Consider the following 57,682-nt stretch of genomic DNA (forward strand, 5'->3'; position numbering starts at 1 on the left):
CAATAACCCTGCAAGGCAGGTTGGGCTGAGACAAAGGTTACCCATAGAGCAATTCTTCGCAGATCTACTCTACTCTAAGCCCTTAACTGCGCAGAGAATTGTGCTGCCCTTGAGCTTCTGGCCTGCCGTCTGATCCTATAAGGGAGCCGGATGTGCGTTTATTTCGTTGATGGTGCTTTAAAGTATATTTCATTCACTGTTTACTGCTGTGCTGTATGGTGGTAGCATTTCATCCCTGAAGAGGTCGACTAGACGAAACATTGGATTCAAGCCGGCACTGTATGTTGGGTGGGGCGGAGCTGATGTGCGCGTCCCATCCCCACTGGCTCCACCTGTAATAGAAGACGAAGAGAGTCCTTACCTGTTAAACGGACATTTTTGTGACTACTTACTTTAGGATTTACTATTTGTATTCTTTGAAGTGATTGATTACCTGTCATATTAGTGATTGTTACTTTGCACCTTTATATACATTGTTTATTTGGACTGAGTTGATTCATTTATTGAAGAGTAATACTTTATACGTTGATATTACAAGTGTTGATTGTTAATTGCCCTACTTGTGTGGTTTCACCTTTTGGCTTGTCTGATCCTATAAGACAGTATACCAGAGCAGTGATGAAATATGTAAATATTGCAACTTATAATTAAAATACCACCCCTTACATAGAATATCACAGTCACTGAAGAAAGACTCTTTTATTTTCTGCAGTTATGTACGGTACACAGATACTTGAAGCTCAGGCCAACCCCTCCCCCTTTAAGCTTATGGTTGCCAGCTCCAGGAAGGGGGAGGGGATGGAACCTAAAGAAATATCTTCAGATATCTGAAGAAAGGTGCTTTGACTCTCTAAATATGTCCTACAATTATGTTGTTTCAGTATTTTATCTACTCTACATAGGATTCTTGCTAATGCTATGTCTTTTAAACTTGTGTCTGTTTGTGGAGATGTCCTTGATACTGTATTGAAATGTACTTGATATTGATTGTACTAATCTCATACTGTGTAATCCGCCTTGAGTCTCAGTGTGAAAAGTGGACTATAAATGACATAAATAAATAAAGCGTATACCCTGAAAAATCTTGTTGATATCTGAAGAAAGAGCTCGACTCTCGAAAACTTGCACCCTGAAACCTCTTGTTGGCCTCTAAGGTGCCCCTGGACTCAAATCCTCCTGTTCTACTGCAGACCAACTCGGCTCTCTACCTGAACCCACCTGGAGGTTGACAACTCTAGTTTCCGCTCATCTCTTCCCCAGTGAAATCCTCAAAACCTCTCGCGGTCGCCTCCCACTGAGCCCTAAGAGCGGCCTGGTGCGAGAAAAGGGCACTTTACACATGCTCAGAGGCAGTGCCGAGGCCTTCTTCACGCCTTCCCTCCTTTCTTCCCGGGTCGGGCTGGAAGAAGAGAGGGAGGCAAAGGTTGCAGCTTCCCTTCCCACGCCGCAGCTCCGAGAAGGCCCTGCCGCGGCTTCCTCGCCTGAAGCGGCCGGAGCAGGAGGCGAGGCGGGCCGGGAGCTCCTCCCCGTTCCAGGCAGAGGCCCGCCCGGCGCGGAGTCCCGCCTTCCCTCCTCCCTTTGCCGCTGGCTTGGGCCGCTGCTGTGGCGATCAGCATGGCGGCCGTGGAGGCCCGGGTGTGCGAGACGGCGGGCTGCAGCAGCGAGGCCAAGCTGCAGTGCCCCACCTGCCTCAAGCTGGGCATCCAGGGCTCCTACTTCTGCTCGCAGGTAGGGCTCGGCCGCCCTTGGCCCGCGGGCCGGCGCCGGCTCCCCGCAGCACGCCTCTCCCCAGACTTTCGCCGTCTATTTTTAAGCTCGGCTCCTCAGGCCAGGCTGGTCGGGGCCGCGCTTGGTGGCCCCTCGTCCCGGGAGCCCAGTGGCGAGCGGCTCCCAGGCAGGGGCCACGGGGGCCGGGGCGTCTGAGGAGGCCGGCCTGACCCCTCGTAGCCGAGCGTGACTCGGAAGGAAGCCCGCTGCCTTCAACGGGACTCACTCCCAAGTCAGTTTGCCTCCGAGGATTGCCGCTCCCAAGTTTCTCGCCCTTGTGTGCGTATGTCTCTGAGGGAGAGGGTGTCAGTGTGTGTGTGTGTGTGTGTAGAAAATTTATGTGTATGTATGAGCGCGCGTGTGTATATATTAAATATACTCATTGGGGGTTGCTAACTGTCTGGAACGGGGGAAAAACCCTCCTCTCTTTTTATTAATAAAGGCTGTATGAGAAGTTGTTGACCAGGTGAGGAGACGCACCTCCCTAGGGTTGCCAACTCCAGGTTGGGTGGTTTGGGGGTGGAGCCTGAAGAGGGGGAGGTTGGGGGAGGGAAGAGACCTTAGCGGGGTATAAAGCCATAGAGTTCCCCCTCCAAATCAGCCATTTTCTCCAGGGTTTCTGTGGTCTGGGCATCAGGTATAGTTCTGGGAGATATCCAGCCACCACCTGGAGACTGGCAGCCCTACCTCCCTGCCCTGAAAGGCTTCAATTGACCGTTTCCAGACATTAAGCTTCAATAAAGTGAAAACACATGGTTTTCCAGGCCTGTTGGCAACCCTATGCTCTGTGTTGGTTTTCTGGTTTCAGGTAAACAGCGAACCTCTGTGGTTGATTTTTTTAGGGGGGGCATGAGGTGGGAAACAATTATTTGGGTTTGTGTAGGAGGAGTGAAAAAATCTGAACCTGCTTGGAGAGAGATGATGTTACTACTGCTGTTACAGGCGGGCCACTGAATTGCTGAAGTGGTTTTCCTTTTGTGTCTCCCACTCTGCTTTTCCCTGTGCAACAACTGGTTTTATTTATGTATTTATTTTAGCTCTGTCATCAAGATTTGTAAAGAGAGGAGGGTTGGGCATGGCTGTGCTTTCAATCACCCTACAAGTAATTGTTTAGATAATCTAGACGTTTTAGTTGATTGTGGAGCGGAGGGCTGCATATAGTCCACCCACACCCCCTCCCTTTTGGCTATTGAATTCTTTTTTGGAGATATTTTTGTGTGAATATAACAGGTTTCTGCTTGGGCATTTAGTCTAGGCTGAGGAGGCTCAGCCTGAGAACCTATTTCAATTTTCAGTACTATAGCTTCGAAACATGCTGTCATGTTCAAGAAGCACAACCTAGCATTTGTAGAAGATACTGCCTTCAGTGCCAGATAGCAACAGATTTCCGGTTGTAAGTCTGAATTTAGGGAACAGAACTTCTAGGCAGAAAATTGCGGCTTCTACTCCCCAAAGCCTATGACCAGAAACTAATTAGTTCCAAAACAAAAAGTGCATGTAGAAATTCTGTCTTTTGCAGTTCTCTGATGACGAAACTTTGTAAATTACATGATATATATTATAAATTATACCATAATTTACATACGCATACCTGCAGCATTGTTAAAGTCATCCTTCAGTAACTTACTAAAAATGTGTCTTTCTAGGGTTAAAAACACATCAGATTTGTTGTCCTTTATCTCTGAGAGTTCATGCTTTCTACACTACCCTGCAGTCAGGAGAGGTTGCAAAAAGGCAACTTCTGTGACCTGGTGCTGCAATTCTGTTTTCTCAGGCTGCAACATGTTTTGAGTGATCAATAACTCACATGGTGGCTTATGGTACAATATACAAATTATAAGAATCCATCCTACACATTGATAAAATAAGTTTAATTCACAAAAAAGCTCAAACAGTAGAAAGTGCACATGCAAGAGTAGTAGGCAATATACAGCTGTTCATGCATACAAATTCTTACTTTCCATTCCTGCAGCCCCTAGAGAAATAATGCCTAGTTCAGGGGGTCCATGCAGAGGAACAGCTGTGCAGGTTGAGGCACTTGAGGATCAAGAGGATGAAATTGACTGCTTTTCTCAGCACAGCTGGGCTTGCGGAAGAGGGAGGAGTGATTTCACCTCCTTGTCCTTCCTCACTCCAGCCACTCCCCTGTTCTTCAGCGCAGGGCCTGTGACCCTAGCAGTTTTCCAGGGGACGAATGGGGCTGCTGGAACGGAAAGGAATTAAAGAAAATATCATGTTCTGTTCATTGAGTGGTAGGATATTGCCCAGTATTTTTAAAGGACAGTCATCTGTCATACCTTGGCAGGATAGGAAACGTATTAAAGTTTGCAAGACAGATTACTCCAAGGAGTTCTTGGGAGGCATTTTATTCAGTCTTGCTATCTGCTTGTGGCACACTGGGACTTGAGACCAAGGATGGCACCTTCTGTATTTGTTTGGGCCATACTATTCTCCAGAGCTGAAACTCTCCAGTTTCTTAATGGATAGTTGGGCTTCTTATACATGACACATTATTTGTATCGCTGTTATGATGGTGGTTTTAAAAAGTTTTTATAAATTGATTTGACTACTATAGTAAAAAGGACAAAGTTTAAATAAATAAATATACTTGGATGGATGAAGCCATAATTGAGATGCAGTTGAAAAACAAGCATGCGTCCTGAAAGTTTCTTTGGTTGTATGCAAAAAACCAGGTCCCTGCCCCAAGGAGTTTTCATACTGAATGTCAACCAGTATTGACTTGGAAAATCTTAACTAAAATCTTAGCTTTTAAAAAAGCCTTCTTTAAATTATGATTTTTATAGCATTGTTAATGAGTAGAGTGGTTTACAAGGTTTATCTAGTTGACTGAATGGCCTTATGAAGTAGGCGTCTCAGTGTTCATTTTCATCTTGCATATAGAAGGGTTTGTTCAGTAAAATCAAAAAGAGTCCAGCAGCACCTTTAAGACTAACCAATTTTATTGTAGCATAAGCTTTCGAGAATCACAGTTCTCTTCATCAGATGCTCTCTCTGACGAAGAGAACTGTGATTCTCAAAAGCTTATGCTACAATAAAATTGGTTAGTCTTAAAGGTGCTGCTGGACTCTTTTTGATTTTGCTACTACAGACTAACACGGCTAACTCCTCTGGATCTATGACCATGGTTTGTTCAGTGTTACTTAACGCCATAACTTGAGGTGAGACTTAGAACACAGGTCATCCAGTCAAACGCTCCACCCGTTGGCCTACATCTGCTCCCACTTCTAATTTTTAAAAGACTGTTTAAAGTGCACAAATGTTCTAAAAACTATGTGTGTTCTATAGTCAGACATTTGTAGTGAAGTTTAACATGGCTGCTGGCTGTTGGCTTGGAAATTATTCAAAATTATTATCTCATTGAAGCAAGATTCTTATTGCAGATAATAAGAATGATACCTAACATTGAAAATACTTACTATGTCATTTAAACTTACTAGTTTGAAAATTATATTTTGAACAAAAAGAGTGGTGAAAGACAAAGTTGAAAGTTAACTGATCTTAAATCTAACTCATGGGATTAAAATAACTAGTGCTACAGTATCCTTGGTTTGCACAGAAGCAGAACAATACAAAGCTGTATAGTGATGTTTTGCATTGGGTGTGTTTCTGCTGATAAGAGAATTTTCAAGCTTTTTAATGTTGGAGAACAAGTGGCTGTGCCCTGTTGAGTGTCACTGGTTACAGCGCCATCTTTAAGAAGTCTGTAGCCACGCTGGAAGAGGCTGAGAAACTGTTGGCTCTAGTGCTCCATTTGGGAAGCTATAGGGATTATTTTTAGTGGTTGAAAATGGAAGAGCCCCAGCGTGATATCAGAGACCCGTTGTCTTTTGCATGAGAGTAGGAAAAAATGAGATAGCTGCATCATGTGAGCAGATATGCTAGTTTCACCATAAAATGAATTTAGTAATTATCTTGTGAAAGATATTTGCCAGTATTATTTTCTTGTATTATTGCATGTATTATAGTCATGCAAATGGTTGCTTGTGAAGCTGTGTTCAGGAATGGAGAAAATATTTGTGGGGGGGCGGGGTAATAAACATGTAGAATTGGACCACTAACTAGATGTTCAAGCTAAGTTTGACCTTGAAAGTGGGTGTGCCAGGGTCTGTAACAATGAAAGTACTAGAAACAAGAGATATGGTAGTGCAGAATAATCACTTGTGAAATCTTGGAGTGTTGAATAAATGTCTTAACTGGCTGTACGTATATTGCCAAACCAGAAGTATATCATGTCAGTTATTAAAGATGGGCTCCATCATGAACGTATGTGCATTCCATGTGTTCACTGTGGCTACCTATGGCTGCCTTGGTGTTTTCTGCAGCAAACACAATTGCTTCTTAGACAGTATTGTCAATCAAAGTTGGTTGAGGTACTATGAAAACCTGCTTCTCCTGCTTTTTGTTTTACAGGGTATATTTTGTAACCTACAGAGCTATTTTATCCTCATATAGAGAACATATTCCAAGGCATTATTAATTTTATACCATTGTTTTTTTTAGGAATGTTTTAAGGGAAGCTGGGCTACTCACAAGTTACTGCATAAGAAAGCAAGTAAGCAAAAACTTTCGTACCTTTGTTCTATTTGTAGGCAGTATTAACATTTACATTTTTTAAAAAGCTAGCTAGAGGTTTGCCCTGATCTAAATGACCTAGGCTAGTGCTTGTAAGATCTCAGAAGCTAAACAGGGTTGGTTCGGATTAGTACTTGAGTGGGAGACCTCCAAGGAAGACCAGGTGGTTACACAGAGGCAACCAATGGCAAACCACCTCTGGATGTCTCTTGCCTTGAAAACCCTAAAAGACCACCATAAATCTCCTATGACTTGATGGTACTTTCTCCCACCAACAACTAGAGAGAAAAAAATTCCAGAAATTTTGACACCTTGAGGAGACATTTCCCCCCGGGTTTGGGGGAAGAAACACAAACTTTGGGGAGGGGGACGGAAATGAAATGTATTTAAAATACCTTCTTTTCCTATCAAACCTGAACTTGTTTTGCTTAAACCACATAAAATGCACCATTCATAACCATTTAGCATATATAATTACTAATTTGCTTATTTATGGAATTTAAAATAGCTTCAAAATGTTATCCTTGCCATTTGAGAGGTAATCAAAACTAAAAGTTGAAATTAGAAAACAACTTTTGTACTAAAGAAACTTTGTATTATTACAGAAACAGTCTCATATTGCCCCCACCTTTCACCCCCTGGCTCCACTCACCTGGCTGGTGGAGGGGGAAGGGGAGAAGGCAGGCTAGGAGCCACCAGAGCATGCTGCAAAATGGTGCATGCGTGTGTGCTCTGGAGGCCCTGATGACACATTACTGGATGAAAACTTGGAAGCTACGTAGTCTTAGCAGGACCAAAAATGCTATGTTTGGGGCCAACTTTGCCCCACTGAGACCCTGTTACTTCTGTTTTTCAACAAGAAGTGTTGAAATTGGGGCCTCTGGAAATGCATGTGAGGAAGCCAGATTACCCACCCACCCCATCCCCCACACACAATTGCATCCCAGTCACCTGTTCCCTACTTTGGAGGTAAGAGAGGCTAGCAACCCTAGGAGGCAAGCATATTTTTTAATTCAGCAAATACTTGCCTGCTCTGCATCAGAAGCTGCTTCTCAATATTCGGGATATTCCAGAACCAGAACCTGCGCAGCATGGAGAACCTGGGTTTTTTTTTTTTTTAAAAAAGAAAATTTAAGAAGAGACTGGCAGGTACACAATCCAGCTTGTTCCTAATTAGATTCAATAAAGTCTTTCTGGTAATAGTTCTGTTTCTGTTCCCATTGCAGGTACTAGGGGGTAGGAGCAGAGAGATTTTATCTGAGTTACTGTTCAGGTTTGGTTTATTACTCTTTTTACAGTTCAGATTGCATTGTTTATATCTCCTATATATCACAATTCAATTTCTGTAAGAGCCTTTCAGGGTATGCTGTATAGATGGAATCTTGCCTGCAATGTAAGGAAAAAGCAATTCTAGAAATACGTTTGGACAGAACTTGAGTCTTCTGAGGAAGAGGGAGAGAATTAGATTTATAGTTAAAAGTTTGAATTTTTCAGATTTCATTCTAACAGAGAATGTAATACTTTTTGATGTAGGTGGCAGGTTGTCACATAACCACTATTTTGTAACTTGTTTTGCAGAGGATGAAAAATCTAAGCGGGAAATTTCTGCCTGGACAGTAGATGGTGATATTAACACAGATCCTTGGTCTGGCTATCGATATACTGGTAAACTCAGGCCACATTACCCACTGGTAAATAGCTGAAATGATGTCTCACTCTTAAAACCCTCTAGCAGTCAAAAACCACAGCAAGGAAATTCCTTAGTGATTGTGCCATTCCACTTCCCAGTTGGGGGAAATGCTTTGCAAACTATATTTACATAACCACCTGCTTAGCAGCACACATCCTACACAGTTTACGCATGTCATATCTTCTGGTATAGTACACAGCAAAAAGTTTAAAGAGTAACCCAGAATTAGAAGTACAGAAGCATTTTAAAATATTGGAAATGAACTGTGCTGAAAGAATAAGCAAAAGAAAAGATGTGAGAGGAAGGGATCCTTCTTCTGCTGAATGTTTGATAACTTAATAATTTTACCTTTAATATACCATAGCCTGTAGTATTTTTTTGATGTGGCGTTGATAAATCTAGTAATTTGATGTGTTCAACCAGATATTGCAATACCTTTTGCATCTCTAGTGTGGGTAATCTCAAAGTATGGCATGGGATTTGATCTATGCAGCTGCAGCTGTTGACCATACCACAGAATCTGAAAGCTAACTGATATGTGAGATATGGAATGAAATACAGTGATAACAAGCTGGTGTTCTGGTCTGGTGGATAATCTGCTATAGCAAGGCTTTTTTGTTTGGCTCTAAGGCACAGCAGAGCGGCAGTTCCTGTTGCTTCATAACAGATGAAAGCAATAAAGCATTGCTGTTGAATTTTCTGTGTGTGTCACCTTTTTTTCTGAATCGATGTAGAGGGGAAAGAATTTGCTCAGAGTCTAATTGTGGTGTGGGGATTATCACTGAATGTAAATAAGACAGTGATAATGATCGTCAGCGGAGGAAGAATGGCATATTTGTGTAATCTGCCTTGAGTTTCAGTACAAAAGGTGGACTACCAATAATGTAAATACAACAAAAAATAAAAATTGAAGGGAATTCAGTATCCTCAGTCAAGTGGCAATCTTTGGATGCTTTTGGACCCATCCGTTGCCTGGAATGCTGGAGTGATAGCCAGAAGGACATTTCCCTGTTTCCATCTTGTGTGGAGTCTGCAGCTTCCTCTGTAATTCATGTCTTTGGCTGATTCCGCACACGTTGGATAATGCACTTTCAATGCACTTTATCAGTTGTTTGAGGTGGATTTTTTGTTCTGCACACGAAAAAATCCGTTCCAAATGATCTATAAAGAGGATTGGAAGTGCATTATCCAACGTGTGCGGAATCAGCCTTTGTAATAAGAGTCTCTCTTTGAGATTATGTATTGAACATAGCAGTACTTTGCATGTTTGGAAGCTTTAGCTTGTGCTGAATAATGCAGCGTGCTCTCAGTGTATAAGTTACTGGAAAGCATCATCATAAAACCTGTGCTCCGTTCTTTACATAGTTTCAATTCACTATTTTGGAGTCAATTCAGCTTGCTGGCGGGATCCATAAAGCCTTTTATAGTTGGAATCCATCTGCATTAGTCCCATATATTCTCCATCATAATCCAAGAATATCTTGGCTAGAACAATTAAAAGTGGTTCAGATTTCAAGATGCTCAGAGAGTGGATTTTTTTTGGAGCTGTCTCACAACCTTAAAGCTCTGTTTCAGTGAAAACTTTACTACTTTTAACCTCAATTGGAAGTGTCATAAGACCTCTTTATATGGCCTGTCTTCTCTAGCCAGAGTTGAGGGGCTTTGCACTTAATGCTTATACTTGATTTGAATGTACAAATGTTTATTTTGTTTTTTAAGCTGTTCTTACCCATACATTGGAGAAAATAAACCTTGCTTTAATTGTGCTTTCTTTAGATGCCAACAAGGCCAGTGCCGAGTTACATTCAGAGGCCGGATTATGCAGATCACCCCTTAGGTAACCGCGGATGTCGTACCATGTCCAGTTTTTTAAGGTTCTATTGCTTTAGGCAGTGCTAAGCGTTTTGTTTCATAATTGATTCATTCTGGGTGGGCAGATCAAATTGTTGGTGTATTAACCGGCTTTTTAGTTGCTTTTGAAAATAAGGCCGCATAAAGCAACAGAAACAACCAGTCCCTGGTGATGCTTCCAAACAGAGGTGCTTTTTGAAGTCTCAGTCTAGCGTTCGCTCTATGCCTGTATCAAATAATCAAATTCAAAGAAAGTTGGTGATCCGTTCCATGATTGCAGCCTCAGTCTTCTCTCTAGAGGCATCTTTCAAAAGGTTTGCCACTGTATAATCATAATTAGGAAAAGTCCAAAAATGACCAGAAGTTGAAGGTTCATCACTTAGGCTGGTCCTTATTTTTACACTGAGAATACAAATTGTCAAAAGCTGAAAGAGGATTAATTTCTCTTTTCAGTCTCCCATCGTTATAAAACTTTTATAATGCTTGTGTTGAAAAGTGCTGTCTCAGTAGCATCTACTGCATTAGCAGAAGTCGAAGAAGTGTGTATGTTTGTGTTTGTGTATTAATAAAGCGTCTGTTAAATAATCATCATTACAAATATTTCCTTTTAGGTATGTCTGAATCAGAACAGGCCCTTAAAGGAACTTCACAGATAAAGGTTCTTTCATCAGATGATATAGAAGGGATGCGAGTAGTGTGTAGGGTAAGTCCACCCTGTAAATGCTATAAGTTTAATATAGAGAGTATAGCTTGTTCATCGAACAGCAAAGACAGTTGTACTGTGGAAAATAGTTATGAAAAAACAACACGAGTTGTTTGGGTTTTGACAAGGCCCTTTCCATATGATGCGTCCATGTTCCCCCAACCACATTTTGGGGTGTTTTTTTTGGAGACTTGCCCTTTCAAATCTTGACTGAAAGGCAGTAGTGCAATGTCCAATTTGTATGTAATGGTTGAGGAAAGCTATACTGTTTGGCTTCTTTGAAAAGCGATAGCAAATGTGTGTTTCAGCACCAGAGAGGGGGACTGTCTGTCAGACATCTTTGTGTTGAGCTGCTCTCTTGTTGTCAGCATACCTGTGACTTGTCTTGATTTTTTGATACGGAGGCATCTCACAGGAACCATCTAGTGAAACAGTAATATCTGAAGTGGCCCTAGGATTAGATTGATTTTGGTTGTTGATTTTGTAGCAGAAACTGGAGTCATAAATAAACTGTCCAATGAAGAAGTCTAAGAAATTAAATTTTTGACATATAGAAAAATGGATTCCCACCAAGGCCTAGAGAATAATCTTCTCTAATCTTTAGGCCTAAAGAATAATCTTCATCTAATGAATCACACTAACAGTGCTTGGCAGATTTATATATTTCATCCTAATGTGCTGATCAAAGCATTGTGATTTTTTTTTAGAATCGCAGAGTACTTTTGCTATTCATCTAATAAGAAAGAGTTGTCGGTTTCTGGCAACCCTCTTGGCATTAATTAATTGCATGAAGATTTTACCTTCATCTGCTGATTTCTAGGGGTATGATTTTTGAAGTTGTTTTTAGGTAGTTATTTATGATAGGTTAATTGTGGGATTTAGTTCTCTGAATAACTTCAGCACTCTTACTTGCAACACTTGGTTAGAACTTCAAATACTTTATCATCTGATTGTTAAAACTCTCACGGTTGGCCAGATTTCAACTGGTTTGGCATTATACGATTCTTAATGAGTACATTCTATACCTTCTGTTTTGCAGCTTGCTAGAGAAGTATTAGATGTTGCAGCCATGATGGTGAAGCCAGGTGTGACTACTGAAGAAATAGATCATGCAGTACATCTAGTAAGGATTCTTCACTGTGGTATCAGGATTTTTGTTATTATTTCATCGTTGTCTGATCCATTGCATTTGATGATATTACATGTCGTCTTTGGCTTTTCTATGCAGTTACATGTGTGGGTGTATAATATCTTACATTAGCAATTCAAAAATGTTTCTTAAAACAGTCTGAATATGCGACTGCCAAAGATTTGCTGATCTTCTCCCAGGATGTCTGCTTTCCTGTGTCTAGTCCTGACCGTCTTTGAATGTGTTCAGTTTTAACCGGTAGTGATAAATTTCCTTCTTTGCTGACCTTGTCCATAGAGTATATTGCATGCACACCACTGGTAGGACACAGTGCTCCTATGCACAGCCATATATCATGGTCCTCCATCAGTCTGGTACATATGGGAACACATTTTTAAGGAGGCTGTAAGCATTCTGATGTGACACACATTCAGGTTTTTTTCCCTTCAAGAGAAAATAGCTGTGTGTGATCTTAGCATGTCTTTATATTACACTTTTTTGTGGGCCTGGAAATCTGAAAACATGTAAACCAATACTTGCTTACATGGGGGCATTAAGGCTTAGCATTTAAATTGCACTTTTAAAGTGTTCAAAGCACTTCACATAAATTAAATTAGTAATTTTTACAACAGTTCTATAAAATGAATCAATATTTATTTAATTTGATTTGTAATCTGCGCTCCCTGCTGGTGGGCTCAGAGCGGAGTATGATCTCCATATTGCAAATGGGCATGGAAAGTGGTGGCTTGGCTTCCCTGAAGCTGCCTGTATATCCTTGGCATGAGTAGGGAGATGTGATCCAAGGGCTTTCTGATGCAAAGCTTAGGCCCTTGGCTGCAAAGGATTTTTGACAGTCAGTCATATACAGTTCCACTGAAACAGAGGTGTATGCAAGTTGGACAGCTGTATATATAGTGTAGGATAGCTGGGCACAGAGTTCCATACAACTCGTTAGGTAAAAAAAATTCTGTGCAATCCAAAGGTTTTGTACATCATCAGAATGTTTAATTGTAACGTAACAGGTTACCAGTAGATTTCTAAATATGTTTACTTGGTTTCAGTAGGGTGTGTAACCAGATAATTATGCTTATGTTCATTGTATGTCTTTGCAAAATCTTGTCATTATTTAAGAGTCATATGGATATTTAAAAATCTGTTACAGGCATGCATTGCCAGAAACTGCTATCCTTCCCCGCTGAATTATTATAATTTTCCTAAGTCTTGCTGTACGTCGGTAAATGAAGTGATATGCCATGGAATTCCGGATAGGCGACGCTTACAAGAGGGAGATATTGTTAATGGTAGGAAACTTGAATGAATGTAACTTTTGTATTATCTTAAAACAATAGCGATTATTTGAAAGGACATCATCACTGGACTAGTTACAATCAATATTTCATTTTATACAGATTCTCTCCCCCTCTGAGTTTTCTACTTCCATATTAACCATTGAAGTATTGTTGAACCTGAAGGCTTTTTAACAAAACTATATTGAGAAACTCTTCAGACTTCATGTTAATAGAATGATTTATCTTGGCTAGCTGTAAGAATTGTAAAATGAGGAGGTTTTTTTTTTTAAGGCACAGAATTTTATTGTTGTATGGACCAAAGTGCTTTCTTGCATGTCTATATTTTAGCAGGTTTTATTGGAAAAGCTGCACAGCCCCATCCAAGATTATTCTTTTAACCCTTTTGGCAAAGCAGGATGTAGGTTTATAATGTTGACCCTGATCTTTTTTCCTCAGTATAGATTACTAACAAGCTAGGGGGAATTTGCTCACTGCTTATTGTAGCCTTGCAAGCCACTTGATGCTTGAGGAAAAGTAATCAGATAATTGTTTTCAGTGTAGACGAGTTGCATCTGACGGGGGTGATTCCCTATTTGGGTCTCATTGCGGCTATAAATGCTCGTCTGCATTCTCCCTGTTGGTGTCTGGTGGACTTTTTATGCTGTTGGTAGTTTGTACATTAGTGTAGTGCTTTAATACTATAGCAATATATTTACTAGTGTAACTTCTTTGAAAAGGCAGGAAACCTGCCAACAGCAGTATGGGCATAGATGGGTGTTCCCTAACACAATTTTCCCAAACCCATTTTGGATACAATCTTTTAGGAAAGAATTTGGGGGGAAAGCAGGTTTGGAAAAAGTCGTAACAGCTCCTGGGAAAACCTGGAAGGGGGACAGTGGGATGATGATGTCATGGGGAAGCCCCCAGAAGAGCCACTGCAGTTGAGAAGGCAGTGCGGCGCAAGAGCTCCTTGCAGTAACCCACAACCATGCTGTGCCAAAAGAATTGTGTTTAATCATGAGCTAAATCCAGAAAAGTGCAACTAGTTCTACAGGTGCTAAGTGTCTTTGAACACTTATGCTACATAACAGATTTCCTTTGAGACTGAGTGAGGACAGCTGTTCAGAAGAAAGCCAAACTCCCACTTGGCTCAGGTGGTGATTCATTTCCCTAGTGCCTGCCAACAAAATGAAAAATTCATTATTAACGGCATCTTGCAATTGTAATAAATGAAGGAAAACAAAGGTGCATATTATACCCAATATGTTCAAGGCAAACAGTCTGAGACACAGCACGTTATGAGCTAATTGTTTCCCAGTTGCACATGGATACAGTTTGAGTGTTGCTGTGTGTTGGAGAGTGCCCTCAAGGCATAGCTGACTTATGGCAACCCTTGGTTGGGTTTTCATGGCAAGAGGTGGTTTGCTATTGCCCACCTCTGCAACTCTGGTCTTCCTTGGAGGTCTCCCATCCAATTACTAACCAAGCCTAATCGTACTTAGCTTTTGAGATCTGTGACAAGATCAGGCTCACCTGGGCTACCCAGGTCAGGGCAAGTGTTGCTATAAATTTCTCCAAAAGCCTGATGTGGAGACATGCTGTGCTAGCAAATAATGGCTTCTTAGGGTGAATGATAGCAGTTGTTTTCCGAACAGATACGCTGTGTTCTGAGAGCTTGACCAAATGGCTACTCAGTCTAAGATCTTTGAAACCCATCAGCTTAGACTATAGTAATTCTGCATAGGTTTGCACTGTTAGTGGGTTGAATCCAACCAGATTTTCCACTGATGAGAAAGGGAGGAAGATTGTTTTTTGATGTATTACTGTCAGCTTTTTACATGTCTTTTTCCACTTTCAAATGAGGGAACACAATTACAGTTTTGTTTTTTCTTATCCCTTCCAGTGGACATTACAGTTTATCGTAATGGTTATCATGGAGATCTCAATGAGACATTTTATGTTGGGGAAGTTGATGAGGGTGCAAAGAGATTAGTTCAGACAACATATGAGTGCCTAATGCAAGCGATTGATGCAGGTAAAGGCTTGTTGGAGTTTGTTGTTTCATGTCTCATTCCTGAATGGGGGGGGGTGGGGGGGGTCTCTGACATGCCAGAACTCTGCCAGCTGTTGCCATTCTAAATTATTTTAATACTAGATAATGTTTTGTGGCAAATTGTTGTGGAAAGCTGTAATTTTATGTAGAAATCATTCCATTAAAATTTAAAACCATTATGCAGGATTTCTTGCCAAACATCTGATGGACATAGTTCATTCAGTCATGCTAGAACTGTGTTACCTTTTGTACAACATTGATTGTGATAAATGTAAAATAAGTAAGGGTCTTGGGAGACATGCTGAGATATTTAATCTGTATCCTTTGTAATTTTTTAAAACTACATTTCAAATTCTGGAAAGCACAATGAAGTGAGATTTGGTCTCCCTGCCGCCCAGAAAAATGCATTAATTGAGCTGGTGTGTGGCGCGTTCTTCCCATGAAACATTTGGCATTTGTAAGGATTTCTTTTTTGAAACGGTCAAGAGAGCACATGGTATTGAAAAGTTAATATCAAAATTAAACATCTTGACCTTTTCTGAGTAACAAGACTATAACTAGAAAACTCTTTAATTCATAGAATTGCCAGGGAAGAAGTTTGTGTTATGTTGTTCCATTAGTTGTAACTATTCCAGTTCAAGTACTTTTCATTTTCTTTGAAATATTAGATCAGAGGGCTCCCTTCTTTAGATTTTTTTTTGTCATAAATTCTGCTGTCTTCTTGTTGGAGTGTGTGTGCAGTAGGAAAAGAGCTGTTGTGCAAGTACACATGCAAATAACGACCTTTTAAATAGACTGTGAGAGGTGGTGTTTGAATGCCTTTTAGCATAATAGCACATGCCCATTTACTTTGCAGTAAAACCTGGTGTCCGATATAGGGAGTTGGGGAATATTATACAGAAGCATGCCCAAGCCAATGGGTTTTCAGTGGTTCGGAGTTACTGTGGGCACGGAATTCATAAACTTTTCCATACTGCTCCCAATGTGCCACATTATGCCAGTAAGTATAGACAAAATATTTACTGCCTGCTAGTAATTAACAAGCATGAATTATTCCCTGTTTTTCTCCTTAACTGATGTAACAAAATCCCATTGCTCATTGCTTATGAATGCTTTTTGAATTCATTTTACTGAAAGGTTATTGAAAGGGTGGGAAATCCAGCCGGGGTTTGTGCAGGAGTGAAAGGTGGCCTCCTCTTACGTCGCTCTTGCTATGACTGCACGGCTATGGCCATTACAGGCTTTATTTTTATGGCCGTGATTCCCAACATGGTGCTCACCAGTGTGTTTCCTGGCATCCACGTCTTCCTTTCAAAGAGGCAGTCCTGGTTTTTCTGCATCTAGTTGGAGCAATATGTGTCACCTTCGTGGGTCAGCATGGAGCACCCATTTAGAAACAGCTTCCGTCGTTTGGCTTTGAACACCCTAGTAGTTTGTAACTAGCTTTAGTCCCCATGGTGGCCATTTTGTGATGGTGCTTACAACCTATTTTCAGAATTCCATGGTTTCAACAAGGTTGAAAACTCCCATTTTATGGCTTCATATGAGAGACCTACAAAATAAAGTGCATATTTTTTCTGTAAAAGTACTAGCTGTGCAATGTGCTTTCCCCTCTTGTACTGACTATACTCATTTCCCTTCAAACATAACTCTAGCTTTGATGCAGAACACTTCATCCAAGTACTGTGGTGTAATGAGTGTTTTTGTAGTGCCATGCTATTAGAAACCATGCAAGCAATTAAGTTTCCCCGCTGCTCCCCTTTCCTTGCAAACTACTCTCTCTCATTCTGCTTTCTTTTCAGAAAATAAGGCTGTTGGTGTGATGAAGCCTGGTCATGCGTTTACAATAGAACCAATGATCTGTGAAGGTAATTCTGCATCTAGCAGCTTCTAAGGCCAATTATAATCGTTCTTGAAGTGAATTTGACTGAACTTCATGTAGGAGCTCCCATAAGCTGGGTTTGGTTTGAGATTGGGCTAAGGTAAATTGAGCTGTTTTCTGAACAGTGGGAAATAGCTATCCCTCCCTCCCCCCCCCCAGCCTGTTCCAGACTCAGAAACCCTGATAGCATCAAGAGCAAAATAGTGTCCAAATGCCCCCTCCCCCCAAACGCAGTTCCCTTATTTCTCTAGCTGGCAACAGCTGCAACGGTGGCAGAAGTAATAGCAGAAAGGGAGCTTTAGGAAGCCTCTCTTCTTGCTTAAAGACCGGAATGTCTGTAATGTCCCAGGAATCACGGTAGATTGAGTTTTCTCATCTCCCGTGGTCCCTGGTACAGGGGTCATTTATTTTCAGGTGCCAGAACAGAGTTGGGGAAGCACTTCAGCCTCCAGATCTTCCTCCTCCTGCTATTGCTGCTGCTCCTATTGCAAATATTGCTTCCAGGCAAGTTGAATAAAGAGTAAAGTGGATGGCAGGGTGGAGCATGTTTGAATCATGGCCTGAGCCAGAGAGAACTCATAGGAAGTGGGGTTGGAGTGGCACTAAGTTTATATGGCTGAACACTGAATTAAACAGATTCTTTTTCCGAACTCCCCTCAGTGTCCTTAAGTTTTGGTGGCATTAACTATGATAAAAAGAACTATGTAGCCCTCCAATATGTTTTACTCACGTTTAATCAGATTACAATTTTGACTTTGAGAGCCCCGCAGAACTGCAAGCTGGCTTCCTTTTACTATTACAAGCCATTTCATAACTGTGTTTGATCGAGTAGCCATGAGTCTTCGTCACAAGTGTGTTGGCTGTCCTTGTTCTTTGATTTGGTTGGACTACAAAGCTGTTATTTCCAGGGTTGATTTCACTGTGACAGACGTTGCTGATTCCATTTCATGAGTGGCAGAGCCTTTTACCAGCACCAGGCTCTTCTCTAAGTAGAACAGAATCATAAGATCCAACTCACGGGATACAAATTCTGTACTCGGCAGCGTCTTCAGACATTTATCAACTCTGCCCTACAGCAGCATCAGCTGCTGTGGTCTTAAGGGCAGTTTGCTTCATGCAGGCTTGCAAGGGGCATATCAGTTTTATCTCTTTCATCTTCACTCCTGTGTGCAATGGCTGCTCTGTCTTAGTCATCAAAGAAAATACATTAAAATGTGACTTACAGTTATGACACTACATTTCTCATTACACATTAAATATCCAGCTTGTCTTGTACGGATCGTAGCTTTAATTTGGCACTGAACAAGAATCACTTGTACAAGCATGCATCTCTTTAAATTTTCATATATGTATATATTTTGCCAGAAACCTGTACATCACTACTCACTTTGCCATTTGCTGAATTATTAAGAGAGTCCAGATATTTACTCTTTTCCACTTCCTTCATGTTTAAAGTTCCAGCATTTTCTGTTCATAGACGGGCACATAGGAAGTTACCTGGTCACAGGACTGTAAAAGAGGGAAGGGGCAACCTTAGTCAAGAGGCTTGTAGAGGCGGAGAATATTGAAGAAAAAGCATGGGTCTAAAGTTAGAAAGAGGAAGATAGAACGGCGTGTAACTTCTTCCATCTCAGTATTTGAGTATTTTTTAGCATGCCTTTCTCTAAAACTGAAGAACCTGCTTTTCTCAGTAAGAGTTCTGATGCCTAGTTTTAATCTTTGTTTTCATTAGGTGGGTGGCAGGATGAAACTTGGCCTGATGGCTGGACAGCAGTGACACGTGATGGCAAGCGATCTGCTCAGTTTGAACACACTCTTCTGGTCACAGATACAGGGTGTGACATCTTGACCCGGCGGCTGGACAGCATTAACCCTCACTTCCAGTGCTAACTTAAGCCAAGCTGCGGGGCCTGAACCAAGTGTCTCTGTACTATGCATTTTACTAAAGTACAGGCTAAAGGGGAGATTTTATCACCTGTTTTCTTCTTGTTGATGGTAGGCAAGAGCAATTCAGCCTTGCATTTCATGTCTTGAAAGATCCTGATGCAGAGGATTTGAAAGCAGATAGGTTTTAAGAGCATTCTCTGCTCTCCTGTTACCCCATAACATTGTTTGAACTTTTAAAAAAAAATTTCATTGTCCTTTATGGCACCCCTTTTTTATTTTCTCAGCTAGGCTTTAGGCAGTTCCATGACTGCCACAGTGCCAGCTGGCGTACGTATGGTAACCTTTTCGCTCGGAATGAAGGTTTTGGGAAACTAGCCTTTCTGCTTTTACAAGTGCCACCTGAGATTTTTAAAACTTTTCTTGTTCCAAAGGCATCCTCTTGCTTAGCTATTGCTGAAAACTGTTTTAATGGGCTGGGCTTTTGTCTGTTTAGGATTCAAAGGAGGGATTGTATGCTGGAAAGTATTATTTGTTGCTCTGTTGAACATACCTTCTGAATTTTGTTCTGCCTTTCCCACTTCCACGCTGACTGCCTCTGTTGTGACTGTATGTGGAAGTGTCATAACCACCCGTTAAACTAAAGCTGACTACTAGAAGTGGTGGTTTTTTTGTCCGAAGTGGGAAGAAAACAATTACTGAGACCCTGCCTGGTATAAGGTTTCACCAAAATGCAGCCTCTCAAAACGGGTATTGCTTTGACAGCCAATGATGCTCCAAAGGTTTGTGTTAAACTTTACAAAAAAGCTAACAAAATTGAAATAGGCAGAGTTCTTGTTCTGTAGTTTGTATCCTATAATAACGGGCATGTCCCAAAGAAGTTGGGCTGATTTCATATACCGTTTGGGGGGTCTTATTTTCAAGCTTTGGCGATTTCTGTATGTTGCCATCTTAGATTAGTATGGCACTGCCTATGATTTAAGAACCATGTATGGGACCTGGTAACTCAGGACTTGAATCTGATGGGGTATGTATTACTCCCTTTTACTTATGGATACTTACAATCTGCAGTGACCAAAAAAATCACTTCATTGTGGGTTGCAGAGAGAGAGCTTCCACCCCTGGCCATGAGAAATTCTGTATGTAGTGAACAAAGTTTGCATTGTGAAACATGCAGCAATATCATGAAGCTGCTTCTCTCCCCCCCCCCACCCCGAAATATTTCAAGCATTGATGAAAAAGTTGAAAATAACCCAGATAACCACAGCAGCTATTTCATCAAAGTAAAATTATTTTAGGGATATATAATGTACTTGAAAGAACCCAACATTGGACAGCTGCATCAATCAAGTTAAAAAAAAATCCCCAGGCCAGCTACATTGTGACCAATGGTGGTGTAATTTCCCCACACTTTTCCAAGCAATTAACTTGTAGCACTGATCACTGTTGGTGTTATCCAATGGTGGATTAGTTTGGCCTTTTTGTCATTTTTTTAAAATCTTAAATTCTTTAATGAAAGGAACTTACTGTATTTTTAAAGTCTTAATACCGGCTTTATTCTTAGAGTATTGGAGGGTGGGAATTGTAAAGCAGTCATCAAATCATGGCATAATGTGTATGTTTTCTGCTCAGTGTCTGACATCTGGTTGGATTGCAAGGGGCTAATATGCAACATCAATAACATTTAACTTCACTAGGGTTTGGGGTTTTTGTGCAGGATAAGCACAGATGTGACTAAAAAAAAATGCTGTGGTAGATCCTACAGTCTGTTTCTGTTGGTGCGAGGGTATTTCTGCCAGCACAGAAGCAGGGGGCTGATTATTCAGCATTAGGTGAGGGCTACAAGGGGAGAGGGAAAATGCCATCGGCCTTTTGATTTATTTGCAGGATTTGAATCCAGGGTGCAAGTTTTACGGCGTCAGTTTGCTTTTTCAATCTGAAGAACAGTATCAGGGGCCCACAAAATTGGACCGATCCCAGGTTTTTTGCCCTTTATCAAAGAAATCACCTTCAGTTGTTCTCCAAATTGAAAATTGAAGTTATGAATATGTTGCTTTACTGTAGATGTAACATGCTGTGGGCCTCAGAAGCTATTTTAATAGCTCCACCTCTCAATGCTTTGTAAAATAGCCAGGTACTGAATATTAGAATAGTCATCTTTAGCTTATCTGCCATACTTTGGAGAAAGTAAGGCTCAAACTACGCTAATGAATGGCTGTAACTTTGGGCAAGAGACGGATTCAAAGGCAGCAGCCTAATCCCCTCTTCGGTTTGCTTTTGCCTGCCCACTATCTAGGCGAAAGATCCCTAAATCTCCTGTTCATATATGTCCTATCAATGACTGTACCCCCGTGCAAAAATGTGGTACCATCCTCCACTATGAAATAAAGCTAACTTTTCCACTTACCTCATAGCTGAGGTCGCTATCCCATTCAGAGAAATGTTAATCAAAAGGGGTGTTTTTGAAAATCTGACCAGAGGTGGAGGGGCCCTGTGAAGTACTTGGCTGGGATTCTTCAGTGGCAGGCTTTGTAAGGACAGTTGAAGATGTGATTTTGAGGACGTTTTGCTTCTGTCAGACTTGGGAAGATAATCTTTTGAGGACCCTTGGTGGGAGAAGCAGATTCCAGATATGCCTATTTCCTTTGAATTATGCCCCACAGAGAACAATGCTCCCTTATTTTAATCATCTGGGCTTCTTCACAGGTCTTGCTGCCGGCTTTCGTTCATTTTGTTTTGCAATTACTTTTTCATTATGGAATCTTCTCTCATGGTCAAAATGTGCTCTCTTCTAATTTTATCTGTTCAAATGTTTGATTAGTTCAGTTTATTTCATTTTCAATCCCTTCAACCATTGGTTGATGGGATAATAGATAAAAACAGAGCAAATTAGTAAAACAGTAATACTAAAAATCATTTAGAAACGTATGCAAAGAATTGAGCAACAGCTTCCAGCCAGCCCACATCATTTGAAAACAGCAGTTTCAGAATAATATAATTACTAGAACACTGAACATCAGAGTTGATGAGAGATCCCAATATATCAATGCCCAGCTTCAATAAACAAAGGACAGTGCAACAGCACGTGTGAGATGGTCTCTATTGCTCCAGACGCACAAGAAAAATTTCTTTCAGTCCAGGGAATATATTTAAGCCTTCCTGTGTATTTGGCTGTTGGGAGTGAATTACATGTTGTTAAAAGAATTAAACATCTGTGTTTGGGATTTTTTATAGCAACCAAATAATTAGCAACTGTGAAGGAAGTTGTAGGGATATAACTATAATACAAAGAGCACTTCCTGTATGAATCAGTAAGTAACCCAGACCAATCATGTGACAAAATTGCTTCATTTTGAATAGTAATTCAATAGGTTATCATCCAATGAAAATCCCAGTTCACACAATTTATCAAGAAGGGCATTTGCACTTGATGATAAAAATGAGTCTTGTCTCATTAGAAGAATTAGTTGATTTGGGGGTTCTAATAGGAATATTTTTAAACAAATCTTAATGGCATATTTCCATGTGATTGATTGTAAGGAGTACAGTTCAATTTATAATCTGCTTTATGAACTGGAGACACAATCGGGAATTCCCATGATGGTTCAGAAGAAGCTCTCTTGTAGCCTCTTAAGATCTTTGGCAGTTATATGCTACCATAAAGGTGCCCCGTATAAGGTTGCAGGTAAGATCTTGGACATAAGCAATGCTGGAAAAGACTGTCCACCTTCTATAAAATAAAATTTCATGTTTTAGATGGCTTTTCCATGTCATGAGAGCATCAAAATAAATGCCCAAATATTGGTAAGAATGAACTTGTTCAAACTCCATTCCATGCAACCTCCAAGGGTGCCCTGTCTTCCTAGGGTCTCCAAACAACAGTATTTCAGGTTTATTTTGACTTATACTAAGTTGCTTCATTTCACAGTAATTAAAAATTAATTGATTTGGTTTTAAGCCCTGCCTAGTCAATGATAGTAGTAAGATATCATCAGGATAAAGCATTATATTAATTTGAGGCCCCCCTAATGATGGAGCCCTGTTGCATTCACTTTTGACAAGAAGGGACTCTGATCATTTAAGTAAAGTGCAAAGAGTGCTGGAGCCAAAATGCAACCCTGCCGCACTCTTTTTGCCACAGGTATTCTATCTGTTAAAAGACCTTTCCTCTATTACCCTGACCTGTAGAGTTGTGCTAGCGTCCAGTAACTGAATCAAATGCAGTAACCATTTTAAAATTGCATACTTTTGTAACTTGTCCCACAACCAAAAGTTGGATCATCTCCATGACTGTTGCTGTCCATCATGAGGACATTTTAACATTCATAGTCTCAGCTTCAGTAAAAATATCTGCCTGCTTGAAATTACAGAATCTGCATTACTTCACCTACAAATCTACATACTGCCTGTAGAAACAAGGTGGAGAGTTGCACAATACACATCATAATTCCTGGTTATGATGTCATTTTCCAGCACTAGATTTTGACTGCTGGTAAAAAGTATGAGATGTTGACAGTGTGACCCTAAAATTGTTACCATGATCATCCCAAAATACCCAGTATTTTCCTTATTTGCGTATTTTCCCTGACTCATATTATTTCTCCTTGAGGAAGTAAGCTCCCCTGAGATACTGGAGATTTTGCCAGCATCCTCCTCTCAGGATAGAGCCTAATGTAAAGGCTTGGACACCTGGGCTTGGATTCAGTGATGCATAAGTGGAAAGGAAAATGCACTTAAACACAGTTCCACTGTGTAAGCAACACAGCAAGGACTGCAGCAAAACAATGAAATGCACAACAGATGTTTTGTATGATTAAACTTGTTTTTGAAATGGTATCAGAAATACCTTGCATTATGTCTTATGCACACAAAAAAGATTGCAGGGATACAACTGCTTTCACTTAGCACAAGCAGACAGTGCAGAATAATGTTAGCACTTCCTTAAGGACATAATTGAGATCTTCTGTGGAACACTTGTCTAAAAAAAAAAATCAAGTGAGTTAAAAATCTGATAAAGACATACTAGTGTTTGCCATATACTAAGACTGTTACGTTTTTCAAACAACATATCCCTGAAGGCCTTAAAGCAGGTTATACAGTCAGTCGTAACCTTCCTGCATGAAAGATATTCTGATGTTCCAACCAGAATCTGTATTTGTAAAACACATCTTTAGCCTCCACATGGCTCTGGCACAAGAATATTATTTTTTTGCTCTAGCCAAATTCTGTACCACTGTCCAGCAAATCACTGTCCAGCTGAATAAAGTGCTAGATGTGCACCTGCAAGATCTTCCTGCTCGGCCAAAGCTCACTGGAAGGCAGTGGATAGTTTGTCTCTCAAATCGTTGGGGCTGTTTGTTTTAAGATCATCTACATTTGCCAACAGGAGGGGTGGAAGCTTGTCAAGTTCAGTCAATTTAGAATTTAAACTCTTTATGTAGGAGTTTAAAGAGATTATTCTATACACGCAAACAGGTCTAAATATATATATTTACATACATACAAAAATTAAAGAATTTTTTTCTCTGAAATGCTACTGGAACAACAATGCTTAAAAGGCGAGAAAGTATGTTTATGAGCCTACTGAAAGTTTCATAACTTAAATGTATGACTCCCAAGAAAAATGTATGACATTAAGAAGAATGGAGGGGGCAGAGATGAAATTAATCCTGTGGCCACCCTCCTCTCACAATGTCTCAATCCATTTTCAGGCTTACTGCTTCTGATTTTTTATACAGTTTATTTAAAACATATGCCACCTCTTCAGAGACTTACCTGAGGTGGCTCAAGATAAAACACAAAATCATACCATTAAAAACCCAGAGCTAAACACCTCTAACAACTTAGTCTCGAAGCAGTAAAAATGAGAAAAAACGCTAGTTAAAAGTCTTTAAAGATGGATATTTTGACCTGGAACTGTCACAAAATTGTCCTGTTTCATGAAATGATTTGTAAGTTGCATGATTCATCAGAACCCAGGGCACTTCAATGGCCTCCTTCATACCCAGAGATACCAAACTCGCAGGGAGACCAGCAAGCTCTCCTCCACTTACCCTCACCCAACAAGCCAGCAAGAACAAATACTCTAAAGAAGAATATAAGCAAAGAAAATTAAAGAAAAAAAGGCAGGCCTCAATCAAGCTAGGCCCCAGAGCCAGGCAACGCCCTGAGACTGGGGTTGGGTGGAGTGGAGGAAAGAAGGCACCCTCACCCAATGACCTTCCTAGCAAGGCCAAGAGCTGAAAATAAGAAAAGGGGTTATCAGTCTCTTTGTCTACTGAAACTGAAAAGCACGAGGCAGAGAGCTGTGCCTTATATAAGAAATCCTCACACAGAGCAGAACAGGAGGTCTCTGGTTGGCAGACAGACCTGCCTAACAGGGTTTGGAAGGAAGAGATTGGTGTTCCCATGGCTACAGAAGGTCCACTTCCTCAGTTGCCTAGGGGATTAACCCTCCTGCTCCTTGCTGTATAGGGCAGACTGGAAGCTCTCCAGTTGGCAGGGAGAGCTGCCTATCAAGGTTCTGTGGGCTAAGATTGGGGTTTCCAATAGCAAAAAAAGGTCTGCAAACATTCTGTGCATATGTTGCCTAGGGAATCGATGGATCAGTGGCAGCCTGTCTGGCATCACGAATCATTCACAAATCAAATGAATCGGCCCCAAAAGTCGTGAATTTTGTGAAAACCGTGACCCCAAGAAATGTTTTGCGAAACACGAATCGGTCCAATTCATCACAAAATTTGATTCATATTTTGATTTGTGCCTGTGTCTACACTATGCCCCTCCCCTCTGTGAGCAAAGAGTTACTAAATAGCAGAGTATCTCTTTTGATTTGGCAGAGCACTGTCAGTTGGTAGAAATCATGGTAAGAGTGTTAAGCAGCCCAGGTCTTCCACTCTTAGCCCTATCTTCTAGTTGCTAAAATGTATAGAGCTCCTGCTGGACAAGAATATCTCCTAGAAATATGCAAAGAATAAAAAATAAACGAGGAACAAAAAATAAACCAGGCAACAAGGACCTCCTTCAAGAGGCTCAGTAATTGTTAAAGCCCAGCAGGAATCTGCTGTAATGAAAGATAGCCAAACTCTGTTCAAGCTAGAGATCTCTCCTGTAAAGCATGTCTTGCTCTTTAGGAGACGTCTAAGAGGTCCTCAACACACTTTTGTGTTATAAGTACAGAATTCAACGTATGCTTTGCTATCAGCAAGGTTTTGGTAATCCCAGATTACAGGCTTGGGTAGCTTCCAAATGAAAGGATGTCATCTACTATAAAGGTGATTAAATGGGAGGAGTTATAACTTTAATGACGAGATTTAAATTGAGCAGAATGGTAGCTAAAGCTTGTTCAGAATCTCAAAAGCAAGCATGGGCTTTTAACCTGAGTGGCACCTTTCCAGAAAGCTTCAATAATAAGGTGTTCCATATCATATGCACCAGCTGCTTAATTGCTAATAGTGCTTCTTTAGATTCGTTTCAAATGCCTATATTAGCTGGGGGAGAGACCAATGTGTTTTGAATTTGTTAAACATAAATGTGGACTCGAAAGATGACAAGCTCAGTGATTTAAAGACATATTTCCATTGTGGCAAAACAAAACATGACTAGTTTTCTAAAACATCCTTATCGAGTTTGAAGCTATGTAATTTATTAATACTGTCCAAGTGAGGGGGGGGGCGGTATATTCAGGAAGATTTCACAAGATGTAGCATTGGAATTGAGCCTTCACTCAAAAGAGCACACTTCTGCAGAAAAAGACTTCCTTGGATCCTAAGTGAATCTTTAAAGTTCATATACATATGTCCCACTTCCTGAAATCTGCAGTTTTAATAGGCAAGACTGGATTAGTCTCCCCTTAATTCTCCAACTTTCACAAAGAAAATGATTTTGCCTCCGATATGAAAGTGGCAAAACTTGCATAAAAATAATGATGCTGGGAAGAGCCTTTTCCTTGGGTTTGATGTGAAGCTTAAACCCTCTGTTTAAAGCATGCCTATCCTTGTTGAGTCAGTATCTTCTCTTAATAGCCAGAGAACTGCAGAACAGTTAAGTACTAGATCATGTAATCTAGGCAGGTCTTAATTTTTCTACATCTAATTAATGGACAAAGCAACAAGCAGGATATTGTAAACAAAAAGAAAGACACCGATCATAAGCTGTCTACAATTCAAAACAGATTTATTGATTAAGGTTGGCTACGGGCATAGCAGGGATACCGTACAAAGGGAAACAGCATTTGCTTATAACAAGTAGTTTGTACTGTTAAAGGGCTATGAGATCAGATTAATTTTCCTTTATAGTTATCAATGATTACCTGACTATTTTTAAACTGTATGACTGCAAATGTAATTTGAGTGTATGCAGAGTTTTACTACTGGGACAAGTTTCTTCCTGAGGCACATCAAAACTTCAAAACAGTTCGGATGCTGCAGATGGAAAAGAAAAAAATGTTAAAAGTCATGAATTTAGCTGTAGACAGTACAATCAGATGACTTGATCTTGCCAACTAAGGATATCAGCATAATATAGTGGTCAAGGTGTGAGGCTCAGAGCAGGGAGCTCTGGGCTAGATTCTCACGTATACATTTTCTAAAACGTGCTGCCTTCGGACACCCCTCTTGCACCAGAATAATGCAGTATACCTTGCAGGAGTGTTGCAAGAATAAAGTAGCAAAGGCCTACAGTCACTGTCTTGAACTCCTTTATGGAATAAGACTGCATGAGAAACTGTCGCTTCACGCTTGTTTCCACAATGCATGGCACTGCCATCGCTCCGCATCTATCTTAAATGTTTCAAGGATGCTCTGCTTAAAACTGTCATACCACCCAATATGTGAAAAAGAACCCTACTGATCAATCAACAGCAAACCAACACCATTTACCTTTTCCCTGCATGCATGAGGTCAAAAGCCTCATTGATTTTGTCAAAAGGCAGCGTGTGAGTCACAAACTCATCCACTTTTATCTTCTTGGACATATATTCATTGACCAGCTTTGGTACATTCTCAACGCTCTTCCAACCTGATGGAAAGCAAAAATTGGTAACGGAAGGTGGAAGACAGCAAACCTTACAGTAGTATTTCTGTGCCTATAACACTAAAAGCTGCAGACCAAAAATGAATTTCTCTGCCTCTTCTGACAAAAGGCCTCCAAAGCAGTTTACAATAAAAGTATGGTAAGCGATGAAAACACTGGGAGAAGGGAAAGAGGCCGCAACGAAGTAAGATGCCTTCTCCCCAATTGCTTAGATATTGCTGCCCATTTTATCATAGCAAGCCTAGAACGTGTGCTTTGTCAGGTTTCCTTCAATTCAGATGGTGGAAAAGGGAATTTCATCTCCTGGGTCTGCTGTGGAAAGGGCAAAAACAAGGTGTGGGTAGTACTTAATATGCTTCTGAATTTTTTTTACTATGCCAGTGTGTTCTGCCCTGGGCTGGAAGGGGAGAAGATTGACTCCTCCTACATCTTACAATCAATTCTAACAATTCTAACTAGTTATTTGCAGTACCAATGGAACATTTTCTCCTTTCAGGACATAATGAGAAGTTAGAATTTACCTTCTGTCCATTCTGTGCAATCAATGTATTTTTAAATTTTATTTTACTGGATAATTATCCAGAAGATACTTAACCAGTCTTGTTTTAGATTGAAGCGAGAGCAGAAATGCCAGTATGGTTTCCCAAGTGGGACAAGCAGCAGCTAGGGGTGGGGGGAAATTTAGATCTGGGATAGTTTTAGGTGGGTAGCCATGTTGCTCTGCAGTAGAACAGCAGAATTTGAGTCCATTGGCACCTTAGAGACGAACGAGATTTTCAGGGTATAAGCTTTCTGAAGTCAGAGTTCCCTTCTTCAGATACCTTTCCAGTGGCATCTTAGATTTGGGAAACATTCTGAGAGGAATGCATTAAAGAACTCCCTTTCTAGCTCCCCTGAAGAGATTCCTGGGCTGGTTTTTATTAAAACAAAAACGGGGAGGGGAGAAAAGATCTGATGACTGATTTCTCAACTCCGAATTCTGTTATTTGAATGTTTCCTGGTCACATGCATTACTCCTTCCTGCGGGCCTGTTCAAGACATTGACACCCCATCATGTTATACCTCCAAAGGCAGTCCCTTTCCATGTTCGGCCAGTGACCAGCTGGAATGGACGAGTGGCAATTTCCTGCCCGGCAGCAGCTACACCAACTATCACGCTGACTCCCCAGCCTTTGTGACATGCTTCCAAAGCTGCTCTCTGAAATTAATAGGAGACAAAAAGAAGGAGAGATTAATACATAAACCAGCAGTATTCAGTAGGTGAGAGAGAATGAGGATCTGTACCCTGAACAGAGTTCTTGTGTTTTAATTCTTATGTTGCTACCTGTTTGAAAAACAAATTCATGCGCAAGAACTTCATTAATGGTTATTAGCCAGGACAGCAAAATGGAAATCCACCTAGAAGTAAATCTTTAATTACCAAAGGTTATGGTGCAAGAACTGAAGATCGCGATTAACCGGTCTACAAGCTTCCAAGAAGCACCTGCCTGGAAACAAGCGTTGCTGGATCTTCACCTGATTCAGTAAAGCAATTACCAGCCAGGCAGTTCTGTCAATTTTCATTATTCCACTGCAGCATCTCCCACCTCTGCTTTTCAGTTTGCACTGAGCACTACCAGACGCGTGTAGCAAGTCGCTTCACATCAATTACGTGTTTTACGGAGTAGCTGACATTTGGTTTTTATTTCACCATGCTGCTTATGTATGCAAACCTGGCCTTTCTTGCAGGTCGCTTTTTTTTTTTTTAACAGAATGGTGAACTCCATCCAAAATCGATGGAAGATCAGATGTTTCATCATTTCTTCAGGAAGAAAAGACGAGTGAAGTAATGCCTTATCTTGCTGGCAATCAGCATTCCCCCTCGTGTCCAACCATTTCATTCACTGAACTATTTCATGAGTTACCTCAACAAAAGACATAATGAGTTACCTCAGAACAAAAGACATAGTAAGAGGGCATTCAGATCGCCAGAACTGGCATGGAGAAGTGCACTTACCATAACACCAACATTGCCGATGCACTCAAATGAGTAATCTACTCCTCCATCGGTCAGCTCAACAAGAACCTCCTGGATAGGCTTCTTGAAGTCTTGTGGGCTGATGCACTCCGTGGCCCCAAACTCCTTGGCTTTTGTGAATTTATCTTTGTTGAGGTCAACCCCAATGATCCGGGATGCACCAGCCACTTTACAACCCATAATTACCGCAAGTCCGACTCCTCCCAGGCCAAAAACTGCACAAGTAGAACCAGGTTCCACCTAAAACACACAAAATTAAATTGAGCAACACCTTGAGGGGGGGGGAAAGCTACAGAAGAGAGAACTCTTAAACTGAAAACAGTGCTTTGTGGGACAGTAGTATGGAAGCTGCTGCTTTAATAAAATAGAATTCTTTGTAGACGTGTGCCTGTTTTTAGGATAATATTTTTTAAAAATCCCATTTATACTTTGCGTAACTCAAAGAGGCATACATCATTCTCTTCTCCATTTTAATCCACAACAGCCCTGTGAGGTAGGTTAAGTCTGAAAGCCTGTGACTGGCCGATGGTCACCCAGTGAGCTTCCTTGGCAGAGTGGGGGATTCGAACCTGCATCTTCCAGATCCCTTTACACAGTAACAAGGCCAAGTGTTCACTGTTGGATCTTCTCCAGTCACATCGTCTGCTCTGGTTCTCCACCTAAATATTCACAAGCAAATGTAACAAGCTGCATTGGTTGGGAAAGCTGTGCCAATAAGCAGAAGAGGAACAAAAGATTTCTTTTCCTCAAGCCTCTGGGATACTAAGCCTGACAGAACCAAATGAGATGTTAGGATTTTTTAAGGATGAGCAGCTGCTGTAGAGGGAGTAATCTGTATGATGACCATGGTGCAGGGAGAGAGGTTTTTTAATATTAAAAATATACTCTCCACTCATACTAATTTCCCTACCTTAACAGCAACCTCATCTCATTTCCCCCTGTAAGGCAAGTAGCAGCACAAGGGACAGAGCAGACACTCTTCTACCCACCCACCCTACACATCTCCTTAAACTTTAGAAAACATCTACGAGAAATGTAGGAGTGGCTAAAATGATGTCAAGCAGTTTGGCCCTTAATTTGTTCCACAAAAAGGGCCTTGTGTGCACCATGCACCGCTTTATCTGTACTGCAAGGAGCACCAGAGGAGCATCAGGCATATTACTTGAGTGGGGCGGCACGCTGCTCCATTTGAAGAGGTACTTTGAGTACTTATGCTCTCAAAGCACAACGGGAATGTGCAGCAGATGTAGCACAGGCATGACCTCAAGCTGTTACACAGACTGAGAGCCAAGCTACATCCGAGTTGCTCATTTATCTTCCTCCATGTATTTTTTCTTACAACTCTTGAGGCTACACCAAGTCTGAGGAGGAGACTTAACTTTTTCCTTTTCAGTTTGCTAGCCAAGAAACACACCACCTGCGTACATGTAATTTGGCTTTTAAAGTGAAAAGGAAAAAGAGGACACAGGCTACTCCCAATCGTCCCATACAGCAGCTTACAGTTTTGGTTAAAAGGTTGAAGGAGAAAAAAAAATCAGTGGTCAGGATCCGTACCTTGGCAGTGTTTACAACTGCGCCATAGCCAGTAGAAATCCCACAGCCCAGCAGGCACACTTTGTCTAAAGGAGCCGAAGCATCTATTTTAGCAACAGAAATATCTGCAACAACGGTGTATTCAGAAAAGGTGCTTGTTCCCATGAAGTGGAGAATTTGCTTTCCTTTACATGTAAATCTACTGGTACCATCGGGCAGCAATCCTTTTCCTTGAGTGACTCTTTAGAATGAAACAAAGCCAACTGTGAACATGGTGCCACACAGATCTTATACTTAATTCATTTCTCCCCAATGGGGATGAAGATGGTCTACATAAATCTCCATTTTATCTACACAACAACTCTGTGAGGTAAGTTAGGCTGAGAGTGTATAACTGGCCCAAGCTCACCCAGTAAGTTTCCATGGCATAGTGGGGATTCAAACTTGGTTCTCCCAGATCTTAGTCCAACCTTCTAACCGTAACGCCACACTGGGTTTTTTCCATAAGGTATTCTGTAGGGTTTACATCAGGTTATTTATTTAGTGGTCTGATATTGCCCTAGAAGAAACTCTTCTTAGCAGGTCAGTCTAGATGTCCTCGGGAGTCTATGAATGGTGCCAAGCATTATCAGGGTGCTTTCTAGGAAACCCTTGGTCTAAGGGAGTTTCCCAGCTATGAAAGTCGCCTTTGCCCCCTTCCTACCATAACAATTTCATTTAGCTACAAAAGAGACTGTAGGGCATCTTGGATTCCCTGATCTGCTATTCTTACACTAAAATAAGCCAGAAAGAAGAAAGCCACGGATATCAGATACCCCTCATGGTATTTTTGTATAACTGTAGGTGATCAGCTCAATTCACCAATCGGCACAAGCTGTGCCCATGGCTCATGGTAGACACAGCGTGCCCATTTTACAATTTTTGCGACTCTGAAATATGGGTTTGGGTAGAGAACAAGAAGTAGACTCTGCTGTGAGGTTCTCTTCTGTTCTCGTAATAGGAGAGAAAAACAGGCAAAAATGTGTTCTAACTCAATGAACAAGTCTACAGAGAGCGGAACTACAAGTGACAAAAGGCACAGGTTGGACACTTGTCAGCTTCCCTCAAGTTTTGATGGGAAATGTAGGCAGCTTGGCGGAATGTTGGACAAGTGACAGTTGAAAAGTCCATTGGACAGCAGTCAGAGAGCCAAGCTGCGAGACCAGGATGCCTACATTTCCCATCAAAACTTGAGGGAAGCTGACAAGTGTCCAACCTGTGCCTTCTGGCACTTGTAGTTCCGCTCAGAGACATAAGTTTTCCAGCTTAAAAAAAAGCTTAAGTACTTTGCAGATGTCCTTGAGTAGGGACCTCTATATCAAGTGACAATTATATCACGGCTCCTCTGAGTGAGTAGAAGAGACAGAAGAAATTGGTAGCCCTATTGTTTTCTGCTCCACCTGCTAGCAGTGCCTCTCAAGACGCAATACCTTTGGATCTGCTGCATGAGTGATTCAAAAAATTAGAATGCCTGGAGTCTGTTCTCTTGATGAAAAGCCTCAAAGTTCTACAGACTTTAAGGAGGAGCCATGAATATTCATTCAAGCGAAGGAACTTGAGACAGAAATTAGGAAAAACTAAATCATGGAATTGGGTTATTAATGTTGGCGATGAACAAGTCACTCCTGAGTGGGTCATAGGGACCATATGTATCACTCTAGTTTTGCTCCTCCTACACTGGCTCCCAAGTTGCCTCAAAGCTTAATTCAAGGCGCTGATACTGGCTTTTAAAGCCCTTTACTGCTTGGGACCAGCATACCTTTAGGACCACCTTCTCCCATATGAACCTACCTGTCAACTCTGGTCATCTTTGGAGGCCTCACTTTGGAGGCCTCGCTATCTGAGGCTAGAGGGGTGTCAATTCTTGGGTGTGGTGCTAAAACTTTGACACTCCCTCCCCAGGGGGATTCACCCATCTCCCCCTGTTCATTGTTTCATTTGGCATACCCCCAGTAAAGTTATTGGTCCTCCTTTCCGGTTGTATAGGTCCGTTTGTTTATATGTCTAAATGTTTTTATTGTATTTATATATGGATTTTAAATGTTATTTTACCACGTTGGGGACCCTATTGTAGGTAGAAAGGTAGCATATAAAGATTTTAAATGGGCGGTACATTTTGGCAGTACATTTTGTTAAATTAGTACCATCTGTCAAATTAGAAGAGCTTCCATGCTCTAATCCTAACAGTTATTTTTCATGGGGACAGCATGTTCCAATGCTAATGAGGAAAAAGTGCTTTGCAGAACGCTTTGGAGGCTTACTCATTAGGTGAGTAAGAATGTGTTTAACTGGGACCACTCCGGCTATTTGTGCCTCTAAACACCCACCCCGTTCAAGGCTCACTTCTGCACACAGCCTATATGAATATACTTCTGTGTACAGACACGCTATCTGGAATTATAGATCCAGAGGAGTTAGCCGTGTTAGTCTGTAGTAGCAAAATCAAAAAGAGTCCAGTAGCACCTTTAAGACTAACCAATTTTATTATAGCATAAGCTTTCTCTTCATCAGATGCCTGATCAAAACTGGGCAGATACAGAAGAGGAGGGGGAAAGAGAGAGAAGGAAGGGGGCATAAATCACAAGAAGACAGAATGCAATTAGCATAGAGGCAATCAAAACATTCCTTTGCTTGGAAATGTAAACATCTCCTTTTAGTTTTCTAAGCTACTGGAGTTTAGGATTCTACACCTCAGGAGTAGTAGAGCTCCATCCAAATGTAGACGTCAAAAACACTGAGGCTGAGAGCAGGATCAGTAGGTGCCATTCCAATCACCCCCTCCTGCCAAAGTATTAAAATGGGTACTTGAATGAATTTGGTTTGCTGTGCATTAGATGCTAAACAGCTATCTTTTCAAACCCACATGGCAGAGCCCTATTATACTCTCTAAGAATTTTGAAGAAGGGTTCTTTCATATGGTAATGGTTTTCCTGGTTCCTTCTTTGATGAATCCATAAATTCTGGCTTCCTGAAATCCTGAGCGGGAGCTGAAAAATGTATCATGTAGCAGAAGAGGGTGCTTGGAGTGGGAGGAGGTCAGCTGTGGAGTCCCCATTGTGGATGGCAGAATGATCTGTTCCCCACTCAGCCCCTTCCCTATTTATTTACTTCCATTTATACCCTGCTTTGCACCCCACTGGGGACCCCAACAGCTAACGTCCTCCTCCTTTCCTTGGTTTATCCTCACAACAACCCTGTGAGGTAGATTAGATTGAAAGTATATGACTGGCCCAAGGACACCCAACCAGCTTCCATGGCAGAGTAAGGATTCAGCTCTTCCAGATCCTCCTCCCAACACTCCATCTATGAATGCAAAATTCATAAAGCTCTACCAATCCCCCCACAAATACCATTTTCCCATATGTCCATCTCAGCACACGCTGCCTGGCAGCATCCTGGCAGCATCTGCCGAGATCAAGAGCACCACAGTTTCTATATTGTTCACATGGGCCAATTACAAAGTCAAGCTAGTTGCTTTGTGATGGAAACCTTGACTCCCATTTGGGGAGAGACAGCGAAAGGAATTAATTGTTAACTGCTTTAAACTTACAAATGGGCTCAACAGGTTTCATGACAATGAGAAAGTCACACTCTTTAATTAGCTGTAAACAAACTCCTGCAAACTATTCCAGAGGGGCAGCCTGTTAGTCTGCTGCAGCGAAACAAAATAATATAGAATCCACTGCTGCTTTGAAGACTGGAGCCCTCTTCTTCAGATGTAGAGAGTGAGCTCTAGTCCACAAAGGCACAGGCTGGAATAAAATGTGGTTGGTCTTTAAGGGGTTTTGTCCCCGCTCCGTAAACAATTTATGTCTGAAAGTCAGGACATTTGAGGACAACATACTTTTCTCCTGAACTTGCTTTTCCACTTTTCTAACTACATCTAACACTGCAGTCCTATGCAAAGTTGCCTCCAATAAGTCAGAGGCTTAGACTAGAGTGATGCTGTACAGGATTCCACTGTAAAGTAACTATTTGCTATTTGAGTGGATTTTATTTTTAACAAACCCCATACCCACCTGGCATTAAGTTTCCTCTTAAACGAAGAGCAAAGGTACGTAGTACTAGAAGTGCAACATAATACCAGTGGTACTATGTACCTTTGCTCTCGGTTTCTCAGAGGTGTTCTCCCCCTTTCTTAGTACTCTTTTTTTTTTTAGTACTCTTAAACCAAGTCTTCAATATACAGAAAATCATCTATTAAGGCCCCAAATAAAAGACTAACAAGAAGCCTCCTAAAATATGCCCCTTTCCCGTCAAGTCACATTGCTCTGGATTAAGACTCAGCAACACATTTTGTACTCCTTGTGTGTTTTGTTACACAAAAAAGGTTTTATTCAGACATAACTATGGAAGACCATTACTTTAACGTCATCTTATTGGCTGTGATCCAAACTCATAAGCAGCTGGCATGATGCTGAAAATCAAACTATTTTTGAGGTCAAACATTATGACTGAATACCTAATCTATGGTTAATAACTAGCTGTAAGCCAAGATGTGAACACACAGTTTCAACTGGGGTTTCCTATCTACATTTTTCATTAACTGTGGTTAACTGTTATTTCTGCACTCAGCAAACCACAGATCAGAACCAAGGTTAAAGCAGCTCACCATAAAGAGGTTTTCTGCACGGGGTTTTCGACACCGTGAGCTGTCTTTGTTATTTAGCCATTATTTGTGTTCATCCTGGATACCACCACCTTTCCCCTTCAACGCATGCAGAGAAAACTAAGGAGAGGGGTCAGCCCTCAACTTTATGTCAGACTCCAAGGACAGACTCTCACTGCATCTGACAATTTTGCTACTTCAGAGAATCTCCTCTTTCCCCCCAAAATGTCTACATATGCCAGAGAACTTTTGAGAGGGGCCAGGTCCATCTTTTCCATCTAGTACTAAGTGGGAGACCCATCCTGCTTATGAGTTCCCCATGATGAACAACAACTTATGCACACTGAATGAAAGTCACTAGAAAAAAAGGTAGCTGCAAGCCACGTGGCATCTTCTGTTACAGAGACTATTAGCATAGGACTATCGTGTACCCAAAAAAGTCCTCACCCTGTACGAGAGAAAAGTGGAGGATACCAACCTTATTTTCTGGCAGAGATTCGTTTTAGGATTTAAACAAAACTTGCATTCTCCACATTGTGGGATATATAGAGGGATGACTGTGTCTCCTGGAAAACAGAAATGGTTAACGATAGAAACCTAACACAGCATGTTAATCTGGATGTTACAAAGTCAAACTGCATGAAGGTTTTGCAAAAGCAATACACATCAGCTGCTCTGATACACACTAAAAGGAGAAATAACTGCTGATATCTTGGCCACCTCTGTGTGCGAGCTCAGAAAGTGCAGCTATACCACAGTAGTATGAAAAGATGACCTTGCTAAAATTCAGACTAGTGACAAATAACTGAAAGCCTACAGGTTTTACCAACACTGAAAGGTTGGCTAGTTTAGTTTGGTCTATGTCCTCTTCATGGATTGCCCTCATGTGAGGTTATGACCATTAGGTCAGTATGGAGAGGCACTCTCTGAACACCACTGACTGATGTTCTACCAAATACCCAGCCCTTCCCCACAGGCCCCACAAGACATGAATTCTCTCACAAAAACTGCCTCATACAAGTGCAGGTTATTAAGATGTAGCCATGAAGCCAGCATGTGATCAACGGACAGGAAGTCACCAATTCAATCTCCCCACAAATTCCAGCTTGGTAGGTGGCATGAGACCGGCCACTATTCTCTCAGAGCCCACCCCGATCACAGCATAATATCGGTGTAATACTACAACTCTGCCTCACAAGTCAGGATTACTCACGTAATGTATGTGAAGTGCTTTGTACACTTGAAATTGCAGTTATTTATTTCCTACATTTCACCTAGCATTTCTCCAAGGAGCACAGAGCAGTGTACATATTTCTCCCCTCCTCCATTTAATCCTCACACCAACCCTGTGAGGTAGATTAGGCCAAGGGTTGCCAGGCCCCTATACCCTCCAGGGAGGAGGAGGGGGGACCTGGTAATGATGGGGATGTCAGTCCTTGCACACGTGCACTCCTGGCACTGACATCACTTCTGGAAGTGACATCACCATGCTGGCTGGAGGAATGTTCTTGCGCTTTGTGAATTGGCCCCAAGCGAAGAGCAGAAGTACTCCCACGACTGGTGCGATGACATCACTTTTAGAAGCGATGTCATTGCGTGTGCTGGGAGTGCGCACACTGCACTTGTGCCTGGGGTGCCTGCCAGTGGCGGGCAATCGCCAGGTGGCTAGGAACCTCCTGTTGGTCGCTGGCAACTGGCAGGCAAGTGGGCAAAGTGCCAGGAGGTTGCTCACCACGGCAGGCACCTAGGATCCCTAGACAGGCCCAAGATTACGCTTATTCCTAATGTGAATTTTTTGCCGGATGCTTCTACAGCATTAAGAACATTAATAACATTAAAACATTCCCAGAATTTTAACTATTGTTTTCATCTCATATTTGTTTTAAGCTCTTGTTTTAATGATGTATTTGTATGTTGGGTTTAAAGATGATCTTAATCAGTATATTTTGTTAGCCACCCTGGTGGCCCTATTGGAGCAGAATAATATTGTTAATAAATAAATAAAATAATCTTGTTGCAAGCACCAGAAAATCTCAGGAAGGCTTGGGGGTGCGAGTGTGATATTTCTAACTTCCCCTGCGTGCTTTTAGAGCCACAAAGAAAGAGGAAGTGAAGAGGCCTGCTGCATCTACTGTGTAAGTTCCTCGTCTGTGGGCCTAGCGCCCCCCAATCCTTTCTGGAACTCCTTCTAAAAATTGCTGGCATGAAAAAAAAAATCTTCTCAGGGAACTTGAGATCTTCTACATGCCAAACAGATGCTCTACCGCTGAGCCCTCTCATTCATGTGGACATAGGGATGGACTCAAATACCTGACAAGGAAATTATGGCGTCAGGCTCCAACCCATACTACTATGAGGCAAACATGTGGAAGTACCCTGAGAAATGCAACACCCCTGCCCCCCCCCAAAAAACGATTCCACTGAAGCAAGGAAGTGCTTGACAGGAGACAGAACTTTTCCTACCTGGCTTAAATTTACTCACTCCTTCACCAACACTCTCCACCACACCTGCTCCTTCATGACCCAAAATCACAGGGAAACAGCCCTCAGGATCAGCGCCGCTTAGAGTGTAAGCATCAGTGTGACACACAGCAGTGGCAATAATCTATGAAGAACAGTCAGAATTATCCCAAAGGCGATTCAAGCTGGTGGAACTTTTTCAAGATTTCAGAGTTGAAACGGTACGTTTATGGTTTAGTCCAAACAATGGTTGGAGGACCAGAAACGAGCTGCAGAATCTCTCCTCCCCGCTAGGGCTTACTTTTTGTTTCTTATTTGTTATTTAAAATTATTTATCACGGGACTGGAGTCCAGTGATACCTTAGACACTGACAAGATTTTCAGGGTATACGTTTTTGAGAGTCAAAGCTCCCTTCTTTAAAGGAGAATCAAAGGCTTCCTGAAAATCTTGTTGGTCTCTTAAGATGCCACTGGACTCAAATCTTGCTGGTCTACTGCAGACGAACATGGCTACCTGCCTGAAACGAATTACATTATTTATAGGGTTGGATACAGTCAGCTGTTTCACTCAATCTTGTCCAGCTCCCCTCTATATCATAGCCTCCACCACCCATAACCTTTGTCCGTGCAGGTCTCATGGTGTCCAGCTCAGTCTTTTTGGTTGTCAAAAAGGACCACCTCCTCCCCTTTTCACTAATGAAAAAGCTGGTTGGGCCCAACCCATAAGCATAGTTTTGGGTTCTGTACATCATAGAAAACTATGGTCAATACTTGCCCTCCAGATCAGAAACCATAGACTAAGTTTCACTGAAGTGAGTTTCTTATTCTGGGTTGAAGGGCAAGCCTTGACCATCGCTTGCCAATTCTCATGTCACAGCAAGTTATTTATTTTATTCAATTTTTAGCCCACCCTCCCCCACAAACAGGCTCAGGGCAGGTTACATCAAAAATAAATACCATTTAAAATCACAATAAAATCAACTAACATAATACCCATAAAATATACAGTCTGCAATCCTCAAGATGGCAGGTCCTTGACCTTAAGTTCCACCCCTATTTATAGTAAACGGGGGGAAGGAAGGGAAGGGAAAGCGGAGGCAACATTCGAGTTGGACTGATTCGTATGGGGGGCCACGATGATAACATAGCCCCCTCCCAACAGGAGACTGGTAGGGAGGCTCACCAGATAGCACGGAATGGCCTCAACCATATGACTGGCAGAACATGTCTGTCTTACAGTCCTGCTGAAAAGATAGAAGATCTTGGCAGGCCCGAGTGTCCACCGGCAGAGAGTTCCACCAGGTTGGAGCCAGGACCAAAATGGCCCCGACTCTGGTTGAGGCCAGTCGAACCTCCCTTGGTATGGGGACCATCAGCAATTTGTTTGTCAACAGATCTAAGTGCTCTCTGGGGTACGTATGGTGAGAGGTGGTCCCATAGTATGTTTGTCCCAGTCCACTCAGGGCTTTATAGGTCAAAACCAAAACCTTGAATCTGATCCAGAATTCATCAGAAAGCCAATGTAGCTGCTGTAAGATGGGAGTAATATGTGCCCTATATGGGGTTCCACTTAGGACACATGCAGCAGCATTCTGGACCCATTGCAATTTCCGGGTCAGACCCAAGGGAAGCCCAAAACAGAGCGAGTTACAGCAGTCCAACATGGAGGTAACCAATGCATGGATCACTGTAGTTAAATCATGAGTGAAAGGTAGGGGGCAAGGTGCCTGACCCACTGAAGATGGAAAAAAGCAGACCAGGAAACTGGCGTGACCTGGGCCTCCACTGATACTGATGATCAGCACTACAAAGAAACCTGAAACGGAAACTATTCATGAAAAATACAATGGCTCAGCTCTGATCCTCTGTTCTTAGACATGTTATGTTTAAAGCATCAGGCCACACATACAGAAATATAGATAGAAAGACAGAGACAGACATATATAACAAAAAGCCACATACATAGATGCACACACAGATGTAATGTAACAACTGCTTAAATACCTTGATGCGAACTTCATGAGCTTTGGGTGGTGCAACTTCCACCTCCTCAATAGACAATGGTTTGCCAGCCTCCCAGGCAACAGCTGCCTTGCATTTGATAACCTAAATCAGAAAGAATAAATGAACTCCATTATGCCATGGCAAACTCATGTAACAAAATTCTTGTTCGTCGAAGCAAATGGAATTTTTGGAAACAATCTCAAGCCTCCAGTTAAAGGGTGAAGCACGAGAAACATTCGTTTGGATACACCAGAAATTTCTTCTGACAAAAAGGGATTTCTATCAACTAAGCACAACTTTCTCACCTTCCCCTGCCCCTGCAACCAAAAATGAAAGGGGAACCGGAGGTCTGCAGCAGAAAGGGGAAAACTGGGGAAATCACACACACACACACCATGCATGGAAATCCTCTGCAGAATCTGGGCCAGAGATTTAACGGTGCACAATTATTGCCGCCAGTATCCTTTACGCAAAACACTGGCAAAAAAAAAAAGGTGCAGTGTCACTGAATGGAAACACAAACTATTCAACTGTTTCTCAATGTATCTGTCTGGATAAATAAGGAGTATAGGGCAGGAGACAGATGATGAACTCTTCTGTCCTTCTGTGGCCACTTTTTATCAGCCACTGAAACAGTAAGATCTTTGATGCAAAGGGCATATTCTAAGATACTTTGACACAGCTGTACTTGCTTAAAGTCAAACATGCATACTGGATGCTTGTATAATGTAAATGTTAAATATACTGGAGGGGGGGGGAGCTTCCAAAAGGTTTCCACACCACACAGTAGAAACCTATAAAGAGTTACTATCAGGGGTCATTTTGTAGAAAAACAGCTGGAGGAACTCATTAGCATAACTCATTAGCGTATGCCACACGCCTTGATATCACCGGAAGTGTGTCATTAGCATACCTGATTTGCATATGCCACACCCCCTGACATCACCTATCCTGGCTGTTTTGGACCCAATCCTGGCCATTCAGGGCCAAAACTGGGCCCAAAATGGCAAAAAGGGGCTGAAAATGGCCAAAAGGGGGCCCAAAATGGTCAAGATTGAGCCGCTGCTGAGTGGGAGAGGCTGAAATGGGCCCAATCCAGGCTGAAACGGGCCCAAAATGGCTGAGGGTCAGGTGGGCGGGGCCACCTGACGTGACTTCTTTGGGGAACTGCCGGAACTGCATTCCTGCGCGTTCCCCCTCGAAATGAGCCCTGGTTACTCTAGACCAAGGCTGTTGTAACTCTGTACAGGATTGCACTGTTAACTTTTCAGGGATCAAAGTCCAATGAGACATCACATGAAATATTTACCGTTTTTATTTCTCTCACCTTCTTACCCATTTTGATGTACATACAGAAATGTTTTGAGAGGTAATGTGAAGTAGGTCTTAAATGTATGTAGATACAAAGAGAACACAGTTTTAAAAAATAGGGACAAATGTAGGAATTACAGTACAATTACAGGGCAGTTACAGCCTTCTAAGACCACTGAAGTTAATTGACTTAGAAGGGTGTAACACTTAGAACTACATTGTTAAACATCTTAATAATATTTTTTTTAAAGAATGCAGAACTTGTAGCACATCTTACTCAAGCTGGAATGATTACATCTTATTCCATTTCATCCCCAGTTCAAATTGGATATGATTCAAGAGTCTCTTTATATAATACTTCTTTCAGGTACGCTCAAGTGAAGGGAGACACAATGATAGCTGGGAGTTGTAGTTTAAAAGCCAAAGGCTCTGTCAATTTCCCCTCTCCACAGGAGGGAAGTTTGAAAAGACAGAGCCCCATCGCTCCTCAAAGGGACTGTTACTTGCATCTAATGAACAAACCCTCCAAGGAGCGTCTCTGCCCATTGTCTTTTTAAAGTACCCTCCTGTAGAGAGGGGGAATGGACAGAGCCTTCCGTTCTGTCTTTTTTAACCTACACTTCCCGGCTAACATTGTGTCTCCGTTCACTTGAGCATCCTCATAAAAGAAGTATCATATAGACTCTCAGAATCTCCTGGGTTTTATTTTTTTAAGTCTAATTAGCAATCTGCCCTTGCTGCTTGGATGTTCAACCCTTTCCTCCCATTTTGTTAATGCCTTATTATTAATGCCAGTGCTTTTTTTCTGGGGGGACGCATACCCCTAAACATTTTGTGAATCTAACAAGAGAAAGTAAAAATTTTAAAATGCTGGAATTCCCACTAAACCAACTCCAACTGAGAGTACCCCTAAACATTTTTTTAGGAAAAAAGCACTGATTAATGCCATATTATTTGTGTAATTAATATATAGCTGCCTGAATACCCCTGACTAGTCCAAGCTTGTCAGAGGGTGGAAACTAAGCAGGATCAGCCATGGTTAGCACTTGGACTACCAAGGAAGACCTGGGCTGCTATGCAGAGGAACCCAATGGTAAGCCACCTGGGCCCATCTCTTGCTTTGAAACCCCCTTGAGGGGTTGCCAGAAGTCAGTTGTGACTTGATGGTACTTAATTATTAAGTAATACATATGTTACTTGCACACTAATTATATTTTAATTTTTTCCAGTATATAGTTTCAAAAGCCTATACATTTCTAGCCCCTGTGACTGTGAAGGGAAGTTTATCTAGGGATAATGACCAGAAAATGCTCAGATGTTGGTGCCCCACAGAGTAGGGCTTCTGGAGTTTCTACAATCTTCATAAGAGATTTGAATTTCATTTAATAAAGCACCTGTTTAAGCCATCAAAACTGTTACTGTAACGTGCAATATATCTAGCCCACATATATGTTACCAGTTCTGCTAGTGATTAAAAAAATAAGTTAACATGTTCGGGTGTCAGAGTTGTATGTCAACAATAAAGAGTAAGCCCAGCATTAAAAAAAAGGGGGGGGGGACATTCTGCAGGCTTAGAAACACACAGGTAACCTTTTGCCTGTTCTTCAAGCTCTGGAAAATGTATAAATGTTTACAGCCATAAACAGTAAATGAATCATCATTTGTTTTACACCCTTACTGTGTGATTCCAGATTCATTTCTCAGAGCTGCTGCCTATAGAACACCCAACTCCAATGCCCAGACTCTTTTCCTTTCTTACTACCTGTCAAGCCCTTAAAAACAAACAGAAAAGGAGAGGACCAAAGGAGGGAGAATTCTTTGGCATTCTTAATTCTGCAAACAGCACGAAAATCACCGTTTATTTATTATGATGTATTTTTATCCCAACTTTTCTCCAAGGAGCCCTGACTGGCTTACATGGTTCTACTGTCCTCCATTTTACCCTCACAACAACCTTGTGAGGTAGGTCAGGTTGAGAGAACTGGCCTAAGGTCACCTAGGTTGCTTCATGCATTCAAACTACTGGAGGTTGGGGGAGACATTCACATGACGTTGTCACTAACAGTCCACTTTCCGAGTTTTCCCATTCTGCTGTAACCTACCCCAAACCCCATTAGATACCATCTTTTAGGAATGATAATAGTCAAAGTATCTTTGCACCCTTTGTGGATGGGAAAGTGTGCGTTTTAAGGTCACGCCCACATCAGTGCCATTTTTCTTCCCTCAGCCCTCACAGGTGCCATTTCCCCCACCACAAGGAGACTTTCTGTAAAAAACTGCCAATTGCTAGAGTGCTAGAGCATTATAATGATCAGCTGCCATGAATTCTCAGGTTTCATTTTTTAAAAGTAAGAGGAACTAGTAGAACGTGGCAGTCTATCATTCTAATGTTACAGCACTACTGCAATTGCTTTAAAAAAGCCCCCCTACCCAGGCCATCCAGTAGTAACAGGTGAACACAACAGTTCCACAGAGCTTTAGCAAAGAAAGTGCAGGGCAAATCTATTGTTTGGATGCTCTGTTATCGCTGCAAATGTGTTTTTTTTTCTGCATTCCCTAGACAGGTAAACCTGGTCCTCCCCTAGGGTTGCCAAACACCAACTGGCGGCTGGAGATCTCCCAGAATTCCAATTGATCCTCAGGCCACAGAGAGCAATTCCATTGGAGAAACCAGCTACTTTAGAGAGTGGACTCTTTGGTATCATACCCTGCTAAGGCCCCTCCCCTCCCCAAACTCCTCCCTCTCCAGGCTCCACCCCCCCCAAACTCCAGGAATTTCCCATCCTGCAGCTGGCAACCCATGCCTCCCCAGCCTAGCCCAACATTCTAATCGCTATGCTACACTGCCTTTCATGTTTGCCAGTAACAAAAAGCCATTTTCTAACCAGTGTGGTGTAGTGGCTAGAGAGGCACAGGACGACCTGAGTGACCTGGGTTCAATTCCCTTGCTTGGTGTCCTTGGGCCAGACACATTCTCTCAGGCTTACCTACCTCACAGGATTGTTAAGAGGAATAAAATGGAGGACATTTACATACACCACCTTCATCCCCATTGGGGAGAAAGGCAGGGTATCAATGAAGTAAAATAAACAGAACTCTGCAAGTTGCAGACCACTGAAGAGGCCTTCCTTTCTGTTATTCTATTGTCCCTCTTCATACACGTGCTGCAAGTATAACCGGCTTGCACAAACTGGCCTCCCCTATGCACAAACTGCCAAAGCCGTTTCATACCCCTACATGTAAAACCCCTGCAGGGACATTGGGGGTTGGGGAGAGAAACGACAACCCTCAAGTAGCCAAAGGCCTGCACCTGAGGAGAGTATGGCTCCTCAAGAACCTGACAGAAACAGAGGGCCACTGTAAAACAGCGCAGGGCACGAGACCAGGCCAAGCATTCGCCTTTCCCCAAACACGTCCATACGTATCCTCCAAGTAAACCCCTAGGAGGCAAGTTGGATTCCGAGAGGGACCAGCTGGGTAATCGGATCGACCTGCAGAATAGCAGGATTTGAGTGCAGTGGCACCTTAAGAGACCAACAAGATTTTCAGGATAGAGGCTTTCATGGGCTTGGTATCTGAAGAGGGGGAGCTCTGGTTCTCGAAAGCTTATACACTGGAAAAGCTTGTTGGTCTCTCAAAATCTTGCTGCAAATACAAAGGCTGTCGGAGGAGAAATCTGGTACGCACAAGGCAAGAGCATGGAGTTAAGATGTGCTTTTAAAACAACTTTTGAAAAACTTGAACACAAGAACCCCTTCTGAAGCCAGGGTTCAACCCGCTGTTAAATATGAGATCGCCCAGATGCTTGGCCTAAGCGCATTTCACTTGGCACGCATATTCATCCCCCACCCCCCAACCAAATTTCTGCTTTGAAAAAAAACGAAAGCAAGCGCATGGGCGTTCGTGCACAGCAGCCAGGAGTCAAATCATTGCTGAACTCCCGAGTAAACGCAGGCAAAGGCCGGCGGCACGGGTGGCAGCCACACGAAGTCCCGTCCAGCTCCGCAAGACAGAAGCATCCTTTGTTTCCCCCTAACGCGCCTCTCCCACGGCCCTTTTTCGCAAGTGCCTCCCGCCGCAGGAGCTCCGCAAGCGCACGCGCTCCTCCGGGGAACGTTCCACGCCCTCGAGCGGAGCAAGTCGGCGCAAGCTTACCCCGCTCGCCATCCGCTACGTCGATTCTTCGGCCAAAAGAGTCGCTGCTAACCTGCCGTCCTCCAAGGAGCCACGGAACGAAACCAGGTCCTGCGTGCAACGTTGGGAGCCGCCTCCAAAGGGGGCTGGCCCTGGAAAGGCTGCCGGAGTCCAGGCTCGGTTTATGATGGTCGTGGGGGTGTAGCAGCCGGCGCAAAACCAAAAGCTGCTGATTCTGACCCGAAAATAGCCAAGGAGTCTTGCAGCAGCTGAAAAAATTGCGGTGCAGTCATGTGCAGAGTTACTTCTGTCTTAAATCCATTGGTTTCCCAGAGTTTATATGATACTAAGGCTGCTTTCACACGTGTTGAATCATGCACTTTCAGTGAACTTTCAATGCATTTAGCGATTGTTTGCAACTGGCAGTGAAATCCTAAACAGAGTTACTCCAGTCTAAGCCCATTGAGCTCAGTTTAGGATGTCACAGTGAATTTTCCTATATGGAACAGGAAAGTCCAGATGCAAACGACTGCACTGAAAGTGCAGTATTCAACGTGGGCGAGAGCGCTCAAAGCCTGCATAGGATCGCACTGAAAGTAAAGGCGAACCTGGGCTGGAGTTTTCATTCAGATTCACGATTGTACTGGACATATGCTTCAAGCAACTGAGAGGTTTTGCCACAGTAACAGGACAATACATGCAGAGTTACTGCCACTGAAAGTAAAGAATTTAGACTGGAGTAACCGCATAGCATTGCATTGTAAATCTGTTCATCGGCCAAACGACGCATTTCTGTATTTCAGAATATGTTCAACCTTCCCTCTTGTGCACTCCGAAGCAAAACGCAGTTTGCGCAGAACCTGGAAACGCCTTCTAAATTCGCCTCTGCTCTAGAAGCAATTGCTTTGCCTCAATCAGCTGGAGAGGCCTGACCAGCGGACCACTGCACAATGCATCATGGGACATGTAGTTCTATAGGAGGAGGAGCCAGTATCCACCAATGAGAAACAGCGTTCAGGTTGCAAACGGGGCTGGATGCAGAGCGTGGGGAGGAACCTAAAGATAGACCTGCGAGAGTAATTGGAAGCTGGATTGGGTGCTTGTGCGCTTTTGTTGTCTCATATGGTTCTTTTGCATCAGATTGGGACTCGCATTTACATGGAAGAAACAGTAGTTTACATGTCATAAACCAGATTACCATTTTCTTATTTTAACAGCAGCCCGACGCCCATAAATTAGTTAGAAAATGCATGCAGATGGGAGAAATGCATTGTAATTCATTAAAATCTCTTCTTTCATCTATAAGTTCAGAGGAGTTAGCGGGGTTAGTCTGTAGTTGCAAAATAGTAAAAAGCCCTGTAGCACCTTTAACCAACTTTATTGAGGCAGCTTTGGAGAACCACAGCTGTGCTTCTCAAAAGCTTATGCCGCTAAGCATAAAGTTGGTTAGTCTTAAAGGTGTTATTGGACTTTTACTGTTTTTCATCTCTAAGGTAGCATTGGACCATTTGCTACATAAAAACACACCCATTTGCTACGTAAGAAATCTAAGAGCAACTGTGTTGGATCAGACCAGTGGTCCATCTGGTTCAACGTCCTATTTCACACAGTGACCACCAGATGCCTCCAGAAAGCATGCAAGTGGGATATGAGGCCAAACCACCGCGCTGCTGCTCCTGGTGCTGAACTATAAAGCCACAATCTCCATTTCCTTGTGGGAAAGCCCTGGAATCTCTGGATCATTTTATCTTTATCAGCACTACGGTACCCTTTTAGAGACATGGTGACCAGAAGTATACACAGTATTTTAGATGCAGCTGTACTGTAGATCTGTGCAAAGGCATAATGATACTGACTTTTTTGTTTTTATTCCCTCTCCTAATAATACTCAGCAAAAAAAGTTGTTCTTTTTGCTACTGACCACGCTTATGGGACATTTTCTTCAAGCTACTAAGCACGACCCCAAGGTCTCTCTTGGCGAGTCTCTGCCAGTTCAGACCCCATCACAGCAAATTTAAAGTTAGGCTTTTGCACCCTACTCTAGTCACTTAACTCTTAAAGTGAACCTCATGTATTCTGTTGGCTCCCTCTTTCCCAGTTTGGAGAAATCCTTTTGGAGCTCTTCCAGTTTGCTTTGGTTCTCATTGTCTTGAATAAATTTGTGTTATCCACAACTTTGACCATCTGACTACATCCCAAATCAGGATAATTTATGAACAAATTAAATTCAACCCGTCCCAAGAATGATCTCTCTGGAACTCAATTGCTTGTTTCCCTCCATTGTGAGAATTGCCCATTTACTCACATTTACAGTTTCCTGTTAGTTAACCAGTTTCTAATCCTCTTGAACATAAAAAGACCATAAAGAAAAAAAACCTTATTTTTTTAAAGTTCCCTTTTGGTTTTTTTTACCCATAGCCATATCTTCAATTGCATTTGAACACAGCTTTGTTCGCTTATAGTCAAGATTTGGCCTGTAGTTTGCTGCATCCATTTATTTACTGTTTATTTATTTACTTCATGTATACCTTGCCTTGGTTTCTGGGGTGTGTGTGTGGAATCCAAAGTGGCTTGCATCATTCTCCTCCATTTTATTCTCACAACAATCCTGCAAGGTAGGTTAGGCTGAGAGACAGTGACTGGCCCAAGGTCCCCCAGCAAGCTTCCATGGCAGAGTGAAAATTTGAACATTGGTCTTCCAGATCATAGTCCAACTTTAACCAGGTTATATTTGGCTAACTATTAACCAACCTTCCTGACAATATATTTCATGCTTGGTATGCCACACCCTCCCTTACTGGGTCTATCTTGAGCAATTTTCCAATCTGCTCTACTCCCCCCACCACCACTTTGCAAACATAAATTCGTACAGAAGTTTCTGCCAACTCTACCACAGTTTCTCTAGAATTACAGTGGGAACATTTTGAAATAGAAAATTAACTGTCTGCCTTTAGCAATACTTTCACCCTTTGGTCATCCAAGCATTCCTTTGCCCCCCTGGCTAATTTCCTACTTTGGAAGTTCTTATTGTTTGCCTTAATGTTTTCAGCAATATGCTCCTCATATCTTTTTTGCCTATCTTATTGTCCGTTTAAATTTGCAGCAGCCTGATTCAGCCCAATTCGGGCCCAATTCAGCCCCCTGGGGAGCTTGGGAGAGCTCCCAGCATGGCCCATGACCTGCATAAGCCGGGAGCATGTACGCATGCTGCATGTGTGCGCAATAAGAAAAATCTAAAGGTAGGGACCAGGCCCCAGATCTCTCACTGGGAGAGGGAGGTTGGGGGGCCTGGAAACTCCAGTTTATACCCTGTCTGTCTCCCCAGTAGGGGCTCAAATGGCCCACACCATTCTTCAATCCTTCATTTTATCCTTGCAACAACCCTGGGAAGTAGGTTATTTATTTTATTTTTTATTTATTTCAAATTTCTATTCCACCCTCCCCACAAGCAGGATCAGGGCGGATAACAACATATTCAAATACAATTAAAAATTGTATTTATCTATATAAATTGTATCATCTATATTGTATCATCTATATTAAAACAACAGTGTATTAATACACATTTAAAACAGGATGGTGAACAGCCTTCACAGGGAAGGTTAAGATTTATACACCCCTTTTTTCAGGCTGGCGGAGGCCCAGCCTCAGCCATATGCCTGGTGGAACAACTCTGTCTTGCAGGCCTGGTGGAAGGATAGTATGTCCTGCCGGGCCCTGATTTCAGGTTAGGCTGAGAGTGTATAACTGGCCCAAGTTCACCCAGTGAGCTTAATTGCCTGTTAAATCATTCAAAGACCTTCCAGAATAAAAATGAATAGACATTAAGTTCTTAGAATTTGTGCAGGGTGCAATCCCAGAAATCCACATTAAAATGTAGCAGGGAAAAAGGAAAACGCTAGATGGCACTGTAACATTTCTGATAAATTGTATTTTTTCATTCCCCCCCCACTCCCCCTCCATGCGGAAGGGTCTCAACCTCCCTAAGATCAGCAAACTTTTTGATGTTGTGCTGTTCTGCTGAAGAACCCCTGTGCAACTCTGAAACTCTGCCAATTGCAAAAGGATTCTGGAGTGTCCACAGTTTGTTTGGTTTACTGCAAAGGTGGATTGGTTTTAATTTCAGAGGTGCAGCTGTGTTAGTCTATCAGAGTAAAATAAAACACGTCCAGAGGCACCTTAAAGACTAACAACGTTTATTCCTGATTCATGAAAACTCATGCTGGAATAAATGCTGCTTAGTCTTTAAGGTGACACTGAACTTCTGATTGGTCTTAGCTGCCTGCTCACATATTCAACACACCTCTCCCCCTGCCGCTGTGCATTGGACGGCAACCTGCGTTTCAATGAAATGACTTCATAGGGTTACCAACTTCCAGGAGAGACCTGGAGATGTCCAGACAAGTTATTCCCCTGGAGAAAATTGTTGCATTGCAGGGTAGACTCTATGGCAGTACACCCTGCAGAGGCTCCTCCCCTTCGCAAACTCTGCGCTCCCCAGCTCCACCCCTAAATTTCCATGAATTTCCCAATCTGCAGTTAGCAACCCTATATAATCATCTTCTCAAGGCCCACCTAGACCTGATGGCTTTTTTAAAAAGTTGGATGCCCCTGCAGCTGCACAGCAGTTGTGGGGAATGTCATGTTAAAAATCATCAGAAGCCTGATATGACTCAGAATTGCAGTGTGGGAGAAGTGGGTTACTATTTCATGTATCATAAAGAATCTGTGAACAGGAATGAAAAGTTGATATGCATAGTTTGCATCAGGATCTCCTTTTGTGGGGCTTCTTGTCATCACAACTTTACAATGGATTCCTAACCCAAACACAACCCTCAGTGTTACGTGTCATTTAGTTGATCCTAATAAATGGTATTATGTGTGGTGGGTGCAGCCACAAAATGGCTACTGCAGGTAGGGTTGCCAAAGGAGATACAGAATAATACTGGACTCCAAGGAGGGGGGGAGCAGCACTCATGCAACCTGGCGCGATGATGTCGCCACTGGAAGTGACATCATGGCACTGATCCCACTTCAGGGCATCCGGGCTGGCTGGTCACTCCTGGGCAGTGTTGCACAGCCGCAGGAGGCTGGCCAAGCACCTGGGCTGGTTGTCCACTCCCACTGGTGCTGTGCAGCTGCAAGAGGCTGGCTGGGCACCCAGGCTGGGCAATGGAGTTGCCAGGGAGGATGGGCCAGGTGTCTGGTATTTGGGGAACATTTCTTTCGGATATTCCCCCCAAATACCAGACTGTCCGGGTGAAAACTGGATACCTGGCAACCCTAGCTGCAGGTGGTGGAACTCGGCTTGCCAGTCCCCCATTCAGGGTGGGGGAATCCCTCCCCCCACTGCCCTCTGGCCCTGCTCACCTGGTTGTCTAGGGAGAAAGCATGGGGGGAGAAGTGCACATGCGCACAGGCAGCTTCCTTGTAGTCCTGGAAATTTATTTATTTATTTGATTTGATCTATACCCTGCCCTCCCCACAGATGGGCTCAGGGCGGCTAACAACATTCAAAAAATACATTAAAAGTCACAAATGACATCATTTTCTGAAACAATGGGGAAGATATGGTTGAGCCGAAGCCCAATTTGTTAAAAAAATACCCTGTTTGGTGAGTACCCCACTGCACCTGCCCCCAGCCCTCTGCACCCCTGCGTTGACCCCTGCGGGGAGGGACCTGGTAACCCTTGGCGGAACTTACTTTCATTTGTACAGTGAAGAGCCTTGTGTTGTAGTGGAAGCTGCTGCCAAGCAATGTTTTTAAAAATCTCCAGTGGCAAATCAGAAGCCTTGCTGGACAAAAGCCCCACATGGCCCCATCTGCTTTCTAAACACTTGGCAGGTGCCAGGAGAGGTGTTGGCGGGTGCCGTGGCGCCCACGGACACCACGGCGCACATGGACTTTTGAAGTACTTTATACCATCTTATCTTTTCCCCTCATTCACAAGTACAAATTATTCAATGATTTTCTCAAAAGGTAACATGTAAGATGCCCCGTTATTTATTGTTTGTCTTTCTTGCTGAGGCTCAAGGCAGATTACATAGGGTGAATCAATACTATCAGGAGGGGACACCCAACAAGCAATGCAATAAGATTAGGATTGCTGAAATCTGAAAGCAAGCAGAAAATCTGAAACAAAACATTAAATACTAATATGATGTATTAAATGATGCAGAAATTACATAGTACTGTATAATAGTACTGCTGTTGCTGCTGCCAAGGGAGCTTCTTCCATCAAGGGCTGGGCTTTTCCATCTCCCCGGCCCCGCCCGTTGCCTGCTTCAGCCTACAAGGCTGCTGCCACGGGACTGCTTGCACTGCTTGCTTTGCTGCTGTTCGTTGCTTTTATACCAAGTGTGTTAGTTATTGTAGTCTGTGTGTATTATTCAAGTTTGTGTTTTAATTATGATGTGAGCCGCCCTGAGCCCATTTGTGGGGAAGGCGGGATATAAGTCAAATAAAATAAATAAATAAATAAATTAAATAAATAATACACATGGCAACCGATATTATATGTACAGTAATATAGTTCACAGCATCTTTCTCAATCTGTTATAGTATAGCCCTAAATTCTGTGCTTCTGCATAGCAATTGCAGATTGCATACAATCCTGGTTATGATACCATTCTCTATTAACAATAACAAATCTGCTGTGAAGCTTTGGGGATCCTTGATATAATTGCTGTCATGAAGTCTAGGGCGACCTCAAGACTGTTGTCAGGAGTGGCTTATTTTATACTATAGCTTCTCTGGATCTTAGATTCTACACCTCTTATCACGGTTAGCAGTCCGGGGAACAGGTTCTGTAGCTCATTAGCATCTGTTTTGTACACAGAAGGTGACCTCAAACAGCCAGGACTCGATGGCTGACCAGCAAGTGCTGGGGAGCTGCCCTATGACCCTGGAAATAACAGATTAGATGATAGGTTGACAGAAGTTGTGGACTGCTCCTCCTCCAGCCCTTAATGCCCCACCAAGTTGCAAAGCAGTTGCATGGATTGGGAAAACTCTGAGCTGTGCTAAAAAATGTGATGACCATCAGATGGCCATTCATGGTCCTAGGGGCCAAGCCCTGATCCCGAAGAGAGGCAAGGTAACGCAGGACATGACCACTCTGCTGGCAAGATAACAGGTCCCCCGTTATGCATGAAGGGGCCAAGAAGCTCCCTAGGGCTCACTGAGGCCCACAGGGTAGAGAGTGCCTCCAACACAAGTACTCCCTGCATTCCTGTGCACAGCTCCTCTGGGAATGGGTCCATGTTTTAATAGGCTTCTGGGGCCAAGGTGCAAAACCTCTCAATCCGGGAGTGAGGCAATGCATCCGCAATGCTGTTATCTGCACCTGCGACATGTTTTGCTGAAAATGAGATGTTATAATGCAAGCAGGCCATGATGAACCGGCGCGCAAGGCTCATGACCTGCTCAGAGCATGAGGACTGCCTGTTCAGGACCTTGACCACCACCTGGTTGTCGCACCTGAAGCGGACACGTTTGTCCCTAAAGTGCTCCTGCCAAATGATGACAGCCACGAGAACTGGGAAGAACTCAAGGAAAGTGAGGTGGGGCAGGAGGTTGGATCAAGCCTAGTGGTTCAACCACCTCCGAGTACACCAACAATCCTGCAGGTACATGCCGAAGCCCCCATTTCCAGCGACATCGGAGTGTACCTGCAACTCTGCATCAGTGTCCCAGGTGTCCTCCTGGAAGGAAACGCCATTGTACCTACTGAGGAACGATGACTGGACCCTGAGATCCTTCCTCATGTCCTTAGCGACCTGGATGTGAAGATGAGGGGAGGTGGTCCCATCCATGGCCCTGGCCAGGTGAGTGCAGAAAGCCCGCTATTTGCCCATCTGCCAGTTCCTTGGCGATTTTCATGGCCACGACCTCCGGTAATTCCCTTGTAGACTTGAGGTTTCCAGAGGTCATGGCCACCCACAGGCCTATGAAGGGGCTGCAGAAGCCACTGCTGAACCCCTCCCACAAGTAGCTAGCTGCCTGCCTATTGGGATAGGCATTCAGGAGGGGGTGGAGCACCTCTCTCCAAATGGGTATAGGTTCAAGCCCCAAGCTCAGGGCACTGCTGCTATTTTCCCTGAGCAAGGGGCTGGCCAGTGGTGCTGGTGTACCCTCCCTCCTTGTGAGCACCATTAGTAGAGGGCCAAGCTGCCCAAAAGGGCTGCTGGCTTCCATTGCTCTTGGGGCATGAGGTGTGTGGGTGGGGCTGAGACAGCTATCACAGCTATGGTTGAACCTGCACTTGGGGTGCTGGTTGTACTCCCAACAGATGCCTCAGCTGTTCTCTCAGTGGCTGCCTCACCTCCCTGCCCAGTGCGGGTCAGACCTGCCTTGCATGTGCAGGTCCACCAGCCACAACCAGAGATTCTGGTTAATCAGACGCCAGCAAGTCCTGGCACTGTGCAAAGCATGCTTACAGAACATTTTGTTGTATTCAGTGGCCACCCATGCCCACAAGCCTGTCAGCAACCTGTTAAAAGCCCCCACACTGGGTCGCCCGCTCTGCCAAAGCATCCTGGCTGTTGGCTGGGCCTGCCACTGATGTTCTTGCCACTCACCATTGCTGCTTGCCTGCCACCGCTCGCAGCTGGAGCCGCCACCTGCTCTGCCACCGCTGCCCTCTTGCAGTGCCTATGCCACCACTGCCGCCTTCCTGAGGGAGACAAGAGTCACTTCTTGCCTAGGCTGCTGATCAGTGCCAACTGCAGGCAGGGCCCAGCCAGCTCAACTTTAAGTGCCCTGCTGGTGGACCCGAACTAAGCCTGCGCTTCACAGGTCCAGCCCCTTGCACCTGGCCAGCCTGGCACTTATTGGCTGGCCGAGCAATTCAAACCTTCAGTCCCTGTGCGGCCTGCAGGGGCTGCTGGGAGCCAGCCAGGCCAGGTATGGCGACAACCTTCACCCCACACCCAGCCACCATGGCCCACAATCAATGGCCCTAGGTGAGTTCTGGGATCCTGGGATTATCTCAACAATCCATTTTTCATTTTTGCACTTCCAAACATGATACAATAGGCTTTTAAACCCAGGTTTCCCTCTCTTTTTTAAATCACACAACAGATTATTTTAAGATTAAAATTGTCTTTCATTTGTTTTTCATTTGTTAAATACTAACAGATACTTGGACTCCAATTTGAATCGCTTTCAGTTAAAAGAGCATCAAACAGCCACAAGGCATTCATCTAGTGTTTGGCAATGTCAGAACAATATAAACCCCTGGAATGCCTGACCATACTATAACATAATGTCAGTAACGTTCTCTATTATTACACGGTGATCACAAAACAAATACATGAATGGAAACACATGAACTATTTAAGTACAGTACAATTACAATTTGAATGGTATTAAATCCCAATTTGTTCTCTGTTTCATGTCTTTCTTTCCGAAATTTGTACTGATCTAATCGGAGTTCTGTAATTAAAATATTCTTTTACTTTGTGAAGATCAGTAACCTCCAATGAGTTTGTAATGAGGAGCTTGTTATCACATTAACTAACAACAACAACAACAACTGCACTTACATACCGCTCTTCTACACAGATTAGTGCCCCACTCAGACCAGTGAACAAAGCCAGTGTTGTTGTTATCCCCACAATACAGCTGGGGAGCTGGAGCTGAGAGAAGTGGCTTACCCAAGGCCACCTACTGAACTCATGGCAGTAGTGGGATTCAAACTTGCAGAATGCTGATTCACAGCCCTACCACTGAACCACTACGCTACAGCAGCTCATCTGAATTGAACTCAAATCTTGAATAATATAGTACTGCCAAACTGCCCAGCATTACAAAGTACCCAAAATGCAATGCAAACCCCCAGCACAAAAAAGACTTCATAGGCCTAAATAGAATTAAAGACAATTTTTTAAAAAAGTTACTGTGAGTTCTTCATTTTGGAGCAAACTCAGCATGGCATCCACATGTACATACTAACAAATCAAACACTGTTTCAAGTGTCAGTCTTTCCCATTCCATCCCCCACGCTTCAAGTAAGTTGCTCTCAGTGCTTTTTTTAAAAAAACTGAATTGCATCATGTACGCTTACAGTACAATTCTAAGCCGTAAGCTGAATATGCTTAGGAAGCCAACTAAGCATTACGCTGGTGTATCTTGGAGTTACACTGGCATATCCCAAAGATGCTCCGGTGTAACAAGAGATATGCTGGCATCCAGGCACAGCAGCATGGCGCCAGAGATACACCACTGCAAGTGGTACACTAGCATAGAAACAGATAGAGCCAAGGCTGTAACAGGAGCTTGTAGCGCCTCAAGCTGTGGATCCTCCCGCAATGCTGCTGTAAAGTTATGCAATATGGAAAACACAAAACGCCCTAAGCCCTGCACCAAGCCCCAGCAAAGCTATTAAGAGATGTTCCAAGCTTGGATTTGTTGAAGATGGAAGGAAAGATGCCATGACGAGGGGGCGGGGCGGGGGAACACACACGAGATGTTACAGTTCAGGAATAATAAATACTTGCTGTGTCAAATTCCACACCAGGGAAAGGTAACCCCTGACACATGTGCCAACCAGTGGCAAACCAAACCATTTTTCTCAGCATGCAAGGCTGGTTTTTCGTGCTGGCAGTGAGCAAAGGCAATGGGCGTGGCACATCTCCAGATACACACAGCTGCCAGCCAGGTGTGAGGAAATCCCTGAAGTGCTGGCTGTACCACTGGTGCTCAGATTGACCTCGGATTACCTTCACCTCCCCCATTCCCATCTTTTTGTCCGGGATGCCAACATCTTCGTAGATAGACATGTTTTTTCAACACTTGGATCAAAACAAGTTGCCTATCTTTGCCCTAGACATTGTTGTAGTACCATTTCTTGCTTGCTTATAGCTATGTGAAAAACTAATATCCAAAAATTAAGGCACTGATTTTCCAGCCCTTTCTCAACCTCATTGGGGGAAAAGTGAATCCTTCTTCGCCAGAGGTAAGATCTGTGTCCAAAAGCACCTTAAAGACCAACTAGATTTCCAAAGTATGAGCTTTTGGAGCTTTGACTCTTTAAAGCTTCTATCTTGGAAATCTAGTTGGCATTTGAAGTGTTATTGGATCTGGATTTTACTCTTTGACTGCAGACCAACATGGCTATATCCATCTGAAACTATCTTCTTGACCAAGGTTCCTCAGCCCACTGTAGAACAGCCAAAGGCAGCTTTCTGAAAGACAAACCAGCTACCAGACCTTCTGCAGAATTTATGGGCACCTAGTCAATTTGAAATTAGTGGACTTCGGCACACCCCAGTCTTGCACGGGGGTTTGCTACGTGCTTTTAATCAAAAACTTCCACAACTCTAGCCTTTGATGAATATCCATTTCAAAATCAGTTCAATGGCAGCTTTCTTGATCCAGGAGTCTTGCAGCCTGCAAGAAATTCCTACCTCTGTGCAGGGTTCTATACAGAGATGCCCTGTCTTGTCCATCAGTTATGTAAACTCTGTCATTCCAGTTCACTTAATGCACCTCTCTGAGGCTTATCTGACACCCAGCCAATGGAAAGAGAATGTATTCTTACTTGCATTTTGTGCAGGCATGTTGTAATACCAGACAAATGGGAAGTGTGCCCTCTGAGTCCCAATAGAACCTATTGTACGGTAATACAGTTTATTTAACTTTTCTTGTTTCTAGTGATGTTTACTTGTTCAAAAAGGCTTTGGTATTGTAGGGACGGGT

At 42.7% G+C, this 57,682-nt stretch overlaps 2 protein-coding genes across 2 annotated transcripts; one reads left to right on the plus strand and one right to left on the minus strand.

Annotated features, from left to right (window-relative positions):
* Positions 1-1,582: 1,582 nt before the first annotated feature.
* Positions 1,583-21,247, plus strand: METAP1 (methionyl aminopeptidase 1). The gene is made up of 11 exons (XM_054989974.1): positions 1,583-1,728; positions 6,289-6,340; positions 7,939-8,051; positions 9,827-9,887; positions 10,513-10,604; positions 11,644-11,727; positions 12,896-13,034; positions 14,926-15,057; positions 15,932-16,075; positions 16,878-16,943; positions 18,690-21,247. Exons 1-11 carry the CDS (start codon positions 1,615-1,617, stop codon positions 18,845-18,847), a joined length of 1,155 nt encoding a protein of 384 aa, XP_054845949.1. The 5' UTR covers positions 1,583-1,614; the 3' UTR covers positions 18,848-21,247.
* A 5,752-nt stretch (positions 21,248-26,999) lies between these two features.
* On the minus strand, positions 27,000-46,101 carry LOC129336713 (alcohol dehydrogenase class-3). The gene is made up of 9 exons (XM_054990005.1): positions 46,003-46,101; positions 40,537-40,638; positions 38,536-38,677; positions 36,551-36,638; positions 31,446-31,665; positions 29,871-30,131; positions 28,937-29,072; positions 27,721-27,859; positions 27,000-27,264 (listed from the first exon to the last, which is right to left on the minus strand). The coding sequence occupies exons 1-9, from the start codon at positions 46,012-46,014 to the stop codon at positions 27,240-27,242; spliced, it is 1,125 nt and encodes a 374-aa protein (XP_054845980.1). The 5' UTR covers positions 46,015-46,101; the 3' UTR covers positions 27,000-27,239.
* Between the last annotated feature and the right edge of the window lie 11,581 nt (positions 46,102-57,682).

The sequence above is a fragment of the Eublepharis macularius genome, chromosome 10 (genome assembly GCF_028583425.1).
Source record: "Eublepharis macularius isolate TG4126 chromosome 10, MPM_Emac_v1.0, whole genome shotgun sequence".
In the NCBI taxonomy this organism is placed as follows: domain Eukaryota; kingdom Metazoa; phylum Chordata; class Lepidosauria; order Squamata; family Eublepharidae; genus Eublepharis; species Eublepharis macularius.

What these genes read in the sequence shown, in the direction of transcription:
- METAP1 (XM_054989974.1), top strand. Translation starts at nt 1,615, where the DNA reads ATGGCGGCCGTGGAGGCCCGGGTGTGCGAGACGGCGGGCTGCAGCAGC. An exon ending in AGAGGGAGATATTGTTAATG is followed by an intron (nt 13,035 to 14,925) that starts GTAGGAAACTTG and finishes TATCCCTTCCAG; the next exon opens with TGGACATTACAGTTTATCGT. An exon ending in AGAACCAATGATCTGTGAAG is followed by an intron (nt 16,944 to 18,689) that starts GTAATTCTGCAT and finishes TGTTTTCATTAG; the next exon opens with GTGGGTGGCAGGATGAAACT.
- LOC129336713 (XM_054990005.1), bottom strand. An exon ending in CAGTTGTAAACACTGCCAAG is followed by an intron (nt 30,132 to 31,445) that starts GTACGGATCCTG and finishes TGTGTGTTTTAG; the next exon opens with GTGGAACCTGGTTCTACTTG. An exon ending in CTCATGCATGCAGGGAAAAG is followed by an intron (nt 27,265 to 27,720) that starts GTAAATGGTGTT and finishes TTCCATCTGCAG; the next exon opens with CATCCGAACTGTTTTGAAGT.